This window comes from Mus pahari, chromosome 14 (assembly GCF_900095145.1).
Source record: "Mus pahari chromosome 14, PAHARI_EIJ_v1.1, whole genome shotgun sequence".
In the NCBI taxonomy this organism is placed as follows: Eukaryota; Metazoa; Chordata; class Mammalia; order Rodentia; family Muridae; genus Mus; species Mus pahari.
In genome coordinates this window covers 76,187,475-76,258,442 of record NC_034603.1, presented here as the reverse complement: position 1 = coordinate 76,258,442, position 70,968 = coordinate 76,187,475, and the positions used below count along the sequence as shown (strand labels likewise).

General features: G+C 50.6%; 1 protein-coding gene across 4 annotated transcripts; it reads right to left on the bottom strand.

Annotated features, from left to right (window-relative positions):
- Positions 1 to 23,624: 23,624 nt before the first annotated feature.
- Axin2 (axin 2) lies at positions 23,625 to 56,057 on the bottom strand. Of its 4 annotated transcripts, none has more exons than XM_029546487.1 (11): positions 55,971 to 56,057; positions 49,695 to 50,645; positions 42,522 to 42,662; positions 34,604 to 34,706; positions 31,928 to 32,068; positions 31,268 to 31,770; positions 30,871 to 31,065; positions 30,307 to 30,537; positions 29,730 to 29,825; positions 28,304 to 28,471; positions 23,625 to 25,023 (listed from the first exon to the last, which is right to left on the bottom strand). In XM_029546487.1, the coding sequence occupies exons 2-11, from the start codon at positions 50,507 to 50,509 to the stop codon at positions 24,897 to 24,899; spliced, it is 2,520 nt and encodes an 839-aa protein (XP_029402347.1). In that variant the 5' UTR covers positions 50,510 to 50,645; positions 55,971 to 56,057; the 3' UTR covers positions 23,625 to 24,896. The 4 variants fall into 4 exon arrangements, with proteins under 4 accessions (XP_029402347.1, XP_021067653.1, XP_029402345.1 ...); XM_021211994.2 differs by lacking the exon at positions 55,971 to 56,057 and adding an exon at positions 53,262 to 53,474; XM_029546485.1 differs by lacking the exon at positions 55,971 to 56,057 and adding an exon at positions 52,612 to 52,828.
- Positions 56,058 to 70,968: the final 14,911 nt, after the last annotated feature.

The following is a 70,968-nucleotide window of genomic DNA, read 5'->3' as shown; positions in this document are numbered from 1 at the left end:
CTCCAGTGGAGAGCAGCAGAGAACTGACTTCTCTTTGTGATCTCCATCCAAACCCCGTTTTCTTTCACTAAGGGGATCTCCCAGCAGCCTCTGAGCAACCAGCCAAAGGTTGGGTCCTCGGCTGCAGAACAAAGAATGCTTTGAGGCTTCCTGAGGAACTGCATGGCTCTCTGGCCCTGGACTGCTAAGATCTCCAGGGAAGGCCTGACCACCCCACCCAGCACAGAGGGAGTGTGCTGGGCTGTCAGCTGGTCCATCCCAAAGACAGCACCTCCTGCCACCCTCGATCTGGGTCTAGAAGCTCAGCAAAGTGAGATAGCAACAGAGGAAGACAGCCAGAGAGGCTCACCCGCATAGCCTGTGGCCCCTTCTGCTGCAGGGGAGCCAACTTAACTTGGACAGGTGAGAGGGACCCCTAAGTACACAGGTCTCCTACTTCCCAATCTGGTTGCTTGGGGGGTACAGGAGAATCTCTTTGTGAAGGAAAGTGCCCTCAGTCTCTATTCTGGGGTATACAGACAGTAAAGGTGGAAGGAGACCCTGCTCTCTTCTGCCTTAAAGGTAGATGATGGGATGGCTACCAAGAAAACATTCCAGAGAGGGCAGAGAGATGGCTCAGCGGTTAAGAGCACTGGCTGTTCTTCCAGAGGTCCTGAGTTCAATTCCCAGCAACCACATGGTGGCTCACAACCATCTGTAATGGGATCTGATGTCTGGTGTGTCTTCAGACACATGTAGGCACATGCATAAATTAAATAAAAGAAAACATTCCAGGCCTGTTCGTCCAGCCTGTAGTCTTATTACTTGGGAGGCTGAGACTGGAGAATTTTAAATTTCAGGGCTAGCTGGGGTTACAGAGTCTGCTCAATCCCAGCCTAGTAAATTTAGTAGAATGTAGTCTCAAATCAAACCATGTGCCAGGTGTGGTGGTGGTGACAGAGGCAGCAGTGGTGGCCCACATCTTTAATCCCAGCACTCAGGAGGTAGAGGCAGGTGGATCTCTGTGAGTTTGAGGCCAGTCTGCTGCACAGACAGTTCCAGAACAGCCGGGGATGTTACACCGAAAAACTGTCTCAAAAAGCCAATGAATCAATCAATCAATCAATCAATGAATCAATGAATGAATCAATGAATCAATGTAAGAATGTTTAAAACGTTTACAAGGGGGTGGTCATAGCAGTGCATGCCTTTATCCCAGCACTTAGGAGGCAGGAACAGGCAGATCTCTTAATGGGATCTGCAGGGTCCTAGTCTGATATATGGAGGGAATTCCAGAACAGCCAAGGCTATACAGATAAACCCTGTCTCAAGTAAACAAACAAAGAAAAAGTTGACAAGGGAGTTGAGGCTGGAGCAGTGGCAGAGCACCTGCCTGGCATGTGGAGGGACTAGGGTCAATCTCAGGAGTAGAGTACCCAGTCCTCTTCCCATTGCTATGAGAAGACCCTGAGGAGCCGGGGAGAGAGGTTCCTTTGGCTTACCTTTGCAGGTCACAGTTCATCGCTGTGAGAAGTCAAGGCAGGAACCAGGCTTGCAGACTCAGCTTACAGTGCCCATAGGCCAACCCAGTATCACTTACTCTGAGTCTTTCCCGCCCAGGTGATTCTAGGCTGTGTTGACAGTTAATGCTAACTAGAACAGGAGGGGAGGGGAGGGGAGAGAAGAGGAGGGGGTGGAGAGAAGTAGAAGGGAGGGGGAGGAGGGAAGAGAATTGGAGGGAAGAGGAAGAGGAGGAGAGGAAGAGGAGGAGAGGGGAGAGGTGGAGTAGCTCGTACATTCAGAAGACTAAGTTCAAGATCAGCCTGAGCCACATAGTGAGTTCCAGGCAACAGCGTTAGACCCTATCTCAAAAAAGAGCAAAAGAAAGCCAATGGCTGGTGGCTTACACTTTGAATCCCAGAATTCGGAGGCAGAGGTGGGCAGATCTTCATGAGTTCGAGGCCAGACTGGTCTACAAAGACAGTTCCGGGACAGCCAGGGCTAAACAGAAAAATCCTGTCTCAAAGAGAGCGAACCCAGAAAGAGAAGGAAAGAGGGATGGGAGGCAGGGTCAGGAAGGAAGGAGGCTGTTTGGTTAACTTCTCCAGTAGCTTAGGAAACACCTTGGCCTAGGCCTGGGCAATCGCTTCCGCGCATGCGCTTTGCTCACCTGGCCCCAAGTAGTTTCCAACCTCATTTCTTTAGGAAGTGCTGAGTGGCTCCCAGCCACTCCTATAAAAGTAGATCTGACCTGATCCCCACCCTCTCACCCAGCATCTTAGCAGCCTTGGATGTGGCTGGCCCACCCTAGCTCTCTCCCTCCCAAGGCTACTGCTCTGGAAAGATTATTGTGTCCAGTGTAATGTGGAGCCTCACTTTGCAGAGTTTAATCAGTGACTGGGAGGAAAGAGGGAGGAAGGGAGCAAACGGTTTGGTTAGATATTTTCTTTATTTACATTTCAAATGCTATCCCGAAAGTTCCCAATACCCTCCCCCCATCCCTGAGATTCTTAAACCACCCTCTTCTTGGATCATCATTTCTCAGGTAGAGAGAGAGATGGTGAGATTTCCTTCCCCCTTCTCTATCTTTCCTCAGAAATGCAACCAGGAGTGGGGAGGTGCGTGTCCCCAAGATGGAAATGACTTGTGACGCCCAGCGTCCCTACTCTCTTGTTCTAATGAGCACACAGCCCTTCTTTTCTCTTTCCTTTAAAAATTTTGAGTTAAATTGTATAGAAACTTGCCCCCAACTGCTATTTAAATACTTTAAAAAAAAGTGTGCGGGTGGGGTAATGCGCATTTAAGTACAGAGCCCCCACAGACTAAAAGAGGGCATTAGATCTCCTGGGACTGGAGTTATAGATGGCTGTGAACTGCCATGTGGGTGCTGGGAACCTAACCCAGGTCCTCTGCAAAAGCAGCTAGTGTTCTTAACCTCAGGGCTATCTCTTCAACCCCTCAAATATTTCTTTTAAAATGTAAATAATCAAAAAAATGCTAAATGTTGCGAAGATTTGGGAAAACCAAACCCTGATTTAAAACTTGTGATAATAATATTAAGTGTCGGGTGCTGGGGAGACGGCTCAGTGGGTGTCAAGATTCTGTTTAAGGAATGTCTGTCTGTTAAGAAAATAATTGAAGCTATGTACTAACATTCGAGTGTAAATACATGAACCACAGAGTTTTTAATAATAATTTTTAAATTAAGAACAACTCAAACATTTGAAAACAGGGAAGCAACTTAGTGTAGTTTTGCATGAGCATTTTAGATAGAATACTCTATAGCAAATAAAAACGATTATTTCAAGGAAAATATAATAACAGGAAGAAACACCTTGTGCTTTAAGTGAGAGAAGTAAAATAAAACACAACTCTTTGATGCACTGGAATTCACTTTTTTTTTAAACTATATAAACAGAGCTAAAGAAACTTGGCAGATAAACGTCAGTTCTGGAGCCAAGCGCACGGGGAGCCATACAGGGCTTGAGCTCGCTGCCTTGATCATTTGCCCACACTCTGGTGGAGGAAGGAGAGCTGACACCTCACCGGAGTCACTTGGAGAGAGGCAGGGAGGAAAGAGCTATACATCAGACACCTGTATCTCTGATGGGATTGGTTAGTTGATGTGGGGAGTGGTGCATGATGGAGGTAGTCGTAGTAGTATTGTAGTGGTTGTAACAGGAACCAGGGTGTATAGAAACTGACATGACCTACATGAGGCAGTTCCATCTAGGGGCTCATTTTGTCCTCAATGCTTCCCCATGTGATGAGAGTTATTCTTCTCTTCCATAGAGTAAGGGAGTTGGGGAGGAGAGCTGGAAATATGGCTCAGCAGTTAAGAGCCCTCAGTGCTCTTTCACAAGACCTGGGTTCGATTCCCAGCATCCACTTGGCAGTGTGCCACCAGCCATCTGGAACTCCAGTTCCAGCGTGGGTCTGACCCCGTCTTCTGGCTCCTGCCAGTACTGCAGACACATCGTGCACAGACAGGCATACAGGAAAAACTCCCATACCCATAAAAATAAATTTTAAATATATATTTTTTTAAAGCTAGGGGAGAGCCGGGCATGGTGGCCCACACCTTTAATCCCAGCACTTGGGAGGCAGAGGCAGGTGGATTTCTGAGTTCAAGGCCAGCCTGGTTTACAAAGTGAGTTCCAGGACAGCCAGGGCTACACAGAGAAACCCTGTCCTGAAAAAACCAAAAAAAAAAGCTAGGGGAGAGGAGTTAGCTTTTCTTAAGCATCCCTGTATGTCAGGACACAGGCATCACAACCACCTGCCTCCACCAGTGAACCACATTCTGACTCTCTTGAACAGATTTTTCAAAAGTGTGTTTTTGTGAGATGTGTGTGTGTGTGTGTGTGTGTGTGTGTATTATTTTGGTTGTTTGATTCATTGTGTCATTGTGGTGTGTATGTGTGTGTGTGTGTGTGTGTGTGTGTGTGTGTGCTTTTTAAAAAAGATTTACTTTATGTATACAAGTACACTGTAGCTGTCTTCAGACACACCAGAAGAGGGCATCAGATCTCATTACGGATGGTTGTGAGCCATCATGTGGTTTCTGGGAATTGAACTCAGGACCTCTGGAAGAGTAGTCAGTGCTCTTAACAACTAAGCCATCTGTGTGGCGGGAGGGAGGGAGGGAGGGAGGGAGAGGGGGAGGGAGAAGTGGGGATTGGTTGGTTGGGATTTTGTTTGTTTGGCTGGGTCTTCAGTGTCTCAGGCAGTCCATACTAACTGAATTTTCTAGGTAGGTGAGGCTGGCTTTGAACTGATATTTTTACATTTTACTTCCCAACTGTAGTTGGGCACCACAGCCAGCTACTAACAGTTGTGTTTATTGATCTCCTGTGGATGTGGAAGTGATTGTGCTAATGCACATTGTGAGTCTGGAGGTCATCACTGGGCATCTGCCTTAGATGGGGCTTCTCCTGGAATCTGGGGCCCATGGATTTGCAATGCTGGCTGGCGTCTGAGCTTGGGCATTGGCCTGTCTCCACTCCCCCAGAGCTGGAGTTATGGATGAATATTGCCGCTGAGGTGAGACTTGAAGCCAGCCTGGACCACATAGTGAGTTCAAGGCCAACCTGGGCTACATCGCTGTGATGGTAAATACTGCCAACTTGACATAATCTAGAATCACCTAGGAGACAAGCCTCTGTGCATACCTGCGAATGGCCACTGTGGCAATTCACATACGTGTGTGTGTGTGTGTGTGTGTGTGTACACAAATAAATGTAATAGAAACGAGGCATAGTTTGAAAGCTAAATTTTCACCCACATTTTACTCCAGACCAGTTGTTGATGTTGGCTACACCACCAAGTTCTGTGCAGCACTTAAGGAGTTATAATGCCAATCTCCCATGATTTTGTTCAGGGGAAAAAAAAATAACAAAAAACCATTTCTCTACTTGCTTCACAGGCCAAAATGGGGGGAAAAAATTCCACATAAAAATCTTAGCAATTAAACCTCATGATGACTTAAATACATAATGCATCACCACCGGAAGGACCTCTAAGGTAATTAACCCTTAATCAACCAAAGGCTAGACAGAGTGGTACAAACTTTAATAGCAGCACTTTGGAGGCAGGGGCAGGCTGATCTCTGAGTTCAAGGCCCATTTGATCTAAGAAGATAGCTTCAGGCCAGCCAGGAATAAAAAAGAAACAAAAGAAAACTAAATACAATAAGGTAATTGTAAAAATAAATTAATGAATGATGTATACCATATTACTAATAAAAAGAGATTTTTAAACATGTGTTCAACTTGATAGCTGTATTAAAAAGATTTGATAATGTACAATTTTCACTCATGGTAAAACTTCTCAGGAAGCCAGAAATCGCCAGGTGCATCTTTAAACAGATGAAGGGTGTCTATGTCTTCTTACCTGAAGCAATAAACTTATGACTTGCAGCTAGTGTTTAGCATCCTGTAGCACATACCAGTCAATGAAGATGCAAATAATGATTTTATTCAAAGGAAATTTTCACGAGGGGCAGTGAGATGGCTCAAGTGGATCAAAGCTCTTGCCAAATTGGGTCTAATCACATGAATTGAAATTCCAGAATCCATAGTAGAAGGGAGGTACCCAACTCCCAAAAGTTGTCTCTTACCTCCATATACAGGCTGCTTTACACAACACACACACAAAAACACATACGCACAAATTTTTTTTTAATTAAAAATTTTTTTTGAGAAAAGCTCTGACTACGTAGCCTCGGCTTGCCTGGAACTATGTATACCAGGCTGGTCTCAAACTCTAAGAAATCCATTTACCTCTGCTTTCCAACTTCTGGGATCAAAGGCATGCATCAATATGGCTTACTAGTTTTTTATTTGTACAGAAATAATAAAGGAATTCAGCATAGTTTTTTTTTTAAAAAAAAAAATCAATCTTCTATCTACACGATAGCATATAATTGGGAAATGTGATCCTTGATCTCATTTTTAAAAAGCACAATGTACTTATGGACAAATTAAAACATACCATACATTTTTAATGCACATATTTTGTTATAAACAGAGCTGTTATTCTTAAGGAGAGATGGCTCAGTGATTAAGAGCACTGACAGCTCTTCTAGAGGTCCTGAGTTCAGTTCCCAGAAATCACATGGTGGCTCATGACAATCTGTAAAGGGATCTGATGCTGTCTTCTAGTGTGTTTAAAGACAGCTACAGTGTACTCATATATATAAGATAAATAAATCTTTTTTTAAAAAAAAAATGAGGCTGGAGAGGTAGCTCAGAAGTTAAAAGAAGGGAAATCAGCATAGTGGGAACTCACCCACATGGCAGCTCACAACCATTGGCAACTCCAGTCCCAGGAGATCTAATGTCCTCTTCTGCTTTCCTTGGGCACTGCATGTGTGTGGTATGCAGACATACACGTAGACAAAACACCCATCCACGCACATAAAATGAATGAATAAAAATGTTTAAAGAGAAAATGTTACTGAAAGAATTTAGAGGTAGTTCAAGGTTAAAAGACTTAAGAATAGATTTGGGGTTGGGGGTATATAGCTCAGTGGTTGAATGATTATTTAGAATTCATAAGAACTTGAGTTTGGGTCCAAGCACACACACCCCCCAAATCAGGGTGGTTTTGTCCGAATTGATCTACACATTCAAGTGAGTCCCAGCTTGACATCCCACGGTTAATTGGGAGAAACTGAGGTAGAAATTAACAAAGTGATGACATAATGCGTATAGGAATACAAAGGACCAGAACTGGCCACAAACAGAAAAGATGTTTAAGTGAATGAAGTTGGGGGCAGTGGAGAGACAGCTCCTTGTCTGAACTTGCTCAGTGCTGGTCAGTACAACTTGATGCTCACCACAGATAATATGGTGTTTGAAATTATAATTAATCACAGGGAGTAATAAGTTCTAGCACAACCAGAGTCCACAGGTTTCCACACCTAGCAGTGTCAGTGAGCACTGGTGTAGCAGCTTAGGAAAACAGTTTGGCAAGTTCATGTCGTGTTGGAGACAAACACAGAACCCCATGACTTCACTCTTAAGTGAAATCATGTGGCCATCCAGGCTTGCAACTCAATGGATGAACACGACTGGCTAAAAATAACAGCTCTGTTTATAACATCTCTAAACTGGCGGCAAGCCCGATCTCCATCAATAAAGGAACAAATAAATAATCGTGGTATATCCATACCGTAGGTTAATAAGCAGTAATCAAATGGGAAAATATGTATATGGGAGGACCTAGACAAGCCCCTACAAAGGATACGGAACAAAACAAGCTGGCCGCAAAAGGGTATGGACTGTGTGATTCATTTATAGGAAATTCTACCATTCTCATCAGTGGATGGTTTTGTCCCTCCTCGGGGATACTATGTGGAAATGTCTGGAACAGTTTTCCGTGAACACAAACAGGGATAGGCTGTGTAGAAGCCAGCGAGGATGCTAACTGTCCACCGATACACAAAGCCGACTCCACAGCAAGGAGTCAGTAAGACCAGAAACCCTGTGATAAACGACCCTAGCGGCAGAAGACAGCTTGGTGATGGTTTCTGGCTGCAGAGGAGAAAGTGAGGGTTGATTGCAACAGACCTTGAGTGAAAGGCCAGTTTTATGTCTGGACTGTGGTCAAAGGAGATGCCATTTTAAAATGTGTTTAATATTTTGAGTCTCTGTGTGCTCACAGGTGCCCACGTGCCACGGCCACAGTAGGTGTGGAGGTTGGAGGGTAATTTTCAGGACTTAGTCGGTCCTCGTATGGTTGTGGCAGGGTGTCCCTTGTTTCTATGGTTGCTGCCCCTTGAGCTTCCTCACCGAGTCCCCAGATACACTGCCAGGACAGAACCTGGGCTGCCAGGTTTACACAGGACTAGAACTTTTACCTGCCGAGCCATTTCCCTAAAAGGGAGAATCCTATTTCATGTAAATCGTATCTCAATAAAACTAATGTTTAGAAAAATAGCTCTGGGGCTGGCGAGATGGCTCAGGGGGTAAGAGCACTGATTGTTCTTCTAAAGGTCCTGAGTTCAAATCCCAGCAACCACATGGTGGCTCACAACCACCCGTAATGAGATATGACACCCTCTTCTGGTGCATCTGGTGTACTTATCTTAAAAATAAAATAGCTCTGGATGCCTCTTTAAAACACATTCTTTTCCCTCCCACGCAGCTCGTAATGAAAAGGTCACAATTATAAATTACCTTAAGGCAGAGTTTATTTTTATTTTATTTTATTTATTTATTTGGGGGGGGGGTCGAGACAGGGTTTCTCTGTATAGCCCTGGCTATCCTGGAACTCACTTTGTAGACCAGGCTGGCCTCGAACTCAGAAATCTGCCTGCCTCTGCTGGGATTAAAGGCGTGCGCCACCATGCCTGGTTAGAGTTTATTTTTAAACAGGGATCCCAGGTTATGTAGTCCAGGTTAACTTTGAACCTCTGACCCTCCTGCCTCTACCCCTCAAATGGTACGGTGATGATAATGTTAGTATTGCCACCATAGCTGGTTTGCCTGATGGTGAGGACTGAATTCAGGGCTCTGTGCATGCAAGGCAGACATTCTACCAACCGAGGCGTGTCCTTGAGTCCCTTTAAGTGGACTTCTAAGTGGTAAAGCTGAGTCTTTCACAGGGTGGGAACTTAGTTATAGTGGGGAAATCCCGCACGTCACATAAAATTGAATCCATGTTTCTTAATTAGAATCAGAGGAGGATGGAACCAGACGTAAAAAGCAAACACTCCTGGTCGAGCAATAGCGATTTGGTAGCCTGCTATCCCACAAATGCGCATGCGTGGACACACAACGATTGGATGCCACTTACATGGAACTAAGAAAATAGCAGCGTAAAACCATTGTCCAGCCCTGCTTGCCCCTCTGCCTGTGTGCTTACATCCACTGGTCCTTCAGCAGACCCCGAAGACTCTTTGCCCTTCTGAGAACACAGCAAAGTTTTGAGAGAGAGAGAGAATGAAGAGAAGACGGGACTTAGAAATGAGAGTTTTCTAATCCTGTTCTGGCCTGTACTAGAACACGCCACGCCCTCGGGAAGGTCTCGTTGAACATCTCATCTAAGCCGCCTGAGGTTGGTAGCCTGAAATTGATGACGGTGGGAATGTTTACACCATGGAAATCAGTAGATGCTCCAAGACAGGAGAGCTCCTCTGGAGACCAGCTTGGTCAGGGTCGCTAGCACACAGCCTCTCTGACTCAGAGGGAAATGAAACTCATACCCCCAAAGACAACTGCCATGGGTGTGAACAGAGACTCTGTGGTTTGGAATTTCTGAGTTCTCCTCTTAGGTCATAAAAGAGTTGCCACTACCCTGAAGATCCATCTTCCTATTGAAAAAAGAAACGGGATGGGGGGGCGGGGGGNAGAAACGGGATGGGGGGGCGGGGGGGGGGGGGGGGGCGGGGGAAGGGTGGTAGCCTGGCGGGACTCTGTGGGGGTAGTTTGAAAGAAAATAGCAGCTGGTAATACTGGGCCTTCAGTTTAAATAAAACAAACTGTTTACTTTAGAAACCTGCTTTTGGAGCGAGGGAGAAGTGTTTGAAGGAGAGAGTCATGCAGACTGGAAGAACTGAGTTTGATCCCCCCCCCCCCGAAGTCATGTAGAAAGCCCGAGGCAGTGGTGTGCATTTGAAATCTCAGCACTCCCAACGTGAGACGGAAGGCAGAGACTGGGCAGCTGCCCAGAAACCTGCAAGTCAGCCATCCTGGAGTATACAGTGTAGAGGGGAAAGAGAGAGAGAGAGAGAGAGAGAGAGAGAGAGAGAGAGAGAGAGAGAGAGAGAGACTGCCTCAACCAGTCAGAAGGCCAGAACCGGCTCTCAAAAGCTGTCCCTCTGACCACACAAGAATTGGTACCTGTGCACTGTTACTGCACTTAATCGATTAGTTAATTAATTTAATACATGTTCTCTGGTGGGCGATGTCGCTCTGCTGGTAAAGTGCTCCCACGCAGACTACTCTCCTTCCACTGGATTTCACTGCCGACAAAGAACAGGTTTGTATGTCTGGGTGTCAGTGTTGCATTCCCTGGAGGTAGGGACAGTTGTGAGCTGTCCTGTGGGTGCTGGGAATCGAACCTGGGTCTTTGAGAAGAGCAGCCAGTGCTCTTAACTGCTGAGCCATCTCTCAGCCCTGTTTTTTGCATATACCCCTTCTGCCCCCCTTCCCCCCCCCCCGACTCCTCAGCAAGGTCTCATGTAGTCCAGGCTGGCCCGAACTTGCAATGTAGCTAAGGATAACCTTGAACTTCTGTAACTCCAGGGAATCCGACACGGTCACCCAGACAGACAAACCTGTTCTTTGCTGTCAGTGAAATCCAGTAGGAGAGAAGTGGATTTGATCTTAGCCATGTTCTCGAAGGAAGGAGGGAAGGCCTAATATAAAGTCAGCCTGGCACAGCTTCTGTCTGACACACTCAGTGTCTGGAAGCCCCAGCAAGGGTCAACTGGACTCCCCAGTGTGGCTTATTGCAGCGTATTCTCTGACTTTATTTTTAAGGGACCAAGGCAAGAACTCAGGGCTCACTGTGGGTTCTGGCTCTACTCTGGGCCATCTCCTGTTTTCTGGGGGCTAGCTTAACTCATGGGGCAAACTGTACTTCCTACCATGAGACTGAGACTATAGCTGTGCCAAGGGTGGCTCAATCAAGACCAGCAAAATGGGAGCTTTAGAGATGGGAGCCATAGAGCTTTCTAGAGCCTAAAGGGATCTCGCAGAATAATTTAACTCATCTTTTAAAATGTGATTTTTTTTTCTCCCCTTTTATTTTTCCTTTTCTTTCTCTCTTTTTTTTTTTCCTCATCAAGGCAGTGTTCAATTGAGTGTGATGGTGTGTGTCTATAGTCCTAGCTCCTGGGAACTAGTGCTTGTTCTTAACACAAGAGGATTCCAGCCTGGGTTAGAGAGTAGTTCAAAACTAGTCTGGGAAAGAGGGAGAACCTGAAGAGAGAGAGAGAGAGAGAGAGAGAGAGAGAGAGAGAGAGAGAGAGAGAGAGAGAGAGAGAGATGGATCACCACAAAGGGCTGCCCCATGACCTTGAGCTAGGAAAATACACCTGGGGAGGTGAATGGGACATCCTGAGCCCACAAAAAAATAATAACAGGCCTTCTCCTCGACCCCTAGGAAGCAAGGAAGAACAGACAACTCCAGAGGCCCACAGCCAGCAGCCCCGCTGGGCCAGCCTGAGCAAGGCTGGGATCCAGACAATGCCAGGCTCTGGCCCTTCAAAGAACCTCTGGGCCCCTAGAACTCCTATGGGACTGAGGGGGGGGGGAGAAGGGGAGGGAGGATCTCCATTAGCACAGCCCGAGCACCCCAGAAAAGATGGTCAGAGAGACCTGTTCTCTCTCTCTCTCTCTCTCTCTCTCTCTCTCTCTCTCTCTCTCTCTCTCTCCCTCCCTCCCTCTCTCTCTTCCTCTGCTGCCTCCCTCTGCTAGTGGGATTTCTAAAAACTTGATCCAAAACAGAAAAAGGAAAAGTGGGGAAAAAAAAAAGAAAAAGAAAGAAAGAAGAAGACACAAAAGAACAGGAGGGGCAAACCCCAGGTAGAAATCAATGCTGCCTTTAAACCTTCCCCACTGAAAGGCTCTGCTCTGCTCGCTGTCTCTGGGAAGCTGCTGAATGGCTGGGAAACTGTTTTTAATAAACAAGAGTTCAAACGCTGAGTCTCCGTAGCCAACAGTCACGCCTTAAACTCTAAACTTTACATGAAAACTCTCGCAGTCCCTTTGAACTCTCCTTCCCTCTCCGGCACAGCATTCCTGTGTTTATGCATTTTTCGCGATTGCTGGCAGGATACTAGGCTTTGAATACTTCCCGGCTTTTTAGCAGCCTCCTGCCTTCAGAACCCATTAATGCCCCACTCAGCAACATCAAGGTATTGCTTTGAAGTCCCTTCTGGCTACAGGGCCTCTCACACTCTCTGGTTACTGTGCAATCAAATAATTAAATGGATTCTCAGGGAAAAAAAAAAAATCATTCTTTTCCTTGGTAATTAATCACTCCAGGTTGGACGGGAGCGCTGGGTCGCCAGGGGAGTGGGAAGCAAGGCTCCAAGCCCAGAAGTCTTTGCTTGTGGCCCCCAAGGGAGAAAAATAATAACAGGAAAATCAGCTGGACCCGCACTGGAGTTCTCTCGGGTCTCAGGGTCCTTGGGCAGCGTGGAGGCTTCTCCACAGTGAGGTTCCCTCTGGGGCCCTGAGGTGAAGTGAGTTGTGTGGCCCAGTCACCCCTTGGCCAAAACAAACTAGAGGGCAGAGGCCAGGGCTAGGCCGGTCTCCCTATGCACCCACCCCTAGCAAGGCAGAAGACAAGGGCAGAAAGAAAAATGGAGGAGGAAGGGGGAAGTGGGAGAAAGGAAAGAGGAAAGAGTAGGGAGAATGGCTGGAGGAGGGGTGGGGGAGGGGAGAGCAGAAATGTGGGGAAGGAAGAGAAAGAACCAGGAGTGGGGTAGAGGGGAGAACTGAAGGGGATAACTGGCAGCCACAGGTTTCTCATCTCTCCCTCTGCCCAGCTTTCTAGGACTCCAGGACCCAGCATCCCAAGAACAACGGTGAGGAACCTTTCCATGGCAGAGAGCCCCGGAAGAGCCCAGGAATTATAGCTCCAGTCTTTCCTGTTCTCTTAACTTTGTCCAGGGTGTTTTCTCCTGATCATTCCCACAATGCTTCATGTCTCTAAAGTCCCTTCCCCTGGGGACCCAGATAGGCACAGGCTTTAGAGTCTCCAACAGGCTCCGGTCACATAGCTTTGCCCACTCGTTCAGGACCCCCCACTAGTCAGGGACTGTATCTTTATCATCTGTCTTCCCCTCTAGTATTCAGGCACACACTATCTCTCAAATGAGGTTGATGCTGACCTGGGTACAGTAACCATGACTCCCTGGATTCTTTAAATAAAGTCTATGATCCGTCCTAGGCTTTTGTTATCCACCTCTGAGTGACGAGCATGGGGGTACCCTCTGTGACTCAAACTTGAGGTGTCTAACCCTTTATCATTCCCATCTGGCTTTTCAAAGAGGCTGGTTCCCCCTCTTAAGTCGCCTCTCCACTTTCAGACCAGCCAGTAAGCATACCGAACACCTAGGGACAAGGACTCTGAAACAACCAAAGTGGCCTTGAGAACAGATCCCACCTCAGGACTGGTGCCATACTGACAGAATTCTTTGGGCTGGGCATGACAAAATGATGTGGTGGTTTGAACAGGAATGGCCCGTCTAGGCTCATATATCTAAACGCTTAGTCATCAGGAGATGGCACTACTTGAGAAGGATTAGGAGGTGTGGCCTTGTTGCAATGGGTGTAGCCTTGTTGGGAGGAAGTGTGTCACTGGGGGGTGGGCTTTGAGGTTTCAAAAGCCCATGGCAGGTCCAGTGTCTCTCTCTCTCTCTTCCTGCTGCCTGTGGATCTGTAGGTAGAACTCTCAGCTCCTTCTCTAGCACCATGTCTGTCTGTGCCTGCCCCTGCCACGATGCTAATGGACTAAACCTATGACACCTTAAGTAAGCTACAATTAACTGTTTCTTTAGTAATAGGACAGTGACCAAGACAAACAACTAAACACACACCAAATTGGCTTATAATAAGCTTTATTGTCTTATAATAAGCTTTATTGTCTTATAATAAGCTTTATTGTCTTTCAGAACAGTTGAAACCAAGGATTCGAATGTATCAGGAAAGAAAGGGTCGTTTTTTTTTTTCCCTCAGCCCCATCTACCCTCTCATGGGCCACTGCTCCTGTCAACCTCAGGGGCCTGTTCTTCGCATCACACCCAGGGAACTCCGGACTCTTCTACCCGTTGGGAACCCCAGGAGAAAAAGGTCACTTCAGGAACCAGGTGCTATAAACCAGCATTTGGGAGGCTGAGGCTGGAGGATTGCAGTGAATTTGAGGCCAGCCTGGGCTACAGAGTAAGAATCTGTCTCAAACAAGAAGAGCAGGAGCTGGCTCATGGAAAAGACATTTGCTGCCAAGCCTGAGGACTCAAATCTGATCCCTGAGACTCACATCGCAGAATGAGGGAAAATAGTTCTAAAGATTGTCCTCCGATCACCACAGGGCACAGCCACCCACAGGCATGCTCCTACCTCCACACGCATAGATGAAGAAATATAATAAACTTACACAACTTCATTCTTGGAATTCCTACAAAAGTCCCAGGTCTGAGTCTCATTGGAACAGCTTCTAGTCACATGTCCATCACAGCCAATCACGGCAAACAAAAAACGATAGACTACACTAACTGATCATGCGCACATCTTTGTAGCTGAGACATGTCCCCTGAATAAAAAACACAGGTGCTCTTATCCCAAAATGAAAGCATGCATGTTGGCGTTCTAAAGCACCGTGTGACTGTGGTGTCATGCATAGAGTCTCTCAGAAGGAGACTGGGAAGACTAGCCCTACTGCTGGTGATGGGGTGGATATAAACTGGGAACAACATCTTGTCCAGTCTTACACACAGCGGAAGCATGGCTTAGCAGAACGCTAGTTAGTATTAAGTGTGTCAACTCTGACACAGCCTAGAGTCACCTGGGAAGGAATCAGATTGGCCAGTGGGCATGTCTGTGGGGGATTGTCTTGAATGGAAGGGCCCAACCTATGTTATGGAGGAGAGACACCATTCTCTGGGCAGGTGGTCCTGGGATGTTCAAGTGAGCTGGCGGAACATAAGCCTAGGACTGAGCCAGCAAACACTATTCCTCCTCTGACTTTACCTTAAGTTTCTCCTTGAGCTCCTACCCTACTTCCCTCAAGGATTGACCCTTTCGACCAAGTTGCTCTGGCCAGGGTGTTTGTCACAGCAACACAAAGGAAACTAGAACATCAGCAAAGTCGCAGGTGAGCCAAAAGGTGTCAAGTGGGTGGGGCATCCCAGCTAGAGTGGGCTGGGCAAGGAAGACAGGACGCCAAGCCAATTCCCTCCTCTCCCAGGGGTTGGTACACAGCCTCTACAGAACCTAGAGCTCACTGTGGCCTGAGTTGGCTTTCTGCCTCTGAGAGGAGGGAGGAATCCAGGCAGGTCTGGACTGCGATAGAGACTGTGCCCAGAGATGGCCAAAAGGATGGTTGGGAACTTAACAAGTTGCATGAGGCTCAGTGCTTTGTCCCAGCTCTGGAGTTCACTGGTGATGGGATCACAACGAACACTGCAGTACCACAATGCTCACCTATTCTAAGCAGAATCTACATGAGGCGGAGTCATCTTGGAAACTGGTGAGCAGCTTCGATGCCTTGTCTGAGCAATCGATTAAGCCACACACCGGGAGGAAATGTGACTGGTGTTACCATTTGGTGTCTTTGAGTAATAAGATCATTTCTTTGGCCTTTAAAGAAATTAATTCTGTGTGCTTTTCAAGTTCTCTACCATGACCACTTATTTGGAGAAGTTAAAGAAAAATAAAACTACCAGATCAAAATCCCCAAATGACCTGTGTAAAAACACACTAAAACAAACTTTCTAATACAACCTGATTGTCCATTTATTTTGCTGTCTCACTTTTAGGGGTGTTTTTTGCTGGGGAACACCTGACCGGCTGTCCCTCAGTTCAGACAATTGCCTCTGGGCTGGCTGGAAGCAGGTGGCTGATGCAGCCCTGCCACTACAGGAAGGTCGGGTGAGGCAGAGGCTGGGTCTGGAAGCTACAGCTTTGCATCCCACTGGGTCTGGCCTGGGCTCAGAAGCAGGGCTCAGATGCATGGCAGCTGTGGCTCTCCCCCAGCCCAGCCCCCTCCCCTTCCCTCACCTCGGGGCATTTTCAGGCTGGATGAATGAACAACAAAGGCCTGTGGCCATCTCAGCTGTGCCAAGAAATGGGTGTCATCTGGAGGCTGCGCCAGCATCGTCCAACCCCGCCCCCCCCAACCTTTCATGTTGACAAACCAAGTTGACAGGAAGACTAATTACTTCTCACTGTCTACGGTTGGCCAAGTGTTCAGCAAGGATTCACAAAACATTTCCACGAGGGACTTCCACAAAAGATTTGACATTGGTAGAAACAGTGCCACACACCCATTGCCTGTCTGGAGGGGGCAGAGACTTGAGAAGCTATCGACAGACAAAGATTCCAATAGAAATCCCCTCCTCCTGACACAAAGGCACCTTGGGGGTGCCAGGCAGTGGATCCCTTCCCTCAGTAAAACAGGATAGGTTCATACTTCCAGGCCTGGGCCACATTCAGAATCCCTTAAGGAAGAGACAGCTCAGCCTGAGAAGATGTAACTCTGGGCCAGGAAAGTTCTAGGTGACAACGGAGACCCTCCGCTTCAAATGTTCTCTCTAGATGTCTTCAGAGACAGAAATATGGGATCCCGTGCTTCTTCAAGGGAACTATTCCAGAATGGTCTATCCTAGTCACAGAGATGGTTTGTGGAGGGACGATCATGCCCCCTTATTTCTGTCATGTTCAGCCTTCATGGACACTAAATGGAAGGGTCCAAGTCTACCATTTTATACTTTGACCTTGCCTGGCTAGAAAGGAAATCTGCTCAGGATGGAGAAGCCCAAGAAAGCTACTTTCATGGGCTCTGATGGGTATTGGGAAGTGAGGCGGATGGATGGACAGGAAGGATGGGTAAGAGGAGAGTCTTTCTCCTAGGAGTGATGTTGTGTGCGAGGCATGGGTATCTCAGAATTGACTCAGTATCCCATACTGACCCTGAACTCACAGCAATCCTCTGCCTCAGCCTGGTGAGTGCTATCGTCAATGATTGGCATTTGGTATTCGGGATCATGCTAGAATATATATATATATATATATATATATATATATATATATATATATATATATATATATATATACTGTTTCCCCCTCTCTGAGAACAAGATAACAAGGGGACAGACAACACGGTGGCTTCTTGCCACCCTTGAAACTGTCTACCAAAAAGATTCCATGGGATTTAACTCCCTCCTAAGAAATCCACCTTGTTTGGAAGTAAAGTCTTTATAGAGTCTAGATGGACCATCAGGACGGATGTAGGCTGGAGTTCAATGGCTTGTGTTCCTATAGAAGATTTTAAGACTTGTATGGGATGAAGAGATGGCACAGTGGCTCTGAGCACTGGCTGCTCTTACAGAGGACCTGGGTTTAGTTCCCAGTGCCCACATGGAGGCTCACAAACACCTGGAACCTCAGCTCTAAGAGCGTCTGACTCTGTCTTTCATTTCCCAGGGCTCCTGCACGTACACACTTACACATAAAGTAAATATTTCAATACAAGTCATTGTTGACTGACAACATCTTAAGGGTATGAGAGGGTCGGTCCTTGGATAGAAAGTCAATGTCAGGCTATAACCACAGAGAGGAGCTTGGCCCAGACTGCAAAGCCCCGAATATCAGGCTGGAGACTCCAACCAACGGCAAAATCCAGGACAAGGGTCAACTCTGTGCAAGACAGGCGATCCAAAAAGTCATCACCACCGACAGCCTGGCAGGATGTGGCCAAAGTCCTCAAAAGACCTTCAGTTTGACAATTCTACATGGGAAACCTTCATGCCAGCAGTCAAGAGACCACGCAGCCGTGAGTGAAGATCTAGCCTTCACAATTTAGTTATACTCAGAGTCACAAAAACTAGAGACTACATTAATGTCCCATCAGAAATGATTAAATAAATACATTTAATTCTTCCTGTGGGCGATCCAGTTAGGTTACTATGGAAACATGCCCAACAACTTGATTGAGTGAAAACACCAAGTCACAAAACAATACGAACATATGGTATGTGTTTAATCCAAAGGGACGGTGCCAAGGTGCTATGACCATAAACAATTTGCTTCGCTTCTACTTCATCAGTGTTAACTGACCGAGTGCCTGTGAGGTGGTAAGCGCTGTGCTGTGCTAGGTGTTATGTGTACACTAGTGAAACTTACTTCCTGCATTAGTAAGCAATTAACTAATTACAATAGAGTTACACATTAAAATGTGCAAGGTGGGGATTAAGGACACTCTGTCTGGTCCTCCTCCCTCTAACTTCATAGCATCCATGTCCTGCTGTGCGCGCAAACACACACACACACACACACACACACACACACACACACACACACACACACACACACACACACACACACACACACACACACACACACACACACACAGACAGTCCATCTCCTTCTCTCTGCCCCTCATGGTCCATTCCTATTTTCTTAGATTTTTATGGTTACTACAGATCATATAATTATAGGTAACGGTTCAGAACCAGGGTCTACAAACAGGAGAGGACTTGTCGAGTTTGTCTTTCAGTGTCTGGGTCAGCTCACTCAGTATAATCCTTCTAGTTGCATCTGTTCATCTGTAAAGTTTTCTATATTCTATCTCTATTCTATAGCGTCTATACACCACATCTGTATGATTCATTCATGGGTTAAAGGACATTTAGATGGTTTTCATTTCCTAGTTATTATGAATGGGGCATCAATGGGTGTGGCTAAGCCCGTGCCATCCTTCAGACATATGACAAGGAATGGTATAGCTGAGTCACAGGGCGGGCAGGTCTGCTTTAACTTTTCAAGCCTTCTCCACACTGAGTTTCAAACTGGCCACGCAGGTTTGCAGCCCCAGCAGTGAGAGAGATAGCCACTGTTGCTCCATCCCTTCCAGCTCTTGTCCGGTAAGATAAAAACTCAGTTCTTCTGATTGGCCTTTCCCTAATCGCTAAAGACTTCGGCACGATTACAATGGTACTCAGCCACGTTTGCTGCTTCTTTGGGACCAGCCACGTTTGCTGCTTCTTTGGGACTTCTCTGTTCAGATCTGTCGCCCATTCTTCAAGTCGAGTCCCTTCTTTTCCTTAATCTTATTTATTTATTTAGATTAGGTCTTTGCTTATTCTGGATATTAAGCATCTATTGGATACATAGCTGGAAAAAAATTCTCCCCCATTCTGTGGGCTTCCTCTTCATTCAACTGATGGCATTCTGGGCTGTACAAAAGCTTCTTAGTTTTGTGCAACCCGTCTGTCAACTGTTAGCCTGAATTCCTAAATAAATTGAGTCCTGTTCAGAAAGTCACCTTCTGCCTGAAGCACGTGGGCGTGCTGCGCATGTTTCTTCTAGTACTCTCCTTGTCTCTGGTTTCAGAATGAGGCCCTTGAAGTTAGGGTTTTGGACAAGATGATAGATCTGGGTCTAATTTCATCCTTCTACACATGTACACCCAGTCTTCCCTGCACCAATTGTTGGGGACACTGTCTGTCCTCCATTGTGCGGTTTTTGTCAACGATCTGAGGGCCGTATTATCATGCATTTGTGATGCCTCTGTTTTCTCCCATTGAGCGATATGTCTGTTTTCGTACAAGCACCATGCTGTTTTAGTTACTGTAGCTCAGGGATATAGCTTAAAATCTGGTGTGGTAATCTCTCCGGGACTGTGCTTGTTGCTCAGAGTTGTTTTGGCTGTCTGAGGTCTTTTGCACTTCCATATGAACTTTAGGATGCTTTTTCTACTTCTGTGAAGAATGTCAGAAGGATTTTGATTTGGGATTGCATTAAGTCTGTAAATTGCTTTTGGTAGGATGGTCATTTTTACAGTATTAGTTTTACCAATTAGTGGGAGGTCTTTCCACTTACAAGACTCCTCAGTCTCTTTCTTCAAAGGTTTAAACTTTCATTGTAGAGCTCTTTTGCCTTCTCAGTTAGGTTTATTCATATATATACACATATATAATATTTATATTATATAATATATAACAGCATATCTTATATAATTAATAGTATCATTATTGTGTAATAAATAACATAAATGTGATTAATATAATCTAATATAATTTATATGTGATATTATATTTATAATAGGATAATATTTATTATATATGATATATACTAGGCTATTGTGAATGAGAGTGCTCCCATGACCTCTCCCTCAGCCTGCTTGTCATAGGTACTCAGAAATGCTTGCTTGTTTGCTTTAAAGTTTTGTCTCTTGCAATGTAGCTAAAAACGTGGTTATTTCTAGAAGTCTTCTGATGGAATTTTGGGGAGGGATAACATTATGGATGTTCATGGAAGCTATAAGGAAACACCCTTTTATATGCTTACTCTTAACAATGCATGTGTCTATAAATACTCACATGCACAGTATGAACAGAGTTGCACAATGGAGTGATGAAACTTCCCACAAGAGCTACAGACAACCAGATCCTCCAATGGCAGTCATGGTAAGCCTCCCTTTGAGCAATTGGTTGGGGTGGGATGGTCTAAGGGTCCCCCCAAAACCAATACCGGCTACTGCCATTGCCCTTGGCTACCTCCCATCACGTGAAGATGTAACCATTGCTGAAGAGACCACACACTCTGAACATAAGCCTTGGAGGAGTCCAGCTGGAACTGACCTGGGAGCCCCCTCCCTGAAGCTCCCCCAGAACATGGTGGTTCATAACTGTGTGTAATTCCAGGGCATGCAATGCCTTCTTCCACCAGCAAAGGTACATACATGGTACACATACATACACGCAGGCAAAACACACACACACACGTGTATATAAATTTTAAAATAAAATTGTTCTAAAGACTTAAAGAGATTTCTCCAAAGATGAAAAAGCAGTCAATAGGTATAGGATAGATTGATACCACCAACCTTCAGGGAAATACAAATGTGGCTCTTTTCTCCTGCATGTTGAGTAGTTGCTAAGAAAACAGAAAGAGCTCTTGAGATGCTCAGTGGGTAAGCACGATGACCTGGATTTGGTCCCCAGAACTTGCACTAAAAAGCTGGGTGTACCAGGTGTAATGGCACATACAGTTAATCTTAGCACTGGGGAGACAGATGCAGGTGTACCTCTGTGAGTTCAAAGCCAGCCTGGTCTACCTGGTGAGTTCCAGGACGGCCGAGGCTATACAGTGAGGCCCTGTCTCAATAAACAAACAAGGTGACAACAAGGCTGGGTGCAGTGCACTGCCTCTGTAGTGGTAGCTCTCTTAAGGAGGGATGGGAGATGGCCACAAAAGAGTTGTCTGGAAGCTTGAAGGCCAGTCAGCCTGAAGTGGGCCACACGGAAGCGACAAGGGAGACCCTGCCTCCTCATAACAGCTGAAAGAGGATACTTGACTTCCAGAAGTTGCCCTCTCCCTCATCGTGGCACCACACACACACACACACACACACACACACACACACACACACACACACACTGTCCCTCACTCATTATGGTACATATGACACACACACATGTGTATCACACATATATAGACATGCGTGCACGCACACACACATACACATAAAATTAAAAGGGCAACTGTTGGTGAGCACACAGGGAATTTGGAAGTTCAGTATACTTTCCACAGAAAAATAAATTGTGGAACCACTTTGGAAAACAAGACAAGAAAAAAGTAATATTTACCTCTAGAGATTTATCAAAAGGTATTAAAATTGAGATCTCAGTAAATTATCTGCACACCAGTGTTTACTGCACTAATTACAAGAGCCAGGATGTGGGATTAGCCTAAATGCCCACTGTTGCATGACAAACTAGAGAAAACGTGGTGTGTGCATACAATGGAATACTGCTCAGCAATGGAAAATGAGATGTCAGTGTGACATGGGGAAGTCCCAGGGACCATATGCCAAGCATTTTAGTGACGGGATAAATATAGTTTATGTGACTCCACTTAAAAGTGTTTATAATAGTCCTAGAGAAGCTGGAGAGACAGCAGCTCAGTGGCTAAGGGCATCTGTTGCTCTTACAAAGGACCCAGGATTGGTACCCAGCACCTACATAGTGGTTCACAACTCCAGTCCCAGGGTGTCTGATGCCCTCTTCTGACCTCTGGGCACGCATGTGGTGCACATACATCCTCACACACATGAAATGAATAGTCAGAGAAGCAAGGTACAAAGCCAAGTATGTGCACACGTGCCTGTAACCCTAACACTCTGAGGGATGGAGGCAGGAGGATGGCTGGGACTTGCTGGTTGCCAACAGAGCTCCAAGTTTAGTAAGTAACACACACCAAAGTTCTGATTGGATGATACTGTCACTAATATGCTCAGTAACCTTGTGCGCTTGAAAATTTAATGTTCTGTGTAATGTTAATGTTCTTACCACAATAAATAAAACTTAAGCACAAAGAGGCAGAGACCTGACTGGCCAACCTCAGCTACCTTCCTTGCATGCACTGGGAGCCAGGCAAAGTACTCACCTAAAAGGCAGTGGTGTTGGGACTCAAACCTGGGTCTTAAGCTCTTCCTGCCTCCTTCTTTTCAATGGCTGAACCAAAGGCTTGAAGATGACTCGAAATAACCACCCATAAATCTCCATGCCTACCGAGCACAGCAGGTTTCCCTGACTCTGGAATACAGAGCCTCCCTCACCTTCTTAGAAAGATGCAGAAGGATCCTTACCCCTCCACTGGGCGCATCACACCTGTCCAATCTATACCTGCATGGCAAGCATCCATCTTCATCCATTCATCCCAGTGGGAATTCTCAAGAAGGACCAAAGTCCAATGCGACCCACTGCTAAATCTAATGGGATGAAAAGGCAACAGGAAGCCAAGAAGACCAAGCTCCATGAGATCCATGCCCCATCTGGTGCTGAACATGGAACCAGGACCTATTCATGCCCAACAGAGCTTTATCAGTGAGCTACACCCCAGCCCAATGTTAGACCTCTTAAAAGTTCACCTTGTAGGACTTCAAGTGGACTCTGTCCAACACCTCAGCCTGGCTTTCTGAGCTGTGCATGTGGGGGACACCTGATTCAGCAGAGGCTAGCTCTGTGTAATGTACACCTTCCACCAAATGGCAAGCTGCGCTTCTCATCTCCCTCCTGCTGAGGACCTAAGATGTGTTGTCAACACTTCACCTGCCCAGGACCTAGATGATCTGAGGTCATCAGACCCCAGGACGGAGAGGGTAGATGGCCTTGGATGGACATCCCTTGACTACAAACCCACTTCCAGAGGCTTTTCACCCAAGACTGAGAGGACCACTCTGTCAGATGTGCAAGGATAGAGGCAAAGTCTCCAACACAGTTGCCCCATGGGAAGACGATGACCTCAGCCAGGACCTGTGTAACTTTACCATGCCTCGATACAGGCCAGGATCCTCAGAGCCAAGCTTAGGCAAGGGAAAGCCATGCCCAGACATTCCTATACAAAATGGGTTCCCTGGTCCCACTCCCACCCTGCGGGATTCCAAAGATGAGGCCGCCATTTTGAAAAATATAAAATTTTAATAAAGGCTACATCTCTTAATTACAATAATTATTGTACCAAGTAGTTTTCTTTAAATGAACTCTTTATAATGCATAATTTACAGTCTAAGTAGAACAAACTGCCATGACAAAAGTCATTGAGTAACAGGACTTGTAATAAAAAGGCATAAAATATATTTATACATAAACCCCTTTCAAAAACCAAGGGAGAGCTGGAGCCCTCAATATAGGGCGGCGCACGGACGGAGCAGGTCCCCGTGCCTGTACAGGTACTGTACTGATTCCCAAGTCAAGCACTAGCCAGTGGGTTAACGCTCTGCCCTACACTATACACAGGCCTATAGTACAGGGAACGCTGGCAGACAGGACATACAGATTAACTTAACACAAACCCGAGCGATCACCAAGGGGAAGGTAATGGAGGAGAGGTGCTGCTGGGTGCCCGTGTCCTTGCAGGGTCAGGTGGGTGAGGGTAGATTCCTGATAGCCGTGGTTTTAGAGACTGATTTTTAAAGGAGAACAAGGAACCCTCACTTCACTCCCCCACTCTGGATGGTCCCCCAAAGTGGTGAAGATGCTGTCACAACCAACCCACAGGAAGTCTGTGACAAGCAGAGCAGCATGGTGGGGGTGACCCATTTCTGCATGTGTCGATGGGTGGGGTGGGCACCATTTAAAAAAAAAAAAAATAGAAGCCTGTCTTCACTTGGAGAAATGCCATGCAGAGCAGATTCCTCTGTTAAGGAAGAAATGATTAATGCATTTCCGGCTTGGCTCCTAAGCATGGACAGCAATCCAAACTTCTCTCTCCCACTTCCAAGTTTAAAGCAGCATAAACTGGGGGCTGGGGGTAGGGAGGGCGGGTAGGGGAATCGACTGTTCAATAAATATCAGTAAGGACTCCTGTTCGGGCAAGCTATACACAGTTTTCTCTTAAGTCTATGAATTTCAGAACCCTAGGAAGTCATCTATTATGTATGTCAGTCTCTCAAACACACTCAGCATCTTCTATAGCCCAGAGTGGTCATGTTTTGAATAAATAGTTCAGGCTTTTCTCATCTCAGTACCCAGGCTCATGGATACTGAAAATCAACCACCCCGCCCTCCTAAGGCCCAGGGGCCAGTCCTCCCTAGGCTTTGTCTTCTTAATCGGTTTCATTTTCCTTCAAAATATTTCGTGGTTGTTGTGTAGGCCTGAGACAGGTCTCTGGGCTTTGGCGGCTCCGTGGTGCACACCGAGGGGCTCGGCTAGGTTGCAAGCCGAGGAGGCCAAGGCTCAGTCGATCCTCTCCACTTTGCCCAGGATCCTGCCTTCGTACATGGGGAGCACCGTCTCGTCGTCCCAGATCTCCTCAAAAACTGCTCCGCAGGCAAATTCATCACTCGCCTTCTTGAAGTAATACCTTAAGAGAAGACAGGAAAGCTCGTTGAGACATCTTCTTGCCAATGGAGAAAACAGACTGGGCATCTGTGCTTACCGGAGTCCCTCAGTCCCTCAGTCCCTCAGACCATGGTCCACTCCAGATGGACCAGGCAGATGCACAGGTGGGCGGGGGGAAGGAAGGAAGGGCAGGCTGGCTGGTGCACGCCTCTCTCTCTCTCTCTCTCTCTCTCTCTCTCTCTCTCTCTCTCTCTCTCTCTCTCTCTCTCTCTCTCTCTCTCTCTCTCTCTCANAATTGTTGTCACCCGCCTGCCCACCAGCACTCTCTTTCCCCCTCTTTCTGAGGGAGGGGAACAGGAAGAGCAAGGCCCAGGCTTCATTCCTGATGGCAAGGCAAGGCAGGGCAGGGCAGGGGGCTCCTTCAGGGACCTGGGACTCTGCTCGGCCTGTAGAAGTGTTAGGCTGGCTGGCTCTGGACTGGTCAGCCGGAGACCACTCGCTCCAAGTGCTAATAGTCTTTCGCCCAACCCAACAGGAGGCAGGCGGGGTGGGGCCAGCTCCAGGACCCCGCTGTGTGGAGCAGGCATGGAACCCTCCCTTTCTGTCCCTGCCCCCTCTCCCCCTACCTTGCTAGGGTCCAACACTCGCCCCCCCCCCCCTTTAACGGGAACTCCTTTTCTCCCTCTCCAGTGTTTCTCTCCTTGGAGGGCCACCTGACTGTACACATGGCAACAGCATCCTCTCACACCCTCACCCTGCACACTCGCCCCGGGCCAGGCCTACCCCAAGCCTTTCAGAGGACAGAGAACAAAGCCTCATCCTTACTTGTCCCTAGCGAGGGAGAAGAACCCCCTTGAGTGGATTAAGCTTTCCCTGTGAACTGTCCCTTCCAGCATATCAGGGCCACCCCGGGGAGAAGGTCACCACCCCATGGGACCACGGAGCCACTGAAACATAAAATCCTGTCCCAGGTTTAGGGCTGAGGATTCATTTCTGCACTTTCTCTTAGAGACAAGAAAAAATGAACCCTCCCCGGTGGAAGGCTGCATCGGTCCCTTTTAGAGCAGGTGAACTGAATTGAGAGGGGACGTGGGCCTAGCCAAGGCCTCTACTGCCATTTAAGGGGGACAGCACTACATAGGAAAGAGGTCAAAATGCTTAGGGAAGCCCGAGGGGGGAGAAAGTGGGGAAGAAGGGGGAGCCAGGAAAGCAAGGGGGCTCCCTTTCCCAAATAAAAGGACGGGGCACCGATACCGAGGTCCCTAGCGCCGACACCAGTGGCGGTTAAAGCTGGGTTTTCATGGCACCTCTGGGCAAACGTATTGACCTTTTCCATAACTGCAGCCTCTTCCAGTGGGGAGAGAGGCTGCATTCCCGAGATGCCCCCACCCCCGCCCCCCAGGACTTCACTTCAAACACACTGCCTCCACCTCCTTTTGTTGGAGAACTGGGCTTTCCACAGCACCAGCCTTCATGTGGCAAACTGTGCCTCCTTCCGACATCTGGCACCGACGGCGTCTGGCGAGACTGTTTGCTTTCTGAACTCCTGCCACGGTGAGATTACTCAACACTGCTCAGGCCCCAACTCCACGGCCCCGGCCTCACTGTGGTATTTTTCATTAGGGTGGGGTCGGGGGAGGGGGTACACTGGAGGGGGGGGGTCAAGGCCCTGATGTGGGGGTGGGGAGAAGACACAGAACTCTCGTGCCCGACCCCCATCTCCAGGAGGACACCAAGCCCAACTGCAGAGATAAGGAGGGCCTTCCCACAGCCTGATCCAATCAGGAAAGAATTTGAGAGGGGACCATTTGTGCAAGTCTTTGTGCATTAAAGGGGAGGCCAGAGCTTCAAAGCCAGGCTTATTAAATGTGCCTTAGGGGGAAAAAAAAAAATCAGAGCCAGATGTGGCCAGAGTGGCTGAACGAAGCCCTTCCCTGTAGGCCGCTACATAGTGGGTTGTGACAGTTTCGCCCCCTGAAGGTCACCTGCGGTTCTCCTCAAAGTTGGGCCGAGTCAAAGCCAAGATCAAAATGAATCCCTGGAGGAGCATACTCGTGTAATTAGCTTCACCTGGGTCTCTGTCAAGATTAAAGGCGGCAGCCGGGCCTGTTCCCCAGACCCTTTGATAACTTTCAGAGTGGCCTCTTCAACAGAAAACGACTTATGCCCAGACACACACCTGCCACCCCAGAAAGCTGTCGCCTGCAGGGTCTTGGTCTTTCTCCCTGTGAAAGGTCACTGTTGGTGCCACCAAAAGAACTCCACGACAGAATGGCTGGTGCAGTCACACGGGGCCCACCCTGGAGGCTGAGCGTCCTTCAGACTCTCTCCTCACACACCTGGGTTCTGGGGATACGTGTGGGGTGCGCCTCTACATAGAGCCCGGGACACTCAATTCGGGAGAGGACACTTCCTGGGTGGGAAAACTCCTCAGGGTGCCCTGAGCGTCTTGTTCACCTCACTGGCCCGCCTGGTGCTCTGCGCCCAGGACAGATGGGCAGAACACGCACTCCATTTCCAGGCAGGGCCAAGTCTTAAGAGAAGTGACAAAGCCATCCCCTGCCTTGGCAAGAAGGGTGACAAACGTGGCTGAGATGGCCTCCATCCTCAGCTCTGGGTTCTCCAGGACCTCACAAGGTCAATGTGGGTCTTTTTTAAGGGTCCTTCCACTCTGCCACGGAGGCCAGGTGGCAGGTAGAGACAGGGAGGCCCAGGACCAGCGTGGGTGGGGTGGGGAGACGGGGACTGCTCAGCCCTATCCATATTCCTGACTGCCTACAGGCCCAGCCCTTTCTTAGTTACTGACAAACAATGCTGCCACGGGTAACTTCAGTGACTTGCTGGCCCTGGTCTCGGCTTCTCTGAGCTTCCAGCATGGCCTCTAACTCCGCTCTCCGATTTCCGGCAGAGCCCCTACCACACAGTCCAGCCCTGCTCTCATGGTTAAGGAAACGAAGGGCTGGGTCTTTTTTTGGTCCCCAGTCCTGTTCACTTGGAAAGAGAAGACCTGGCTTCATCTCCAGAGAACCACGCCCTCTCGTTCTCGTCAGCTTTCCCCCATGGCTGTTCTTGTTAGAGGTGAAGAAAGCAGGGGGTGGGGGGGTAAGGAGACAGACACAGACGGACGGATGGACCCTAGCCACCCAGCAGCCCACTCAGGGAGCTTCCGAACAGCATGTCTCCAATCTATCCGAGGCCTGCAGAGAACAAGGTGCTCGGGGGGGGGGGGGGGGTGGGACTGGATCCTCTGAGTTCTGAGTAACTGCAGAGCAGACGAGGCAGGGGGCGCGCAGGACCCTCACCTGTAATTTCCCTTTTTGCTGAGCTGCTCCTTGAAGTGGCCCAGGGTCAAGCTCTGAGCCTTCAGCATCCTCCGGTATGGAATTTCTTCTCCACAGAAAAAGTAGGTGACAACCAGCTCGCTGGCCTGGAGCGCGTGGACACTTGCCAGTTTCTTTGGCTCTTTGTGACTGAAAAAGACATCGGGATGCCACAGATTCAGCCTGGCCAAGCCGGTACACATGGGCACCTACGCAGCATGAGGTCTACAAAGGAGGCCTGGGGCCTCGAGTTACTGAGGGAGCAACCTCCAAAGACAGCTGCAGAGCACTGAGGGAAGCAGTGGCTGTCTTCTGGTTGTAAGCTGATACTATATCCCCCAATGCCTTCCATCGAAAGCACAGCCAAGTGCCCACCAGTAAAGACCAGAGAACACCATGACCAGGGTTCCCCATGGACAGTGTGCGCTCAAATGCCCTTGGAGGCCTACCCCCATCACGCCCTTGGAGGCCTAGCCATCATTCCCACAGAACCACATTACAGGTAGACAGCCTGTCTCTTCTCACATATCCCTGGCCCCAAACTTTCTGTGCAGACAGAGATGACCCTCTCCCTGCACCTCAGAGAGCTAGATATTACAGCTGTTCACTCACCCAGCCTCCACCTCCATTTCTGTGGTGACAGGGAGCAAGCCCAAGGCTTGCTGCACGGTAGACGGCAGGCAAGTACTCTACCAACTATTATAGCCCCACACCCCTGTCACTTTAACTGTGGCATTTACTCTGTTTTTAGAGTGAGTGGCTTTTATAAAAGCCACCGGTGTTGAGAGCTGGTAGACTTGAGGTTCACTAACTAAAACAAGGTCCTCAAACATGAGTCACGGCTCGGGGTGACGATGCTAAGAAACTTTATCTAGGCAGATTTGAAATCCCGTAGACAGGACAGGGTTCAGAGTCCCATCTCCAAGAGCAAATTCTCAACAAGAATCACAGCCCAGTTCGGGACAAGGTTTTACGTTTCTCCATGCGGATCGTGGAGGCAGACTTCTAGAGGAATCCATGGTATCGGAAGCAGAGAATCATTTCCCTGCTCAAGGGGTGACGCAAACACCTGTCCAGCCTTGCTAGCTCCCAAAACCTACAAAGTAACTCCTGCGTCCAGATTCAGGCCCTCTGCCCTTCTGACAATGGCTTCGCGCCCAACTTTTGACGACTGAGACCCCCCAGAAACCCTGTGACACGATTCTGAATTCTTGGGATCTGATGTCCCATGACGCTCGCTGCCGGCAACATTTGCCTTTAGCGTTGCTCATCCTTGCACACTAAGTATGGACACAAAGGTCGGTGCAGATATGGAGTGCCACACACACATCGCTCCAGATGGTGACAGTTCCTGAACCATAAATCCACCCAGAATTAAGGATCCCAGTAATGCCAGCGAGACACTCACTCTTCTGGCGCCAGGCTTGGGTTGGCAGAGGGTGAAACTCCTGCCTGACCAGTGGCCGAGTGGTTCCTGTCCCTCTGCTGACTGGCCACGCAGCACCTGAGGGCAGAGGAGGGTGAAGAATTTAGGAGATAAGTTCTCATCCTTATGACGACTGGGGAACAGGGAAAAACCACTCTGGCCTCCTAAACAGATGTAGACCCAAGCCAACCTCCCTCCCTGCAGAGACCCAACAAGCCCTTGTGTTCATGGACATTCTGGAACATCCCACAAAGGGCCATCTTAGTGTCGGCAGTGGCTACACACTGGCTCACTAACATGCCTCATGTGGAGTGTGGACACTTAGGATTTACAATGGAATCATGGAATCACCCTACTTGTAGGAACACCTTGTCTGGAAGACCCTGCCTGAACTCTAACGAATGAACAGAACCAAATAGAACAACTTCCAGAGGCTGAATAGGAGACCTATTCAGCCAGAAGCAATTCCTCCCTGGGAGAGTCTGAGAGACCCCGAGCCTTCCTCCCCGCCATCTCCAAGCCCCGCCCCCTTCTGAGCTCCTCCCACCCTGCCACTCACCGCTGCTTCTGGGGCTTCGACACCTCTGCCAGCCTGCGGCAGGCTTCCTCCAGCTGTGCCAAGGTGTTGGGTGGGGTTAGGGGAAGCACTGCAGGGTCCTGGGTAAATGGGTGGGCCCGGGCCACTGAGCGGGGGTGTCCGCTGGCCGCCAACAGATGGTGCCGGCTGACTCGTTCGCCTGGGGCAGCCCGGACAGACTCTAATGGGTAGCTCTTTCTTATGCTTTGGGCACTGGAACAGGACCGGAAGAGAAGGAGAAAAACTGGGTTAGAAAACCTGGAAAATGTGACTTCAATAGAAACTTGTCTATTCTACACACACACACACACACACACACATAGAGAGAGAGAGAGAGAGAGAGAGAGAGAGAGAGAGAGAATAACTCTACCAATAACTCTACCATAACACGAACAGGGGGCGCTGCCAAAACATGACATTTTTGTGGTCTCCTCAGCCCAGTGTCTAATACTGAGATGGCAGGGGCAGTGGCAGTGGCTTTCCACAGACGGCAGAAATAGCCCTCCCCACACCGCCTGTGTCAGAGCCCTGGGGAATGGTATTTACCTATGGGGCTTGGACTTGCTCTGCCGCTCACTCTCCAACATCCACTGCCAGACATCCTGTGACCGGTCTCCTTCTTCCCCAGGAAGCTGGGGGCCCCCCGCTGCACTGGACATCCCTCCTTCCCTGGCCGGCAGCGCAAGACCCGGTTCTGTGCCCCTCGCATTCCGTTTTGGCAAGGTACCACCTCTGCTGCCACTGTGGGGAACGAGAGCACCGGATCCAGAGATCTCATTAAAACTCCAGGGCTCCTGGAATCGGGCAGTCCCATGGCACCTAGCACAGCCCTTCCAGAGCCCCTCTGGGAAGCGAAAGCAGACCCTGTGGGCCCTCTTCACACCTGCTTGAGACTCAGGCTGGAAGAAAAGCCCCACCCACCTTCCGGGGTCTAGTTACTTACCAAAACTGCTCCCCAGGCAGCGGCTCTGGGGCCTTCGGGTGGCTCTTGCATTTGGAGTAGCAGTAATAATCCGTTCCTCCCGGGCAGAGGCAGCGGACTCTCTGTGTGGCTTCTGCCTCCATCTCCTCCTTGGTCTTGGGGACGGCGTGGTGGTGGATGTAGTGGTGGTGGACGTGCTTCGCCGTCTGTTTGGTCAGGAAGCTCTTGCCTCCAAGGAGGGGGCAAGCAGCCACGGGGGGCAGCTTGCCCCCGGTCGGAAGAAGGGTGTGACACTGCTGATGGTGGTGGTGGTGGTGGTGGTCGGGGGAGCGGGACCGTGGGCTGTAGCGACCCACACCGGGGGACTGGCAGCCGGGGGTCTTGAGGACCCTGGATAGGTGGTCGTCCAAAATGGTTTGTGGGTCTTCTTCATAGCTGCTGGAGGGTAGGAGGGCCAGGGGGTGCTGAACCGGTGCTCCATCCCGTGAGCTCAGGGCCTGCTCAGACCCCTCCTTTTCTTCATCCTGAAAAGGGAAGACCCAGAGGGGAGGTGAACAAGAAAGCAACCGCTCCGCGCTCCGTGGGTTCATGCACCCATGGGTTGGCGCATGCATGTACGCATGCACGTTTGTGCACGCACGCACGCACGCAGGGTGGAGAGGATGCACAAATTGACCCTACCTCCCGGATCTGCTGCAGCCGCTCCTCCAGACTGTGGCGGCTTTCCAGCTCCAATTTCAGCTTCTCCAGCCTGGAGATGAGCTCGGCGGCGAAGGCAGCAGGTTCCACAGGCGTCATCTCCTTGGGCAGGCGGTGGGTTCTCTGAGGGTGAGGGAAGAAGGCAGAAACCAAGCGCCATTAGCAGGCCAGGCAGGCACTGGCCATACCAGCTTGGATGGAGCTTGCGGGGCCCGTTGATGTGTGCCGGGTCCCCGTGTTCGAGTGGAGAGCGGGTGACAAGCAGGCCTGCACTGCTCAAGACTTTTATGCGCCGGCTCTGTGGCCTCATGGAGAGCCATGGTCCCCACCAGCGTTTGCCTTGGGCAGGAGCAGTTGGTCGCACTCCGAGAGGCCCTGCTTGTTCTCTCTGTAGTACAACCAGCCCATCAGTAGCTACTCTGAAGTAAAAATCTTCAAAGACTGTTGTCAAACATCAAAAAAAAAAAAAAAAAAAAGGCAGCCCTCTGAGATGGGGAGGGGAGAGAAACCAACTCAAGGAATAAAAAGTGGAGTCTAAACAGAAAGGGAGTTGAAAATTAAAAAAAATAATAATAAATAAGATTGGAAGAGAGGCGGGGGGGGGGGGGGAGTCGCCGGCCCCAGATCAGAGAAGAAGTGGTAATTTATTTCCTGGCCTCACACTGGGCACCTTTGAGGTAGTGTTGTCTCAACACTGCTCCATCTCTCTCATTCTTTCCCCTCCTCCCCTCCTCCTCCTCTCTTTGTACAGAAAATGAAGAAAGCTGCTGCGGGCTAGTAGCAGAACACTGCTGAGCTCGGCTGCCTGAAGCCGATCTATCAAGGGGAAAACGGAACATCTCCAAACCAAGTACGGAATATAAAAAGGCGCCGAGAAAGCCTGCCAAGACAGGGCAAGCAAGCGGTGAGAACCCCCACTGCCCGGCTTTCTGTCCTTTCTCTGTCATCTCGCCCCCCACTCTGCCCCTCCCCACCTCTCCATTTGTTCCTCTTTCCTCCTCCTCCTCTTCCTCCTCCTCCTCCCTCCCTCTCTCTCTTGCTTTGCCTCTTTTCTTTTGGGGTGGGGAAGAGCAGAAGGCCAACTTGCTCTCCTGGGCTCAAGAGTCAGCCTCACTGGGCACTGCAGCCATTATCTGCACCAAGTGGGGGGGGGGGGTAGGCCCCTGTGTGGATGGATGGCTGTTCTTAGGGAGGCTGGTTCCTGGAACCACACATCCCCCAAAGTTGATCAGTACAGCTGGGACAAAGATCAGCCAATTTATATTCTTGGGGAATAGAATTTTGATGAACACATACCCCCCCACACACACACTCAAATATCTTTGTCATCTATAGTATATGGGGGGGGGGGCATAAAATCACTCCCCAAAGCCATCCTAATATGCTAGTTTTAGACAAGGTAAGTCTGCTGTTGTCTCTGCCAGGAGTTTCCAAGGAGAGCTACCATCTTGTAATGCTACTCAGGTGGCCTGGGACTAGAAGTCTGATGTGTTAAGTTTTCTGAATAGAACACGACCACACGAACCGGCTGGATTCTCTGACGTGACCAAGAACGCCAGCCTTACAAGGACACCTGCTCTCAATAGGATGTTCTTCTCTCCTCTCTGCACCCTGGGGAGCAGGCCACCATACAAAGAGCCCCACCTGGGAAAGGCTCTCTGGGCTCCTGAGCCCCGCGAACTGTGCTGGCCGCCATCAGGGATGTGTTACATACGAGGGAAGGTCCCCAGAGGAACCTGTTACCCTCCCTTAGCCATGGGAGGAGGTTTCTCCAGGGAGGCTCACTTCTGGACCCCCCGCCCATCCACGTTCATCAGACACAGACTCGAGAGAGCCCAGCTCAGGAGCATGGGACAGCAAGGACTATATAGCTGTCCTCTCGGGGCATCGAGGTTAGTAAAATGGTCAAGGAAACAGACAGACGGTGGGTGGCTGTGCAGGAGAAGCAGAGTGTCCTGGGAGGTTATTTTCTTTCTGGGGTGAGCAGGGCACAAGGACATTAACACACAGATTCTCCCAACCTCATTCACTTCAGGCTTAAGTGAGCGCCTATCTATGACGGGCACTGTAGCAGGCCCGGGATACGGAAGCTAACAGACAAGGGGCCATGGAGAGGGGTCAGAGGTTAAGAGCATTGGTTGCTCTTTCAGAGGACCCAGTCTCAATTCCCAGCACCCACAGGACAGCCTCACAACCATCTGTAGCTCCCGATCCAGGGGGTCTGACGCCCTCTTCTGGCCTCTATGAGTACTGCGCTCACATGGAACACATACATGCAGGCAAAGAGCTCATGTATATACCAGGCATGAATGAATGAATGAATGAATGAATGAATGAATGAATGAATGAGTGAAGATGATTCTTTTGGGGCTCCCTGCCTTTGGGGGGCTTCCAGTCTAGCAGGAATGCAATGAGCCTACCATGTCATCATCTAGTGATAAATTTTGTTTGTTTGTTTTCCCCCACAGAATTTTCCATTCTTTGATTCAGGAACTATCAAACGTCACTCTGTTACTACCACATCCAAAAGAACCATTTAGTGTCCTCAGTCTGGCCATTCCTTTCTGTTCCTTTCTGCATTGCCCCCCACCTCTCAGCTCCTGTAATAATTTAGGGCCTCACTACCCGTTGTCCTGGTATCCTGCCGTCTATACTCACCGGAAAATGAGGTAGAGACACTTGGCCATTGGCCTTCACACTGCGGTGCATCTCTCTCTGGAGCTGTTTCTTACTGCCCATGCGGTAAGGAGGGATTCCATCTCTAAGGGGAAAGACAAAGTCCACAGGCTCACCCAAGGCACCTCAGCACCGGACATCCCTTGCACGACCCTCCCCGAGATCCTGCTGATGGGAAGGAAAGGCCACGCGCTTCCCTGGGGATGACCCGTGCACCTCCAGGTGCAGTCACGCAGGTTAAGACCCATCCAAGACCAAACTCCAAACCCTGCCCGCTGTCATCCGAGGCAACTTGTCTCTCCCAGATGCAGGGACGTAAAGATCTAAGAGCAAAGCCCCTACTACCAGGCACTACAAACAAACTCACCCAAACACCCATGAGTCTGCAACATGTCAGACCTCAGCTGGATACCTTCCCTCTCTGCAAGCGGGCAGCGGGCAGGAGGGACAGAAGGTTCCACTCCTCTTAGGAAGTTGGTATCCTAATAAGAGTGTGGGTGAGCTTCCTAGGCCCATGTCTTTCAATCTATTTTAAAAACAAACCACGGGCCACTTGTGGAGACATAAGCCTTTAATCCCAGGTGGATCTCTGTGAGTTCCAGACCCACTCTTTAGTGAGACCCTGACTCACAAAACACACACACACACACACACACACACACACACACACACGAAAAATCCAAAAACAAAAACAAGACAAAACAACCAGAATCCTTAGCAAGCAGAAGGAAGAATGAAGAACTGATACCATTTTAAAACAAAATAAAAAATGTGTCTGAGACTAGCAGCCTGACTGCCAAGGTGTGACTTTCCCCACTGATGTCCCCTCTGGAGACCCCAGGGGTCACAAGCTTCTGCACTCAGAGGCTATGATACTAAAATTAGGCTAAATACTAAATAATTACTAAAACCTGATTGCTTCCCTTTCCTCTGGTGTTTTGTTCATCACAGGAAGAACCCTCGTCTGGCCAGCAGGAGGCGCCACTCAAGCGTCTGAGCAGTGGCCAGGAGGAATGGCTGACCTGTGGCGCCTTGTCTGTTTTCTGGAAGGTAGCTGGCCTGGGCCACAGAACAGGGTCCCTGAGGGGATGATGAAGACCCTGCTAAGTCAACAGTAGGACTAACTAACTCCAGCGCTGAAAGAACTCAGGATTGGTAACTACATCAAGGCACACTGGAAGGTGGGAAGAAGAAAGTTCAGAAGTGGGGGGTAGGAACTCAAGTTGCATGTCTGGCCCCAGAGGAGGTAAGTTCCTAACTCTCCAAGGCCCTTGGAGATGAAGAGAGTTATGCGGGTTTTAAGTCCAGCAACATGGTGCATCTAAAGCTTGTCTAGACGCCAGCAGTGACCTGGGGTTCCTCACCGGCATATGAATGGCACCCAGACAGCCTGGCGCTGCCAGCTTCTGTGGATCAAGTTCAGGTGTCACTGGATACACCTGACATGCCATCAGATTTTGTTCTCACAGGAACCACATTTTATAGGTGACCAGAAATGGTACCGCAGGCTCCCGAGCCAAGCCAGCCACTGCTGACCTCTAGAACAGGTACCCATAACTAAGCAGCCTGCCTCCAGTACCCACATACCCTGATGGGCTGAACACAGGGACCAGGAAGCCAAGTGACACTATGGAAGGACAGACGGGACATCTTCTTCTACCATTAGCACACACTGGCTGTGGGAATGCCCGGGGTGGGGGTGGGGTGGGGGTGTCACCCACAAAGCTCTCATGTCCCAGGTCTGCATGAATGACCACACCTCTCTTGTGACCAGCTCTTCCTCTGGGGTCTTAATGGTGGAAGGTGACTACCCATATACCCCTACCTTGGAACAAGTTATATCAGAGTTCAAGAGTCTTAAGGGGGCCCAGTGAGATAGCTCTGTAGGTAGTCATATAAAGATTGGGAAGAAGGTTGAACCCTGACCTCTATACATGCACTGTGGCACACGCACCCACACACATGTATACATAGTAAGTCTGAGGAGAGTTTCCCCAGCCACGACTCTCAACTCTGCCCTTCATCTGTCCGCATTCCTTCCTTATACATCTTCCTTTCCTTTCAGATATAAATAAATGTCAACGCTTTTGTATCTCGTATGCTTTCTCCATATAATGTAGAAAAAAAAGTGTGTGTGTGTGTGTGTGTGTGTGCCTGTGTGTGTGTGTGTTTGTCTGTCTGTGCACGGAGTAGAGGTGGGAGGCAGGTGACAGCCAGAGCAACCAGAGGAGGAGTAAATGATTTCCTAACCCTCTCCTGACATCCAGAGAAGGCGAAGGACCCAGCCACAGGACAGGCAGGACAGGCGGCTTGTGCCCAGAGCCCAAAGGCGGAATTTTAGCTTGGAGAAGCCAGAGGCTTACAGGCGCCTTCCTGGAAATATGTCTTTAATTCCCCCTAGCTGGGAATCTTCTTCCAAAACAGCCCCTCATTCCAAAAGGGGCCTCTCCTCTCTTCTGTTCAGGCTCCAGAAGTTTATGACCAGTGTCCTGGCTGCTCCTAACCCTGGGCTGAAGAGCGCCAGAGTTCTGGTCCCTCTACAGTCTCCTTTAATTACAAAGGCTTTGGCTAAGGAGCCTGCTGCCGGGCCCAGCTGTTTCTGGGGCGCACGGATTTTGAAGTGTAGACTCCACTTAGCTGCCATTTAAGCTGAGCCAATTAGCTTAGCCCTTTGACTCCGCTGTGCCGGGCCTAACCTGAATGTCACTTCTTCTGGTGGCTTTGAAATAGCAGGCGTAAGCGCGCGCGTGCGCCCACATTTGGCAGCCACTCTGAAGTGCCTCTGATCACAACCAGCATCAAAAGCCTGGCCTGTAAGATAAGGTAACATCTGAAGTCCGCTGGGACGCACAAACTCCCCACAGAAGGGATGAGGAAATAAAAGTGTGAGTAAAACAACCGCCACCCACTCCGTGGTGGGAGGAAAGCCATCTTGGGTTTATGTAGGGGACACCCAGACCAGAAGCAAGCTACAGTCAGACGCAGCCAATCCTGATGATAGGAACGGCTCCCCACAAAAAGGCAAGCAAGCTGGAGAAGCCAGGTACCCTCCTCTGGGCGTCCTTGAACTTGGGCAGCAGAGTGCAGCTGCTTCCAGACCCCTCCCTCTTAAACCTGGCACTCTGTACCCTTTTCCCATGAGCCTCTTGATCCTAACCCTCCCAGGATTAGGGTTTAGGATTCTGCTGGAAGTCTGGCAGTTAACTTTCAAGTTGGGGGGGGGCTAGAAATTAGAGCCATTTCTCCCGAGAAGAGAATGCAGGTTTCAGAGTAACAAGCTCATAAAACAGTCTTCTCGGGGGGTGGGGGTGGGGGCTAAAATGGGGACGTGACTCCACCCCACCCCCACCCCCAGCCATCTTTAAGAGGGATTTTTACTTAGTGGCAAAAGAGAACACTGGGATCTGGGAGGTGGCCCGTCTGCTCTGCACACCCAGGCCAAGGCATGCAGGTCTCAGGGAAGCACGGAGACCTGGCCGGCCCCGCCCATCTCCTACCCAGGCCTCTTGCAAAGGCCTGGGGGACTTAATTGGTTCTGTCGCAAATGAGATGATTGCTTCCCTGGACTTGTGTCTAATGAACTCCAACCTTCTGGAGTCTATTGAAAGCTGCCTCTGACCAACCCCCTCCCCACATACACCCCCCCAGTCCCTGTCCCCTCCCAGCTCGCAGCGGGGGCAGCCGGCCCCACTCCTCGGCCCCTTGGCCCCCAGCAGCCCACGCTGGCCATTGTGAGGGGGAGAAGCAGCCAGGCCTCTTGGCATGCTTGACGGGGAGCTCCTATTCACTTGTTCAAGCACATTTCAAAGGGGCCTGCTCCCCTCTCATCCCCTCTAAGCCTCCCCAGATGAACAATGCAGTGAAAACGGTTCAGCTTCGGTTTTCATCCCCCCCCACAACACACACACACTTTATTTCTCACTTGGCGCTCTCATCTGCACAAGGCCCACAACTGGCAGAGCTCTGAAGAGGTGAGGGGGGGGGGTGTCTAATCCCAGCCCTGGGAATCCCGGGTGACCGGGTGACCGCCTAATACAGGGTAGATCACACACACCAAGGGCTGGCTGGCCAGAAAGTGCTTCACACCACCCCAGGCCAAGTCTGTTTAGCCTAAGACTGGGGATCACCCTGGGGGGAGGGGAGGGAGGACCACCCCACTCCTGGCAGCTGACGATCGCTGGATACCCATGGGAGCCTCAAAGCACAAGCAAGTCCCATAAGTGGGCTCTTGTTCGTGAAGACCCTTCGCCACATCCCCCCAGAGGCGGCTCCAGATAATTCCCAGAAGCCCTTGGAGGAACCCAACTGCCCTCTTAGTCAGTCTAACCATGCACGAGTGGATACATCTGTGAAGAGGAATCTGCAGGAATGCCCACTTGTCTGGGAGGCTCTGGGCTGAGAAACCCCGGACCCGCAAACTCTAGTCTCACAATACCTTTCTCTGAGTTTCTGATTTATTCAACATCTGCCCACCATGACATGGCATCCTGTTACAAGGCCAGAAAACAGGCCACCAGGGGCCTGAAAAGAAAGGCTGCCAAGTGACAAGTTGTCCCCTTTCTTCAACTGGCCCCCTTTGGCCCCATGCTCCCTAGAGTCTGTGCCTGGCAACTCTTCAGGGTCTCAAAGTGGTTTCCCCATATTTAAGTAGGTCCACAAGGGCTTTAAGTGTGTGTGTGTGGGGGGGGGAGAGCCATGTTTAAATGAGATTGAGGGCTATGTTTAGGTTTACTGCCCAGCATTGCAGGAAGTCAAGTTCCTGGGTGTGAACTCCAGCACCTAATTACATTAGGAGATGGGGGCATATCTATTCATGGACATCTCTGGCTACACAATGAATTCAAGGCCAGCCTGGGCTATGTGAGGCCTTTTCGCCCTGGGAAAGGATTAAAATAATAATAATAATAATAATAAATGAGGAAGATTTGAGGGGCGGTGGGGGGGGGGATCTTCCCCCAACTGAGAAAACAAAGCATTACACGATCAGTGATCAACAAGAAGAAAACCGAAAAGAGGTTTAAAGGTCTCAAAGACAACTGGTTCCACTAACGTCTCATGGTGACCATGGGAGGCGTGGCGGGGCAGGCTCTACATCCAGCCTGGGTCTGAGTTCTGCCTCTGCTATGGCTAGGGACTCCCAATGCTACTTCCCGCTTGCTTGCTTGCTTGCGGCTGTCAGCAGTGGTCACTGCCTACCTTGCTGACTGGGTCCTGTGAGGTCAAATAGAAACAAGTATGGGACCACACCCAAGTTATCTCATCACGAACCCAGAATAACATCTCAGTGATGAGGACTGAGACTCAGCCAAGGGCCAGGAAGCAAGCCAAAAATAGTCTCTAAGAAATCTAAACAGAAGCCCCACGGGCTTACGTAAAGGGTACCGACTTCGGAGATTCACTCAATGCCTTCATTCAGTCCTAGCTTGCTCTTATTTTACATGTAGCAGTGAGGCTCCCACACACTCTGTAACTACTGTGTCCTGGGGGAGGCCGAGCCCAGACAGGACAGCAGGGGGGGGGGGGGGAGAGAGAGAGACAGAGACAGAGACAGAGAGAGATGGGAGCAGTAGACATGGGGACCCAGGCCCTACAAACCTCACAGCCATCATGAAAACCCACCTTGATACTAACTTGTTGGACCATCAAGAAGCAAACTAGGGTCAGATGTGGTAGTGCTTGTATTCCTCTATTCTCAGCACTTGGGAGGCAGAATGCTGTGAGTTCAAGGCCAGCCTGGTCTACACAGTGAGTTCCAGACCAGCCAGGGCTACAGAGTGAGATCCGGTCTCAACAAAACAAAACAACAAACTAAACAAAATTATCCTATTAGAGAATACTGTGAGTCTTCGGGAGTTCTGTGAGGGGAGTGAGGTGAGGGAACATTGGGGAGGTGACTCAGCACTTAAGAATGCTTGTTGCTGGGCTGGTGAGATGGCTCAGTGGGTAAGAGCACCCGACTGCTCTTCCATAGGTCCGGAGTTCAAATCCCAGCAACCACATGGTGGCTCATAACCATCCGTAACAAGATCTGACTCCCTCTTCTGGAGTGTCTGAAGACAGCCACAGTGTACTTACATATAATGAATAAATAAATCTTAAAAAAAAAAAAAAAAAGAATGCTTGTTGCTCTTGCAGAGGACCTGGGTGAGGTTCTCAGCACCCACAGCGTGGTTCACAATCATCCCAAACTCCTGTTCCTGGGGATCTGGTGCCCTCTTCTGACATCTATGAGCATGGGGCACACATACAGTATACATGCATGCAGCATACATACATACATACATACAGATAAAACACTCATATACATAAGATAAATAAAGAAGAAGGATTCCCCTACCCTGTGTGGACAGTTAAAGAGCTCAGCCAATTATGAAAATGGAACCAGTTCTCCGAAACCTTCCATTCCTGGTGGATAAACCATGTGCACCTTACTCTCACTAATGCCAAAATGACGTTCTTTCTTTAAAGTTCTATTGGGGCTGGAGAGATGGCGCAGCAGTTAAGAGCACTGGATGCTCTTCCGGAGGACCCAGGTTCAATTCCCAGCACCCACATGGCGGCTCACAACTGTCTGTAACTCCAGTCCCAGGGGATCTGATGCTCTCACACATGCAGGCAAAACACCAATGCACACACATAAGAGAGTAAGTTATTTTAAATAAGTAACTTCAACTTTTCCCCTAAAGAGTATCTGTCACTTTACTGACAGGGAAAAACTGAAATAACGCAGTAAGAGCTGACAGGGGTTAAAACATTGGGGTCAAGAGCCCCAAACTAACCTCCCCCACTTTCCAACTGGACCTATGCAGCCAGTCAGGCTACAGGACGCCAGCCAACAGAAGCTAGTTAGTTTCAAACATGCGGAGAATAGACAGTTCAACTTCAAGAAGCTAAAACAAGCAAAGTCTAAGGAAGTGTCCCAGAACTTCACAGCGCAAGCCTAATGGGCCGTCTGTCTTTCAAGGTCATTCGCTCAGCAGGAGAAATCCTAATCTAATCCTTGCTGGCAGAAGGCCTTCAAAGGGCTTTCTGAAATGCCAGTTCTCAATTGGGTGCTGGGTGAGGAAAGCCTTCGGGAGTTATGGCCATGCCAAATTCTACCCTGACTTTCCCGAATCAAACACCAGAGGGTGGCCAGAAAGAGGGCATCTAGACCACTACACCCCAAACTCCACTATGAGACTCACGGGAAGCTGATGCTGTCTATCCACAGATCTGACTTCACTTCAAATGACCCACAAATTCAAAGCATGACCTTGCCTGACAGTCCACTGACCTCATCGGACCACTTCAATGGCTTGGATTGCTTTTAAAAATATCTATCAAAGCCATCTATTGGCCAAGGGTCTGAGATCAGACAGTCCTATGAAGGAGGCCTCTTCCTCGGGCCCCAGCTTCTGGCACGGGCTTGGGCCTTCATTAACAGAAACCTGAGCGATGCTCTCTTGAACACACGCACAGAGGCAGAGTGGGCACACTAGCCCTTTGGAGAAGTCTGACTTTCTGCTCCCTGCCTTTAATGGCCTTCTCTCAAAAGACCAAAACGAAACAAAACCCTTGTAATCATGTCCTGTGTCCTGCCTGCTCATTCTGCAGCACAACCAGAAAATCCACTTAAATCCAGATACTCATCTTAACCTTCTACTATATACTCTGTTTCCTTCCATGAAGACGCCGCCCTAGCTGTCCCTTCAATGCTCTCACTGCACCCACCCAGACCACCATGTTCCATGCACGATACTCTTCACCAGCATCCTGCCCAGCACATCCTGTCCAGGGAACCGACAGCCACTCACAGAGACGGGCTCTGCAAAGCAGGCAAGGATGGATGACCCCCCTCCCCTGCTCCCCGGGGCATTGCACCCCCAGCCCCATGTGGAAGGGACACCGGGATACTTACACGCTACTGTCCGTCATGGACATGGAATCGTCGGTCAGCGCGTCGCTGGATAACTCGCTGTCGTTGGCACTGGTGGCTGGTGCAAAGACATAGCCGGAGCCTACATGATAAGGATTAACCGGGTCGCTTCTCTTGAAGGACCTATGGGAAAAGGACAAGAGGACTGTGGTCACTGATCCCCACTGGAAACCCAGGCTATCAGGTGACCCCAGAATGATGTAGTGCATGATCCCACATCTGGCCTATGCCAACGCGCTACCCAGGCCCAGCTGCAAGCATGGGCAGATGGCCACAGTAAGGAGATTGTCTCCCCTTGGAGAGGAAGTGGGTTGGGTTCCCCAGCCCTCAAGAGCTGAGGGGTCCTCCAGAGTTGTGTTGCAGAGGCTGCCAGGGAACGCTACCAACTCCTAAATACTCACACACACAGCCACAGGAACTGACTGCTGTAGGCCTGGAGGCTAGGACTGGAAACCGGGGTAAGCCGAAAGAAGCATCTGAGGCATCCTAGCTCCCGCATCTGAGGCCTGCCAGCCTGGTCCAGAGATGCTCAAGCCTAGAGGCCTGGGTGAGTCTTCCTCCTTTGACCCAGGCGCAGTCAGCCAGAGAGAGCCGGATGGCACAGATGCTTGAGAGTCCAGTGGCAGCCATGGTCCTATGCCTGCAGTGCCCTTCCCCTCCACTGTGGCCTTCCTTCCCTGGGGCTGGCTAAGGATCCAGGGCTGAAATGAGCAGTTAGTCAAAGGCAGGCCCCAGCCCCTCATCCAGGGGTCTCCAGCCCCTTTGTCTTAGTGGCCTGTGGGTTCCCATTTCACTCTCTTGATCTGCTCCCAGAACAACCAGTGTGCCTGTCTCCTGCTGGGCTGTACTTCACTCGTGTCACCAGCTAAAGACTTCTGTTGGGGGGGGGGAGGAGAGACTGGGCAGCTGGCTGCAGGAAGGATCCCTTCCAGGGGTCAGTTGGCCTGAAGTTACAGGAGGGCTTCCTTCATTTACCCAGCGCCTGGCATAGTCCTCCAGGGCTCAGCTGGCAACAGCCGTGAACAGGGGAGGAAAAGGCTCCAAAAGGAGACAGACATGCTCCATCAGCCCTCGGCAGCTGCTCCATAAAGATAGCTGTGGGGCTGGCAGGGGAGAGGGACCTGGGAAAGGTCATGGTCAGCACTGGGCTGGGCTTTGGTCTCCAGGCACCCAGGTTCTGGCTGGGACACTTCACCATAATGTAAGGGCTTGTCATAAGGGAAGTATTTGGGTGCTGCTGAAAGCCTATCAGATCGCAAGCATTCTCCCAGGCAGAAGGCACAGGGTACAGTGCCCACTTTCCAGATAAGACCCTCAGTGGTGCCAGGCATACAGTAGCCACTCTGCAGAGCAGGAACTGGTGGGCACGAATGGACTGTGTGCTCTCACACAGTCTCTCTCTTGCTGATCACAAGATGCTTTAGAAAGTTCTAGAGTTTAGAATCCAAGGCAGGGTATGATGGAGGGGTTTCTTGCAAGGAGAGCTGGAAATGAACCAGGTGCGTGCATGGTGTCAGACCAGCAGGAATTTGAGATGACTCGGGACACTCCAAACACAGTGGGGCAGGGAAGACTAAGAAGAGGGTGTGTGGGTAGGTGGGTGGGCTCTAACCAGCTAGGCCAAAACTAGTTATACTAGTTACGACTGGTACAAGGGGCCAAGTGGGCCGTCTTGGTAAGGCCAGAGTCTATCCTAACAGGACAGAGAGGGGCCAGGAGTCTGGGGGGACGGTATCATAGTTATTAGCAGCACATGGGGCCCAAGAGGGCCCCGTGGCTGGTCTGGAAGCCAAGTGTAAACAGAAGCCCAGGGGTGAACTGCTGTCCTAAACTGGTGAGGCTCTCAAGGGGGCAGGGGAAGTAGAAAAGTCCTCGCAAATGCTAATAAGGTCCAAGTGACCGGAGGTGGGGGGACCTCCTTGCTGTCCTGTCACCCAGAACAAGGCTATACCCTAGTCACAGGATGGCGCCTGCCCAGCATCTGGAATCTCCTACGAGGGGCCCAATGGAGCTAAGCAACCAATGAGACCAACCGATGAGCGACCACCTGAGTGCAGCTGGACATTAGCTGGAGCCATGTTTCTGTCCCCCGTCACCAGTCTGGACTTGTAGCTCAGAAACAGAAATGCCTAGAAGCGCAAACCAGGGGTACTACATGTGAACTGTCTGTACACTTTTAACACATGGCTCTACACTGCCCCTCGGCCACTGGTGCTGCCCTACTGCTGAGGGCAGGGGGACTTGTCACTGCTAAGACCGTCCCTGCCTGCTCCTCACCAGCATGTCCTCACTCTGGAGTCCCCAGGCAACCAAGGCAGCAAGGACATAGAGCACAGGGGGCAGAGGCAACTGAGGGGGTGACCAGTGGTGGCAGGCTCCCAGCTAGCAAGGGACTCACAGGAAGATGGTGAGTCCTTGCTCACTCTCGCCTCTAGAGGCTGAACGGGGAGCGACAGGCAGCACATGGGGTGAGAGAGGACAGAGACAGGCCAAGTCTTTATTGAAAGCAGTCTGGAATCCCCTGCTGGGATGGGCCTGTCACAGTAACTACTACAGGGTCCCCTCCTTGGGAATCCAGAGGTACATACAGTCTGCACACTCATGATACAGGTGCAGAAGTCAGGGGCCTAGAGCTGGTGTTGGCTTAGCTAACGGGGGCAGGACACAGCTCCCCGAGGGGCTGAAAAAAAAATGAGTAGTTCAAACATGGCCACTTGCCTTGCAGCTTCTAAAGGCAGGAGCATTGAAATGGGGGTGAGGGGGCAAGTACCCCACTCGCGCTCCCAGTACCCAAGTGCCAGCAAAAAATGGAGAGATGTTGTGTCCCCAAACCTCTCCTCTTTTCAAAGCTGTAGTTTTTAGCATGTACCACAGCTGAAAGACTGTGTGCTCTGAGGGGGAACAACCTGTCTTCACACGTGTATCCCCAACACCAAAAGCAGGGGGTGGCCCCGTGGCAGGAGCTCCAAACTTGGCTGAGCCTCCTTCAAAGACCTACATCCATCAAATGGGCTGCTGAAAAGGTCTTCAAGAGGCAAGGCGGCGCAAGATCAAAACAACGAAAGCGGCCTGAAATAGCCTTCAAGCACCTTCCCTCCCCACAGTCTTGCTATCTTGGTGGTATTAACACATCAGCAACTGCTCAGATCTAAGACTTATACTCCAGCCTCTTCAAGGAGAAAATGACTCAAAAGAAATACCTTCCTCACCATTGCAACAAAAAAGATGCCCAAGTCAACCCTGAGGGTGTGTGTGTGTGTGTGTGTGTGTGTGCGCGCGCGCGCTTTCGCACATGGCTCCCAAAATAAACTTGTCTCCCTCCACTTCCAAAATAGAGGGCTACTGTGTGATCAGTCATTAAAAATGGAATACACTGCTCTTAACTCAGTTACTGCAATAAAGTGCTTGGATTTTCCTACAACCATAACAAGGCAGGCAGAGAAAGGGGCAGGGTGGTGGGGGAGATACACAGCAGACACTCAGCTTGTAAGCGCTTCAAACTTTATCCAAAGTGCCACATAACTTTAAGAAAATAGATTAGAGCTCTTTTCTCGTGATTACTTAAAAAGGGCACGGTGGGAGACTGGAGCATGCTACCCAAGTGTACCCGATTGCTTTGATGATTTCGGGAGGGTGGTACTCCCAAATGTGCAGTCTCTGCCTTCCTGCAGAGCCCGAAAGCTTGGGGGACACAGTGTGGGCCAGGCACCCACCAACCACTCCGCCACTGACATCATGGCTCCTGAGGGAAGGGCGTGTGCCCGGCTGGTTCAGGGCCTCTTTAGGAAACGCTGGGCCCACCTCCTCCCCAGCTATGGAGAGGGCCTCCCCCCGAGGACCCAGTTCTGAGGCTAAGCTTAGGGCTCTCCATGAGAGCCTCTGACACCTCAGCGTCACTTAACTAGCATTCTGGTAGGCAGGATGGAGAGACTGGTACGGGTAGACAGCGAGGGGTGTCTTCTGTCACCAAGCGCGGCCGGCTTGCCGAGTGTCTTAGCCAGCTGCGCTCTTGGCGTTTCGTCCTCTCATTACTGGCCACTGCTCTCTGCATAGCTATCCTGTGGCATCATTTTGTTTGATAACTGAAGCCAAACTTGATTCCAATGACTACACACACACACACACACACACACACACACACACACACACAAAACGGACCTCATCAGCAGAGTTCTTTCAGAGAACAGGAAGCCCTTGTGGCCAGCACAGGACACTCTGCTGGACCCCTGGAATTGTAAGCCAGGCCAGAGCAGAAGGCCCAAGGGGAGGGAGATGAACCCTGCCCAGGCCTGGGGCAGAAAGGGACGCACACAGGGAACCCTCTGAATGCTCATCCCTGTATCCTCCCTCTTGAGTGTGGGCCTAACACCTTAGCTCACAGCCCTGGCTCCACACAGCTCCAACACACCTCAATGCTGGCGGGGGAGGGGGTGTTGTTTGTGTGACGGGTTAGGACACACGCTCCCACCAGCAGGTCACTTATGCCCTTGGTTATTTATAGACATCAAGAGCCTGGGCATCCCACTCAACCAGGCACAAACCAGAGCCCTTCCCTCCGAGGGTAATTTCTGCTCTTCCGTCCCAACTATTTATATTAAACCCGACACCAAATCGGTAAGGGTACAAACAAGTCGTTAAAATCTTAGGCTCCTTTGAGTGCCCACATAAACACAGGCCTTGGAAGGCTGGCCGGTGCCTTGGGCACCCAGTGGCCAAGATGACTGTGTGCGGCTGAGGTGGACCGCCCCTCAGCAGGTTCAAGCCGCTTCCTTCATTCACTTCACTGGCTAACTTCCTCAACTTGGCCCCAGAGGGATGAGTGAGCTGTGAGCAGATTGGGGGGTGGGGGGGACTCAACTCTAAGAGGGGGGCTGGTCCCTGTGTTCCAAGTATGTGCTGAAAGGCAGACTTTTAAAAGTTCAAAAAGTAGAGAAGGGGGGGGCTCCTCTAAAATATTATAATGAGGAATGGGCTAAAACCTTCAGAGTTGCCATTTAAAACAGCTATGTGCTAACCTCGCTGCCCTTTACGGAGACCCAATTATTATTGTTAATTATACTAATTATAACACTTAACATCTTTTCAAAATGTTTCCCTTTACAAAAGCCTTTCATGTTTATTATTTTGATCCTAAGAACAACCTTAGGACACAGACAGGAGAGACGGTGCGCCCACCTACCTCACAGATGGGAACGTGAAGTTGAGACAGTTTCAAACCAAGCAATGCCATGGGGGAAGGCTGAAACTGGCCTTTCAGAGACACTGTACTAGGAAGAGAGCTTGCGTGTTAAAAAGAAGGGCCATCTGGGCGTGTCCAGGTAAATATTTTATTCCAACGTAACAGTAGGAGAACACACGCTTGCCCCAGTGTGGAAGCTAACGGGGTCACTCAAGAGCTGACTTCCATTCATTCATCAATGGCCTCCACAGTTCCCAGTGCCTTGCCTGGAGAGCGCTTTCTTACTGCTGACCCTGGGAAACCCCCACACTGTGCTATTTACAATGGTGACACTCTGAGCCTGACACTGAAGACACAGAAGACCCTCTGTCAGAAGGATGCTGGGAGAAGCCGCCTTCTTGCCACAGGCCTTAAAATCACTGGCTGCCAGGCTGGAAGGTAAGGAAGCCATCGGCCAAGTTTACCTACAAGTCTTGCAATGGAGAGGGACAAGAGATGCAGGTGCCTGTGTACACCCAGCTACAGTAGCCCTAACAGCCTCAAGCAAACAACCTGGCTCTGCAAGCCAAGAGCCACTAACCAGTCCCTCCTGCGATCCGACACTTGCCTTCAGAAAGTCAAGCCAGTGCCATTTAGGTGTAGACCAGATGTCTGAAAAATTGGTTAAGTTCACTCCCAAAGCTGCAAGAGCGCCCTCTGGTGACTGGAGAGCAAGCCCTTCCCCTACTTGCCAGCAGCAGTCAAAAGCTGGAGATGGTGCCTACATCGTACAGGACCTGGGGTAGAAACCCAAGAGGCTCCAGATCAGCAGTCAGGGGCGTACCCCCTCCAGCTGCTGTGGGACACTGGAGACCACGCCCCCGCAAAAGCCGGCAAGATCTCCAGAGACCCCGTGCAGATCATATCCTGAGTCCCTGACACGGAGAAATGCACATAGCAATCCAATGTGACCCCCCCCACCTCCCATCCTGCATGTCACAGGCAACAGACTAAAAATTAATAGGTGCATCCTCTTTGGGGATCGCCAAAGAAGCAAGGGGCAGAGAAATGCATTCTAACGGGTCTGAAGTTGCCTGTAAAGACCAAGACTCTTGAGACTTAGCCAATCTATAATGGATTATTTGTTTTAGAACCTTTAAAAAGAGAAAGTGGTCTGGTCGGCCAGGTTCTCCCTCCCCTACACACACACACACACACACACACACACACACACTTCTCTATCAGCAGTAAGCAACAAACCATGAATTGAAGTCTGACCCTGGGGGCTCAAAAGCATTTGAAAGCTGGATTAACAGCCCAGCAGACTCCAAAGTGAAGGCTCCTTCACAGGAGAAAGTCGCAGGGCCTTCCCCAAGTTAGTCAGAAGCTTTCCTTCCTTCCTGGGAAATACCGAAGTCTACCAAGGGAACTGCAAACTCGGTTGCTAAGTCGCTCGCAGGCTCTTAACATGAAAAGTCCAGAAGATTACACTCATCCCTCCCCTGGTGCACACCACAACCCAGCTGCCCCTCCCCCCAAGCCAGAGTCATTCTACTTTGAAGATTAGCGGTGGAACTGGAGCTTAGTAGGTCTAGTGACTCAGAGGCATCAAAAGCTGCTGTATTCATATTTTCTCTCTCTCTCTCTCTCTCTCTCTCTCTCTCTCTCTTCTCTCTCTCTCTCTCTCCCCACAGCCCAGGATAATAAGTAACCATATTAATTATCACTGCCTGCCACAGTTTGAAGTTAGCACTGGAAGGCTGCAGGTACTCAGCTGTGTCTGCATTGCAACGCCCCCCACACACACACACACAAACAACAAAACATGAGATCAAAGGGTTCCTAGCCAGAAGCCCTAGCTCTCAATCAACCCTTTTCCGCCTCCCCCAGCCCAGCCAGCCACCACCTACCCACCCTAACAGAAGACATCTGCAAAGCTCATCTTCCAGGCCCTGTGCCCACCCCACCAGCCCAGCCCAGCCCAGCCAGAGCCTCACCTGAATCCGTTTTCAGCTGTTTCCGTGGATCTCACACTCGCGGTGGCCCGAAGAGTTTTGCTGGACAAGCCAACCACGGTGGGTGAGAGTTTGCACTTGAGGTCGGCACATGTCCACTCCTCTTCTTCATTCAAGGTGGGGAGGTAGCCACATAAGACCTTTAGGCTCCCCAGTCCCCCGTTACTCATGTAAGCTGTGTTTTCCCCCCCACTCCTCACATATTCCAGGTAAATGTCAGAAGTCAAGAACACCTGGTAGGCATTTTCCTCCATCACCGCCTGGATCTCGGTCTGCGCCTGGTCAAACATGACCGAGCCGATCTGTTGCTTCTTGATGCCATCTCGTATGTAGGTCTTGGTGGCGGGCTTCAGCTGCTTGGAGACAACACTGTTGTTCTCAATGTACCTCTTATAGATTGCTTTGGCCACTCGCAAAGTTTTGGTATCCTTCAGGTTCATCTGCCTGAACCCATTACAGGCAAACCAGAAGTCCAGAGTATCCACACATTTCTCCCTCTCCAGGAAAGTCCGGAAGAGATATGCCCCGTCCTGGTCACCCAGCAAGGAGTGCAAAGACTTGGTCCACCTGGTCAAAGGGGACTCGGGGGAGGCCCGCCCCTCGGGCTCCCCCAGCCCATCTTCATTCCGCCTAGCGTTAGAAGAGACAGGCATAGGTTTGGTGGACTGGACCTTGCCCACACTAGGCTGACACGGCCGGGTCTCCCCTTCTTCTCCCGGAACCGGGGGCCGCGGAGCATCCTCGTGGAAGCTGCTGCTGGGATCTGGAAGAAGAGTCACCAACACGGCGCTACTCATGGTGGGGGAGAGCGTCTCACTGAGTTTGGGGTTTGTTTTGCTTTTTTTTTTTTCTCCTCCTTTTTCTTCTTCCAGTTCCTCTCTGCGATCGGCTTGGTCTCTCTTAAGTCAGCAGGGGCTCATGTGAGCCTCCTCTCTGGAAAGAAAAGGAGGGGGGAGGGGGAGAGAGAAAAGGGTATTGATCTAATCAAAACCAGATCTACCCAACATCAAAGCAAGAAAGTAAACAGGCTTTTCAACTCCTCAAATTCAAATCAAGCAACCCAGCTATCCGCGAGGTGCTCATCTCAAGTAGCCGACGCAGCTTTTTCAAAGGCGAAATCTGAGCTCCCCACACACTTTTTCCGCGGGGTGGGGGGAGGGTGGAAGGAGGAAGGTGAGGCAGAAACAGTGACACGGGAGGTGTAAGACACAACCTTCCCCACATTCCCGGGGCCCAGGGACACGCGGGGTGGGTAACCTAGCTGTACCCCCTCCCACGACAACCAGAACACGCAAGCCAGCCTCCCGGCTGCGTGCAGGTGAAACCAATTTCGGTAAACTTCCCCACTCTGCTCTGCACAGATAACTCGAGCTCTCAAAGTACCCTTCCCCGGCATCTGGTTCCCATTCCCCCCACCCACCCCTCCTTCTGCGCTCCCTCGTCCCACTTACAGAAGATCCCCGCCTGAAAAAAAAAAAAAAAAAAAAGCCCGCCCAGCATCGGCGGGAAGGGGGTCAGCAACTCGCGAATTCGGCATGCACCCCCCCACACCCCCGATCCCGGATGATGTTGCCTAGACTCAAGACTCTCCACCAAAAACGTGGCTCCGTCTACACCTCTTGTCTTCTTCGCCTCGCCAAAGTAGAAACCAGTTCACTAAGTAAGAGGCTTTGATCTTCAAACTTTTAAAGAGAGAAGAGAAACCTCGAGACCCGCCGTCCCCGGCTCCCCAGTCCACCTCCTAGAGCCACGAACCCAACAAAACCGGATCAGAAGGCTTCTCACGCTACTACTGCCTGTGCCAAGAATCCCAAACTACACTGATCCCAAGCCAGTCCTTTCTCCAAAAGAAAAGAAGTCTTATCTAACCAATAAACAAGCTTCTCTCCCTAGCCAGGGAAGGATCAAACTAAAGAGGGGTGGGCCGGGGGACAGGGAGGAACGCCGGGCCAGCTGCCCGAGACCCCGGGTCTGGGTGGATGCACACCGCCCCAGTCCCGGAGCTCAGGCCGCCAGGCTGGGCACAAACCCGAAGTGGTGGGGCCGGGCAGTGTCGCGCACCCGGGCGCAGAGAAGGTGGCGAGGCGCCGTTACCTGGAAGATGAAGGCCGCCAGGCTCTCATCTCCTCTGAGCCCCTCCTGTCCCGTCCCTCCCCGGCCCAACTGCAAACGAACGCCTCCAGAGTCCGGGTACGCCGTCCACCAGGAGCGAGGCCGGAGACCCCGGAGCCCGGATGGGGGTAACTCCCTGGTGTCAAGCCTCGCAGAGGTTCCCGCAGAAAAAAAAGCACGGAAAGCAACCGCCTAGTCCAGAAATGGCGACGCGCGGAGTCTCGGCCTCTCCGCAAAAGGGGCGGCGAGGAGGAACGGGGGGACGCGAGCGCCCTGGGCTCCGGCCGGTTCTACCCTCAGACTGAGCCTTCACCAGCGCTCCCGGCACCTAAGCGCGGACCCGCGGATGGGAGGGGGAGACTAGTGGGGAGAGAAGTGGGAGGGGGCGGGGGAGGGGCGGGGAGGGCAAGCGGGGGGCGCCGCCACCCTTTCATCCCACCTTCCAAAAGCACTCGCATGCACACGCACACCCCAACTCATCCACACCCACGGCGACTCGACCCCCGAGGGCGAGCTGCCCGTCTCCGCCTCCGTCCGGGACGCCACTTGGAGAAGTCTCCCTGACCGGCCCCCCGCCACCCCGGACCCCGCGCAGGGGAGGGGACTCCAGCTCACCGCGCGCAGGGCCGCCCGGCCAAACCCCCCGGAGCGCTGGGCGCCGAGCCCGCCGCTTCCCCTCCGCGCGGGCCCGGAGCGCGCCCCGAAATAGCCGGCCTGCCAACTTCAAAGCGCCGCCCCGCACATCAAAGCGCGCCGGCCGCCGGACCGCCGCGGCCTCGGCACTCACCATTGATCCGCTGGCGCACTCCTTGCGGAGACCTCGCAGGCGCCGCGGGCAGGGCCCCTGCCCGGGTCCCCCGCTGGACTCGCAGAGGCTGCCCCGGGGCCCCCCCGGGTCCGCCCGGGCGTGGGGAACATGAGGAGTCTCGCGGAGGCGGAGGAGGGGGTGCACGGAAAACAACGATCCCGAGGCGAGAGCGAGCTCTGCGCCGGGGGGCTTGGGGGTGGTGGGTGGGGGTATCGTGCGCCCCGCTGCCCCTTTTATGCAAAAGATCCGAGTGGGCCTCCGCCCCCACCGCGGCCGCCCCCGGCCCCCGCCCGGCCGGCTTTCAACCCAGGTCCTGTTTCCAGCAGTCACCAGGCGCACCAAATGTCCTCCGGGCGCTTCCAACAAAAACTGCGCTGTGGATTTAACTGTGCACTTCAAAGGCGCGAGCCGAGCGCACGGTCCTGGAAGGGAGCTGTGCGAGCCGCACCCGGGCCAGCCCAGCGCGCTCCAGCGCCCCTTTTGGGGGCCGTGCAATCCGCACCCCTCTACTACCCCGGTCTGCTCCCGGTCGCCCCCTCCCGCGGCCCCGCGCCCCGCTGCCAACCGCCCCCAGGCCGCACGGAGCTTTCTTGGAAGCGGCTGCGGCGGGACCGAGCCTCCGACCCCACCTTTTACAGCAACGCTCTCCTTTGGGGAGGCGGACGCCTCGGCCTCCGGGTGGCCCCGAAATCCATCGCGATCGGCGGCTTATTTTTATTTCCCGGTTCTTGGGCCGTTACTGAGTTGCCAGGACCTTATCAAAGCGCAGCCGGCTCCAGCCGACTCCCCCGGGCCGGGCTCGGGGAGCCAGTGATCCCGCCGCGCCAATCACAGCGGCGCTCGGCCGGCCCGCGCCGCCCGCCTTAAAGGGACAGCGCGCGCCCGCTCTGCCCCGCCCCGGCCCGGCCCCCGTCGCACACTCAGCTCCCGCGTTAACCCTTCCTTGGCCCTCGTCTGCCCCCCGCCTGCAGCTGGCCGCCCCGGGGTGTTCTCGGCCGGAGTTCTGATTTCATCTTTCAAGTTCTCCGGCCTCTTTGCTCACGTCTCCTCCCCCGTGCCTACCTAGCGCTCTCCAGCTCTAGAATGCCAGTTTCTCTCTGGCCATTGCAAGAACTGCAATAAAGCATCCGGGCCCCCTCTCCATCAAATCAAACACGTTCCTACCTTTTTTCAAATTTCCCTGGGAATTTGGAGGGCCTTCTGGTAGGAGCTATAGCCCTGGGATCCGCTGGCCAATTCTTAGGGCGTACTCTAAGTCAGAAGGCATGATTGTGTGTGTGTGTGTGTGTGTGTGTGTGTGCGCGCGCGCACGTGTGCACTTGTGCTCCGGTATCTGCATTAATATAGAAATAGTTTGTGGACAATTTGCAGTTGTGTTTGGGTGAAGAAGGGGGAGTTGTGAATTTGTCTCCACAGTGGAATCAAGGGGCACCCCTCAGCTCCCCAATATTGCAACTTTACACATCAGTCAGCACCTTCCTTGCGCACTCATGGACCTCTTTCCCCAACAAATTCGTGCCCGCCATACTCTCCCAAAGGGCTGCCACCATCCCATATGTTACTTATTAAACCGCCGTGGAATGCCTCCCACACACGCGCGGTGTTAAAGTATTAAAAATTCACCCCACTGTCACCTTTGAATTCCTTTCCACCTTCTCCCAAAAATATTTATAAGGCACGGGCCTTTAAAAATATGCCATAAGTTCAGACATTTATTCATTCATCTGTTGTTGTAGAGCATTTCCCCGTGGATGAGCTGATAAACTTGGGGGATGGGGTAGGGATGGAAGTGAGTTCTTACTTCACAAACCCTCAGTTCTTCCCCAACCCCTGCACCACGTAAGCCAGAGCTGGTGACACATGGCTGCCATCTCAAGGTAGAGCCAATCAATAGAATGAGAATTCCAAGACCAAGGTAGTGAAATTGAAGCCAGCCTGGGCTACCTAAGGCTCAGTCTCTCTCAAAGGCAAAGCGGTAACAGATCAGCAACGACAAAATATCAACAGCAAGCAGGGCGTGGTGGCGCACGCCTTTAATCCCAGCACTCGGGAGGCAGAGGCAGGCGGATTTCTGAGTTCGAGGCCAGCCTGGTCTACAAAGTGAGTTCAGTTCCAGGACAGCCAGGGCTACACAGAGAAACCCTGTCTCGAAAATCAAAAAAAAAAAAAAAATCAACAGCAGAGCCCACAGCAAAGTAATCCAAAGACAGGAAAGCCAGGGCCTGACCTTCTGGGGGGAGGGCAAACATTACGCTTTGGAGACTTTGAAACAGGTAAGAAACATGGCTGCCCAAAAAGGGAAAAGTGTCCCCCATGTTCTACTGGAGAAAGAACCCGGGCTGCAGCAAAGCACCAGAGAACTCACACACCTTAGGCCTCAAACTTCACAGCCTAGAAAGGAGGCCACATCCCCCTGCTCTTCCTCCATGGTCAATGTACCTGGGTCACATTGCAACCAGGAGCTGACCTCTCTCTAAAGGCAGCAGTCCCGGCTGTGAAATGTGGTCCTTCCTGGGAAGACCAGAGGGAGTGTGTTCCCATGATGCATCTGTAGCTTGAGACAACTACCAGGTGTGAGGAAACGGGCGGCTCTGGTTCTCTCTGCCTCCCAGCTCTGACATGGTATATGGAATCCTAGACCAAAGGCATATCCGCCCACCTCCTCCATCAACCCCAGCAAAACTGTTTCCTGGGGGGGGGGGGTCCTTGGGCCACAGAGGGGTTGTTACAGAAGCAGAAGTATAGAGAGAGGCATCAACTGCCACAGAAGCAAGTACATGCAAAAACCCAGGGGTGTATGCATATGTGCCACTCCCCACCCCACCCCACCCCACCCCTGATTATTCTTCTCCTCCCCCTCTCTCTGGGGGTCGGGGGAGAGGGGGGGGACATAGAATCATCAAACCACCCCAAATCAAAATAAACAAGGTTCAGAAAAGAGGAGGCTTTCAGAAAGGAACTAGAACCTGGGCCTTCATGGGTGGTTTTCTCCCCTCCGCGTTGTCCCCACTGACCCCCCCCCCACTGCCCCTGAGCCACCCACAGTCATCACAAGCTGCCTTTAAACCGGCTGCTCCTTCCTTATCCCAGAACTGGGACAGTGGAGGAAGTGCAGCTCCGGGAGTCCCTTGTGGTTGGGATCTTCTCCACAACAACCCCTCTGGGAGCTGGGCTTCCAGAGCAGGTGTTAGGGTCACCTCAGGCCAACAACTCCCTCTACCGTCCCTAGCATCTCACCCAACTTGATGTATACAGGAACATTTTGCATCTAGCCAGAAGAGGCTGGGTGAGCCCTGAGAGGCAGGAAGCCCTCTCTGGTGCCCGGGTCTTTAACTCACTTGTTGCTAATATTATTAGAGGAGCATCCAAAGGCCGTCGATCATTCCCAACCCCTCTCTCGAGATAGCAGCTTGCCATTTTCCTCTTCTCCCTGGCAGCAGCGTTATCATGTGACTTGTTGTAATCCTGCATGGTTGCCTAGAAACTGGAAAGCAAGGGGATGGATTTCTGCACATGCTCACTCTCTGCCCCCCCCCCTTTTAAAGTAAAACCTTACAGAGGATAAGACAGTCCACTTGGCTTAAGTGTAGGCAAGCTTAATAAGACAGAGAGAGCAGAGAGGGGTCCTTTTCTGGAATTCTGTCCTGGGCTGAAATCCTAGAATACCAGAAAACAAGGCTAAAGGCTCGCCCCACAGGAGGCATCCGGCCAGATCCCTGACCCTTGTCAGCTTTCACAAAAACCATTGTGCAGGGGAAGTCAGGCCAGCTGGGACTAGAGTTGCTGAGACCCAGGATATTGCTCTGAGATTCAGGAACTCTGACTTTTCCTCCTGGGGGGGGGGAGTGCCACCTTACACAATGTCCCTTTGTTGGGAGGGAGATGAGGGAGACTTGGTTAACAATCACAGCTTACCTGACAACTCTGGACGCCATTTATTTACACATCTAGAGGCAGATGGTGTTCCATGAGAGGGTTGTAGCGCATGCCAGCAGTAAGCACATGCTACATACACAGGTTGGCAGATAGTATGTATTCAAAACTTTTTTTTATCTTCAGTCTTCAAGATTTTCCTCTAACTTTATCCATGAGGGTCGTGTGCCCGTGTGCATTTCTGGTGCTAGTGTAGGTCTGAGAAGGTATCAGATCCCTCTGGAACTGGAGTTGCAGATGGTTGTTAGCTACCGTGTGGGTGCTGGGAATTGAACTCCAGTCCTCTAGTGCTCTTAACCACGGAGCTATCTCTCCAGCGCCATAATGGTTATTTTTGCGGTTACCCTATTCCCCCGACAGAGCGCTCCTGGGTGGGAAATATTGGGGTTCCGTGTGTCTCTGCAGCACAGCTCATGACCAAAGGAACCTGAGAGATAGAAGATTTATCTCTGCTCACAGTTTCGAGGGCTTCAGGTCATCGTAGCTGAATATACGGTGGTGGGAGTGTGTAGTGGTTGTTCACACCACAGCAGGCCAGGAAGGCGACAGAGCTAAGATCCAAGAGCAGGTCTGACCTTCAAAGGGCTGTTACTTGTGACCCACTCTTAACGGTTCCACAGCTGCCCCAAATGGGGAACCAGCTGGCACACCAGTGTTCATAAACACTTGGGGACATTTCTTATTTAAACTCTAACACTGCCAAACCTCTGGACAAAGATACTATCCAGTCAGGAGTCAATAATGACCCCGGAAGCTGATCACAGGAGGTCTTATAGAAGACAAGCCTCAGGAGACAGTGACTGTTAGTCTTCATTGTCTTACCCGGATTTGGAGACACACCTTTGGGTGAGTCTGTGAGGGTTCACTAAGAAGGAAAGACCCACCTCGAATGTGGGTGGCACCTTCCTGTGAACAGGAATCCCAGAGTGAATGAAGATGGACAAAGGAAGACCTCCCCTTTTAACCCTGAGTACTAGCCACCATTAGCTTCTACTTCCTGACTGTAGATGCGGTGTGACCAGCCAGCCACCTGGTGCCTCGCTGCCATCCCCTCCCTGCTGGGATAGACTGCATTCCACAGAGATAGATGGAAAAGCAACTCTAATATAGGCGCTTTTGCCTTTCCGCCATCCTTCAGAGACTATCCTAGCCTATCCAGTACGAAGAAAAACAGCAACATGGGGGAGGAGATGGTCTAGCTGGTAACCTGCTTGTCACACAAGGATGGGGACCCATTAAAAGCCTGTGTGGACGGGTATCCGAGCTCAGGGAGTAAGGGTAGTTGTCTCCAAATCCACTGAGATCCTGTGCAAGATCCTTTCTACACACATGTCTTCTCTCTCTCTCTCTGTCACACACACACACACACACACACACACACACACATCCACACACCATGTAAATGTAAAAGAACAAAGGGGCTGGCTAGCCATGACAATGCAACTGTAAAACTAACAACTTCCTGGCCAGTCAACTCTAGCCTAATGGGTGAACCCCAGCTTCACTGAGAGCCCCTGCCACAAAAGAGGTGAAGAGCAACTGAGGAAGGTGCCTACTGTTAACCTCTGGTCTCTGTCATGTATATCCAGATACACATACACACACACACACACACACACACACACACACACCATAAAGTAACACTTTTCCAGCTTAGGCGACTTTTCAAACATCATCTAATCTAACCCTGGACTTTAGAAACTGAGGCCAATTACTCAAGCAGAAGGGAAAGAGATTCACCCAGGATGGTTGTGGTGGTTGGAATGTGCTTGGCCCCAGAGAGTGACACTATTTGGAGGTGTGGCCTTGTTAGAGTAGGTGTGACCTTGTTGGAGGAAGCACGTCACTGTGGGCATGAGCTTTAAGACCCTCGTCCTAGTTGCTTGGGAGTCAGTCTTCTCCTGCCTGCCTTTGGATGAAGATGCTGAACTCTCAGCTCCTCCAGCCCCACATCTGCCTGGATGCCGCCACAGTCCTGCCTTGATGATAGTGGACTGAGACTCTGAACCTGTAAGCCAGCCCCGATTAAATGTTGTCCTTATAAGAGTTGCCTTGGACATGGTGTCTGTTCACAGCAATGGAAACCCTAGCTAAGACAATTGTCATCTCCACACCAGAGCTATGTCTTGAGGTCCAGCCCTGTTCCTCCCAAAACTTGGATAGGAAGCCTGGGATGGGAACTAAGAGCAGGGCTTCCACAGCAGGCTCAAGACAGAGACTGGGGTGTTTTCCTAAAAGAACAACAACCTGAAATCCCTCTAAAGTGCCGTTTGTTCAGCACCTTGGCCCTGGGAGCTCAGCTCTTTCAGCCTGCCCTGGAAAACCCCGAGTCTTTCATGGAAGCAGTGATTTCCATGGGCATCTCCATGGGCGTGGTGGCCCACCTAAGGGAGGTAGACCCACCCGCCTCAGAGGAAGGAGGAGTAAAACTTGAACCCAACATCCAGCCGTTCCCCCTACCTCTCTCTCTCTTCTGGCAGAGGAAGCAGCGGTATGGATGCTCAGGACTTTGAAGCTACAGAGGGGGAAGGAAGGTTCCTCTGAGAAAGTTAGGGAAGCTTACTTATCATCGATACATGAGATTGAGAAACCTCAAGAGAGAGCATCTTAAAACTTCCAGATGAAGAAGAAGAAGAAGAAGGCTTTGACAAGTTCCTTTCAATAGGTCTACCCTGCCTTTCCTCTTGGTCTGGTCAGTCCATTATAGCCTCTCTCACAAGCAAACCATTTCCAAGCTATACATATCTGAGTGTGGTGGTACAGGCCTCAGGACGCAGAGGCAGGGGCTTCTCTGTGAGTTCAAAGCCCACCTGGTCTACACAGCAGTCCCAGACAGTGAGATCATCTTTTAAAAAAGGAAAAGAAAAAAAAAAGCCTACTTGTGAAGCCATGGAGTCTATGGGACAATGGCTTTCTCCACTGTTCCCCCTCCCTTAGCTGAAGGCATCCTCTCACTGGGGTCTCTGTCCCTGGGCTTCTTCTCCAGAGAGTCCCTTGAACTGTATGAAGCCTGAAGCCCAGGATCTCTGGAAGTTGTAACTCTAGCATCTCTCATGGTCTTAGTTCACCACCGCTCACATCTTGCTAAGCCAGCCATAGGTCTGTCCCGGTGTAGTTTGGTTAGTTCAGTGTTTGCCCAGCCAGCAGCAGACCTGGGTTCAGTACTTAACACCGAGTACTTCACTGACTGTGAAGTAACAAAGAACAACCGACCCCCAAAGCCACTGCGCCCCTCACTGGAGCTGGACATCTTTGCAGAAGGCCAGGACCACACCATCCCCAGCAGGCTGCATTACAAACCCGGTCCAGGTCTTGGCTGGCCTTTCTCCTTCCAACACTCCATTCATCCTCCCAACACTGTTAAATCCACACCCTAAAAATCTCCCATCACTCTCCTTCCCACATCCATGGCCACTCCCATAGCTTTCGACATCCCTTGCCTTGGCACCAACAGCACCCAACTGGTCTCCTTGCTTGCACTTCATCTCCCACTCCATATCCACAACCCGAAGCTCACCTTGTCTGTCCTCGGTTTCAAATCCTCCCCTGATGCCTGTAGCCTTTACCTTTATGTATGGCCCCAACCCTGAACACCACCCCTAAGGTGGCCTTTCTGGGAGATCTCCAGCTTCATTCCTGTCTCTCCATCCTCACCACATACAGCCCCGCATGGTGGCTCTTATCTTCCGCTCCCCCTCATTTTCAAGATCTCCTGAGTGGCCAGCCACTCTCTGGTTTCTTCACTCCTGTCCTGTACCGGTGGCGCTGGGTGTGGAGTGATGCCTACCCTCATAACTCCTGCAGCACTTGGACCCTGTACTCTTCCGTCCTATGGACTCAGTCAGGGCCAGTCTCAGATCAGGGACCATGCTTTATGAGCCTGGATCCTTAGCTGGATGCCTGGCATATTGTTCAAGACATGAAAGAAGTAGATTGTGGACAAGAGCATTACGGGACATATTGAACCGCTAGTGAATGCTGTGCGGCAGCTGATGAGAACTGATGCTGGCCTCTGTGCTGAATTGGAGGGGTGGGGGCGGGGGGGGTGCCAAAGCTGAGCCTTTAGTGGCTGCTTCTTAGGTTGTTTCTATGGTTCCTAGTTGTTAGCATCCAAACCCTATGGAGTTCCCATCCCTTGACCACAGGTGGGAATTACTGGCTGTCTTCTAATAAATAGAATGATGTAGAAGGAATGATGGGATGTCCCTACTGAGATTAGATTTTAAAAGATTGTGGATGGCTTTTTTTTTTTTTTTTTTTTTTTTTTAAGACAGTCTCACTGTGTAGCCCTGGCTGTCCTAGCCCTGGCTGTGTAGACAAAATGGGCCTTGAACTCAAAGATTCATCTGACTTTACCTCCTGAGAGCCGGGATTAACGGCACGCCCCCATTGTGTCTTGCTCAAAGCTGTAACTTCTATCTGTAATATTTTCAGTGGGATTATGAGGCAACCCTCACACCAACCGAGTGCGGGATCTGGAAGCCAGTCCCCAGCCAAGACTTGGAAGGCCCTGCAGGTTTACCTGCCATCACACAGGAAACCCCGAGCAAGCAAGCCACGCCCAGACTCTGAAGCCACAGATTGAGACCCATCCCTTAGGGAGGGGCGCGGCAAGCTCAGATCTCTCGGATAAAACTTTTGCCCTGTCAGCTCATCTTGCAAAAGCTAAGAACCAGGTTGCAAGGCACGCTGGGGGCGTGAACCCTTCCTGTACTTTTATTAGATAAGAGAACACTGGGGGTGGGGGGGGGGAGGGGAGGGGTGCAGTGTGACCTGGCAACAATTAGAGTGTGTTTGAAGCTCTTCAAAGGCTTCTTCTGGACCTTTATAAAGTACAGCAAAACTCTCCAAAGAGATTATGAAAAGAAAACCTAGTCATTTTGAGATCGTACTGATTACAAGAGCGGGAGGGATCACATTCGAACCCCACCTCTGCCTAAGTTGCTTCTGGAAACTTGCTACACGAAGGGGTAGAACTTACTGTGGGTATTGTTAATCAGCTACTCCAGAACTGATCTGAGGGGTGCTGGACCTGAACAAAAGATGCTAAGGAGGCATCTCTGATTTAAATGCAGTGTTAAAAACGGAGGTGGAAGTGCTAAGGGAATGGTGGAAGTGAAATGATGATCCTATTGAAAACAACTTCCGAGTGCCAGCCAGATGCGGGCGACGGAGTGGGGCATGGCCCAGGAAGACTTTAAGGAAGCCTTTGTTATTTGATTAGTTTTTAGAAGAGAAAGTTCCTTCAAACTGTGTACTCTGAAAGGAGAAAACAAAAATTGTCCCAAGGTCCCTGTGGGTGAACATCATGGTTTTCTTAGCAAAAACATTAGCTTTATAAACAAAATCAAATGTGTGCGCTGAGCCCGGCCTCTTGTACTTCCTCAAAAAAAAAAATAATAATAATAATTTCACAGATAACTTTAGGGCATTAAAAAAAGGTAGACTAATTATTGAAACTATAAAACCCTGCTCAACGAGTCATCCTGGCGTTAAAAGGATGTTGGGGGGGGGGGAGGTTAAGTGGCATGAACAAATGCGCCCAGCTTTTCAGGAAAGGAACTCTAGAGCCGCACTGGCGAGGAAGGCGAGGTGGCGAGAGAAGCTTAGCCGGCGGTTCTGGCTCCTTTTCCCCAGGGTGGATGGCCTCTTTCTGCAGACATGGGAATCGATGTGTTCGGTGTTCTAACTCTGCCTGCCTCGGTAAAACCAAGACTCCTCCGCTTAGTTCACAGCACAGACGATGATGATCAGGGATCCGGAAGCCAGGTCACTGGGGCACTGGAGGTGTGGCGAGGAAGCTACCTCCCTGTGGGTGTGCCCGTTCCAGGGAGGGATCAGAGTCTGCAAGACTTTCCTGAGGCACCGAGGTGAGAGGCCCAGGTGTCAGACGGCTACCTGCCCGGGGGGTGGAGGGGAAAGGGAGGGGCGGGGGCCAGGTGCTGTATACCTCGGGGACACCCCCAACTGCTGGATCGCCTTTCGAGGTCAAGACTGAGGAAGATGCTCCACAGTAGAGCCCTACCACCCAGGGAGCGGGTGTGAGCTGGGTAGGACCTTGAAGGTCCTCAGTCCATTTCCACTTTCTCTGGCCGCCACCCACGTGGTGAGGATCGTGCACCTGCTTCACCCAAACTGGGCTCATCTTTCACTGACGTGACCTTCCCTAACCCTAGAGTCTTGCGCGTCTCTATCCTAACAAAAGCAGGCTTCCTGTCTTCCCCTAAACCATCCCTAGGGGCTTCCTCTGAATACAAAGGTGAAAAGGTGCCCACCTTAAACCCCAGGTGGGGGACCTGCACATTCTTAGGCCAGGCTATTTCCTATGCAGTCTGTGGATACCTGATGCTACGGTTGCCAGGCCTGCATGTGGTACAGAGCCCTGCCCTCTGCTGTCTGCCATTTAGGTGAGGGTGTGAAGACCATCAATCACCCGTGGCCAATTTTGGTGTGTGTGTGTGTGTGTGTGATGTTAGAGAGAAGGGGTGGGGTGGACTAGGGCACCAGATATGGCCCCCCGAGAAGGTGAGGAGAGGCCAGAAAGCTCAGGCCAGAGAAAGTGCTGCCTTTTCTAGAACCCTACAGAAATGGGCAAGGCTGGTCCAGGAAGGTTCTCAACCTGTGGGTCCCGAAGTGGTCACATGTCCTGAATATTAGGTATTTACATTATGAGTCATAATGCTAGCAGAATTACAGTTATGAAGAAGCAACCAAATCATGTTATGGTTGGGAGGGGTGTCACCACAACTTGAGGGTCGCAGCATTAGGAAAGCTGAGAAGCATTGGTTTAGAGAATGTGAGCCCAGGAGGTGGTCCCTCCTCTCCACCCTCTTCCCTTCCCTTCCTTTCATTGCTGAGATTAAGGAATTCACAGGTCTTCTGGCTAGGCTACCACATCGCACTGCCTTACCTGGCAGGAGGTACTTTCTTTATGTGACCATTTAACTCTGCGCCCACGAGTGGGGCTCAGGGCTATGCATGGAGGCTCTGGAAGGAGAAGCCTGCCTCCCCCCAACCCAGCAGAGGCCATCATTCCTCTATGCCTTAGTTTCCCTGGATGTAAAATGCTCGGGAGCGTAGGTGTTGGGGCTAAATGAGGCGCCAAGGCCAGGTGCTCTGAGCATGCTAGGTTAAGGTTAGCCATCTTAGAAGAAACCAGCAAAAAATAAGGGTGTCACTCTGGCTGGGTCCTGTTTCCCTCTAGGGATCTCCCTTCCAGGCTGTTGCTTGTTTTGTTTTGGGAGGTGGGAGTGGGGGATCGCTGCTTAAAACCTCCTTCCCTTCTCTTTAAAGTGGGAATAAATCAGGGGTGCTTGAAGTGATGAGGGGGTGGTGTCCAAACGGGGTAAGCTCGCTTTCTCTCTCTCTCTCTCTCTCTCTCTCTCTCTCTCTCTCTCTCTCTCTCTCTCTCGATGAGACAGGGACTCTCTGCATATCCCTGGCTGTCCTAGAACCTGCTCTGTAGACCAGGTTGGCCTGGAACTCAGATCTGCCCGAGTGCTGGGACCAAAGGCATGTGCGCCACCCATACGGGGCTGGTGGGAATTTCTTTTGTTGAAAGCAGTCAGTTTTCAGCTTCCTGCTGATGAGGAGAAGGTGTCTGCTGCAGCCACCTGATGCTTTCGCTGCCTCTTCTCTGGCTTTGAGTGGCACCATTCCCACCCCCACGGCGTGCAGCCATGATCCTGGAGGAGACCTTTCAGTCTTCAGCGCGCTTAGGATCTGTATTCAAGATGGAGTGGGCAGGGCTCAGGTGGGAAATACTCCAGGCTGGAAACGAGTCTGTGTCTGTGCTCAACGTGAAGGTGTTATGTCGTGTGCCTGCCCTTTGTGTATGTGGTATGTCTGTTTACTATTGTTGTTGTTGTTATTATTATTGAGATAGATCTCTTGTATTCTAGTGTGGTCTTGATTTATGACATAGCTGAGGATGCCCTTGAATTTCCAATTCTCCTGCTTCCACCTTCTGGGTGTCGGTTGGGACTACAAATGTATTCCAATCACATCTGCTTTCTCTGGTGCTGAGGGTAGAGCCCAGGGTTTTGTTCATGCTAAACAAGCAGCACACCGACTGAGTTCAACGCAAGCCTCTTGTGTGGCCTCCCTTTCTCAGTCCATAAAATAGCAATAAGGACCCATAACCAATTTGTAAAAAAAAAAAAAAAAAAAAAAACGGTTACCTATATAAAATGACCTTTAGCCTCTTATGCTTCCTGCACCTCCAAGCAAACCAGGGGACGCATAATACAGTAGGAATTGGGCCATTCAGTTACAGGGCCCTGAAAACAATGACTGGAGACATGGACTGTGTTAGAGCCGATCTAGGAAGCTGCCAAGAGCCCTGGGCGTGGCAATCAAATGCAGCCCTGTAAGTGTGGTCCTGGGCAGAGCCAGGCCAGTATAGCCCCTGAGTCTATACTGATCTAAGCTGACCTTTCTGCTGTCCCCTCAGAGGGAAGGTGTGTCTGAGTCTTATAAGTCACATCCACCACTATAGTCCCTCGGTCCTGAGGCCGTCTTTGCTCTGCCCTTGGCGCCATCTTCTCTCTCAAACAGCGGCCCTGTCTGAACCTGCAGGGCCGAGGGAGCAGTAAAAGGGCCATAAAGAAGTGGGAAGAGCCCGCATAAACTAGAGACAGAGTCATTAGCAGTTCCTTTCTGATAAGAGCTTCAAGGGCTTCCAGCAGACAGCCTGGTCCCTCCCCCCCCCCCACAAGATATTTGAATCCTTGCTTCAGAGTTCACAGGGGAGGAGGATCAAGGAGGAGAAGCAGGGGGGGCGGGGGTGACAACAGAGGGGCGCACTGATCAAGGGCAAGACCCAGGCTGCAGAAGGTTCCTGTAATAGCCTGGTAGGGACAGCTAAGGTGAGGAGCCACTTCCTGTGGGTTGGCCTAACAAATCACCTCATTCCCTTCCCCTCTCAGCCCCTCCCCCCCCCCCCCGTAGACACTATTACTGTCAAGTAACATCTCTGAGCTGTAGCCTCCGCCATACTACAGAGTCAGCCCGATGCCCTCCATTATGTAGTACAGAGAGTACAGGGTGGATGGCCTTGGCGGACGGACGTTAGGGATGCCAAGAGGGAGGCTGCAGAGTACTCAGCCCAGCATTGACCCTCTGAAGCACAAAGGGGTCCTTAAGTGATCGCATCCGTCCTATGCCACGTGGAGGCTCCGACTGCGGGAGCTGAGGTGCTGGGTGAGAGTCCCACGGGTGTAAACAGTGGTAGGGAAAGTGAGGAACCCTGTACTGGTCTCTCAGTTCCTCTCGATCCTTGTAAAAGATGAACAACAGCCACTGGCCACAGGTGAAGGATCAGGGGATGTGTGAGCCGTTCAAGGTCCCCCAACTGCCTCCCTGAAACAGAGGATTAGAACAGAGGCCGCCCTGGGCAGGGCAAGCATTCGGGGATGGAAGACCCATTGTGTAGATGTCTTCCCGGATGGGTGGATGGGCTCTGCTTCCAGAACTGTCTGCCTTGAAGGTTAGAGCTCAGGGCTGCCCATCTTGGACCCTCTTTCATACACAAGAGACTCATTAGGACCCTGCTGCAACCTTAGCCTACAGTCTTCTCTGAGTGACAGGACATAGACGCAAACCTATGAACTACATTCTCCTCTGAGTTTCATAGACACAAATCCTCGAATCGGCCTCAAACTAGCCAAGGATGACCTTGAACTTCTGCTCTTCCTGCTTCCACGGTTTATATCATTCCTGGACTAGAACCCAGGTCTTTGTGCATGCCAGGCAAGCCCTCCACCAAAACCCAGCCCCTGAGCTTCTACTTTTAAGGACCAGGGCCAAAAAAAGTAAGGAGGTGTTTTATTAGTTTTTCCAGCTGGCTACGTGTTCCTACCCATGCGTATGTATAATCAGGACCATGGTGACTACCCAAGTTGGGCTCAGAGGCCTGTACTCCAGTCTTGGCTCCTGCTTTCTCTGTGACTCAGGCCACTTACGGCTGCCCAGGTCTTCCTCCGCGTGAGGAAGGGCTTGGGTATCAGCAGCTCTGTCTCTGCCAGTCATTTCACCAGCTCCTGTCACCCCATGCTCCTCCTTTGTAGGCCTCAGCAAAGATGGTCAGACTCACTTGGCACCTGCCCATGTCTGCGTGGTATTTGTAGCTTGCATTATCCTTGGCGTCTCCTGAGACTGGCCCTGAAAGGGAGAGGTGCTAGTCTGTGTGGCCTCGGGACTAGCTTTCAGTTCTGGAACTTATGAGTGGAGGCTTGTGCCTACAATACAAGCACTTAGAAGGCTGAGGGAGGAGTGCCATGAGTTCCAGGCTAACCTGGGCTACAAAGTAAGACCTTGTATCAAAAAAGAAAGACAAACTCAACCAAACAACCAAGTATGGCTCAGATTTTCTTCTGATACTAAAAGGCAGGGGCTAACCACCCACCCTCTCTCTCTACCTATGACCTCTTCCAAGGAGTCAGCCAATTTCTACCTATGAAAAGGATCCAGCTTCCAGAATACAGAGTTAACAGTGAGTCCAGGATATCGTCTTGTACTTGAAGAGTTTCCAAATGTTCTGGTTATGTTGAAATTCAGGGATAGTCTGTAAGGGATTGCCCGAGCAAATCACACACACACACTACCCAGGTAATGTGGAGGAATGTTACAATGATTAGAAAGATAATGGAGTTGTAATGGAGGAAATGCCCTGAGATGTACTCCAAACTGCAGGATGTAAATTGTAACCGCTGTCTACCAAACCAAGTGAGATATATAGAAATAAAGAGCCAGCGGTGCTTTGGTTTTTATATTTGTCTTGGCGTTCTTCTGGAGAGATAATGGCTACACTTTGACTGTGGTCCACCCCTGTTCAGACTCAACTGACTGGACTGCATTTAGCCACGTCAGTCACAAGCGGTCTACCCTACTCTGGCCAGCACCGTCACATTGAGTAAACTGAGTCTACGGCGGGGACGATCAGGGTTGGTCATCTTTTTGACTGGGGCTTAGAAATTTGAATATTTGAAAACAAAGGAGGACATTCTGCTCTAAAGGGTTGAGGCTGCTAAAGGGGACCAGAGTGAGGGGGGATGGATGCATGCGTGTATCCAGCGAGGAGCTGGAAGAGGTTAGGAAGAAACAGGAGCAAAGAAGAGACAGGTCGGGGCTGGAGAGATGGCTCAGCGGTTAAGGGCACTGACTGCTCTTCCAGAGGTTTTTTTGTTTTGTTTTGTTTTTGTTTTTTTTCGAGACAGGGTTTCTCTGTGCAGCTCTGGCTGTCCTGGAACTCACTTTCTAGACCAGGCTGGCCTCCAACTCAGAAATCCGCCTGCCTCTGTCTCCCGAGTGCTAGGATCAAAGGTATGTGCCACCACGCCCAGCTTTCTTCCAGAGGTCTTGAGTTCAATTCCCAGCAACCACATGGTGGCTCACAACCATCTATAGCTGGATCTGATGCCCTCTTCCACTTATAGTATACTTATATGAATAAAATAAATAAATATTAAAAAAAGAAAGAAGAGCTAGGTAAACAGAGAGGGGCGCGGGGAGAGCCCTGCCCCGCAGTGACTGCCTGGCTCAGCCCTTCCGGGTTTCCAGCTTCCCACCAAGGCCTTATTCTTACAACGCACTTCAGTCTCTCTAGCCTTGCTGTACCTAGAGTGAGTCCCGGACATTCTTGCCGGTAAAAAGTATTACCTTATACTTTCCAAAATGTCTATGTCATTATATTATTTTTAATAAGGGACCACTAAAGAGGGGACTCTACAGAACCTTTGGGTGGCCCTACCATTTGGGGATGTCCCTTTGAATTAAAAAGAAATTAAATGTATTTATTTCTTTTTTTTTTTTAATTATGTGTTTGTGTCTGGAGGCGTCATATATGTGAGTGAAGGTGCCCCTGGAGGCCAGAGGCTAGACCTCCCTGGAACCGGAGTTATAGGCAACTGTGAGCTGCCTGATGTGGATGCTGGGACTCGAACCTGAGTCCTCTAGAAGAGCAGTGTGCACTCTTACCTACTGAGCCCCCTCTCCAGTCGCTGGGATGTTTTCTTATACCCTCATACAAATCCTCCTTAACTTTCAATGGATTTCCAGCACATCATGCTTGTCCTAAATTGAAAAATCCCAAATCAAAAAATGCATCCAATACATATGACCTACTGCAGTTACACAGCCCAGGCAGGGGTTGAACTTGTGATCCTCCTGCCTCAGCATCCCTGGGAGTAGAATTACAGGCATGTGTCAACATATCAGGTTGTGCCATAGCTTTGCCCACCTCCCTTGTGTGTGCTCTCAAATTCCATCTGCCTAGAGTCGCTCAGCATCATGGGACACAAAGCGCCTCTGTAGCGAGGTCCTGGGTACCTCACAGGATCCGCTGAACACTGGGCTCACAGGGAAAGTGCTGGCGGCCCAGGTTTACGTTCACACTGTGGTAAAGCTGAGAAACCACTCTTGTGAATCTGGCGTGGTCTGCGTTTAAAATCAACTTGGCCTCGTTTTATTTGTTTATGCATTTTTTAGCCAGGACTTCAGGACCTACAGTTCAAGGCCCACGTAGAGACTGTGCGGCCCATGATCTCTCTTCAGGGTCGTGGCATCAGAGACTCCCGGCAATGCTCACTCCACAACAGGGCCCTGGCCCTCTTGGAATTGTTCGCTCTCATTCTCTCCACTCCTTTAGGTTTTTCGAGACAGGGTTTCTCTGTATAACAGCTCTGGATGTCCCGAAACTCGCTTTGTAGACCAGGCTGGCTTCGAACTCACAAAGATCCACCTGCCTCTGCTTCCTGAGTGCTGGGATTAAAGGAGTGTGTCACCACATCCGGTTTGGAATTGTCTTTGAAAGGGAATATGGTTCGGAGGCAGAGGCAGGTGGATTTCTGAGTTCGAGGCCAGCCTGGTCTACAGAGTGAGTTCCAGGACAGCCAGGGCTACACAGAGAAACCCTGTCTCAAACAACCCCCCCCCCAAAAAAAAAAAAAAGAAAAAAGAAAGGGAGTATGGCGTCCCTTGCCTCACACTGACTGTATTCTTAGACTGTAGCTGGTGGAGTTGAGACGCCACATGTGCGCTTGCACATGCACACACACACACACACACACACACACACACAAGCTAAACACAGCCCGGACAGATGAGTGTGAAAAGCATCCTGAATCTCAGAATTGCTATCTCCTGGGCAGCCTTTCCTTGACGTCTGTGTTCTCCATCCTTCCTGCTAGCCCAGATTCTTGGCCAGACTGAAGGATTTGAAAGAGGTAGAATATGGCCTTGAACATTCTTCCCCTGGACAGAGCACATAGAGTCAGGCTGCCTGTTAGCTATTTTAAAAGCTATTCATTCATTTTGTGTGTGGGCATTCCTTTGGTGTGGCGTCTGTGTGCAGTACGCGTTTAGAGGTAGAGGTCAAAGGTCATCAACCTTCAGGAGTCAGTCATCTTTCTCCTTTCCCCAAATGAGTGTTAGGGATGGGATCAGGGTTGGTGGTGAACGTCTTTGCCTGCTGCGCCATGTTGCCAGTCCTTGGCCCATTAGTTTCTGAGAGGTTTCTTCCTGGCTGCTCACACACAGAGTGGAAGAGGCCAAGGCTGAGGAGATCAGGGAAAGACCTGAATGGGGGAGGGAGTGCTAGCTGCAGGTCAGTCAGACCTAGTGCACCTTGTCTTTCCTCCCAGGTCTCCACCCTGGCTTCTGGGAAGAAGGCTGGCTTTTCTACAGTCAGGGAAAACTGGCATTGGAGACCTTGAGTCTTCAGTTTTTGTCCCAATGTCGCCACCAAACTGTTGTATGAGCTTTGCCAAATTTCCTCAACCTTCATAACCCTCAGTTTTTCCAACTGTTAAATGGGAATGAATTACTCTGTTTAAAAAATAAAAAAGGATGAACTAAGAAGATGGGTACAGTAAGTATCCAGGAGGCATCTTGTAAATCAGTGTTTCTTTTCATCCTGTAGAACTAGGCTGTGGTAGTTCTTCAACTCTCTGTTCAGGCCTCTTTATGAGATGGTCCATGGTCCTGTGGGGCAGGTAGCCATCTTCCAGATCCCTCCATGAGCAGCCCTACTGTGTATTTTGTAGACTATGCCAACTGGTGGTGCTGTTCTGGCCCCGGGGAAGTTCTGGTGATGGGTCCAGCTCTGTAATCAAACGGCTTTGCATCCATAATCAGGCCAGAGCAACTTGGCTCACATCCTCTCCATAGTAGCCAGGCTGGTTTTCTGCCCAGGGCCCTTGGACTCAGACTGAAAAGCTCGTCTCTCTGTCCCAGAGGCTCCATTCAGAAGATTCAGCCACGGATGAAAAGAGCCGGGCACCACTGGGCATGAGTAGAGGGACAGGTGTGGTTTCAGTGAACCAGCAACCTTCAGGAGAACCGGCCTGACCATCGAGTGATCAGATCAGGCATCCTTTCCCCGCGAGATGGGGAGGGAATGGGCAG

Bases quoted from the DNA above. Each gene is read 5' to 3' on its own strand.
- Axin2 (XM_029546487.1), bottom strand. From the start codon at position 50,509: ATGAGTAGCGCCGTGTTGGTGACTCTTCTTCCAGATCCCAGCAGCAGC. The intron at 31,066-31,267 runs GTAAGTAACTAG...CGTTCCCCACAG, and splicing joins CTGCCTGGGGAGCAGTTTTG to TGGCAGCAGAGGTGGTACCT. The intron at 29,826-30,306 runs GTGAGTGGCAGG...CTCTGCCCTCAG, and splicing joins TCGAAGCCCCAGAAGCAGCG to GTGCTGCGTGGCCAGTCAGC.